We start from the raw sequence: 71,143 nt of genomic DNA on the forward strand, positions 1-71,143 counted from the left end.
ATTGTAAGCCTTGAAATCAGGAAGAGAAAAGAAATTTTCACGCAGAACATCCCAAGTGTAATGAAGAAGCAACGGATTACGGAAAATTGAAAAGTCATGAATTTTTTCGCCGCGAATGGTAATAAAGAAGGCCTCCAAAGATACCTTCCAATTTTTATAATTTTTTTCTTCGTAGCTGGTTTACGTACCTAACCGTACATTCTTCGAGCGATAACGTTGTCTTCAATGCTAGTTAGCTTATTGTTCTGCTCACTTCTTTACGGGCAGGTGTGTAGAGACACTAAACAGCTTATTCCGTAATATGGTTTTTTAGCTTCAATCTCAATGTCATCTCAGTAGTTTCAATTTTTTTTTGAAGCGACGCGAGTAGAATCTTAAATTTTAAACGCCTTGCTTTCTAGGGAACGGCGTTCGCAAGTCATGGTTTCAGTCCGACGAGCCACTGTCAGCATAAACATCGTTTTATACCGGAGAAAAAGAAAACGCTTTCAACGGGCTACAACAGTGAACGTAGCGGCGGAGCAGTGTGTGCGATCAAGGCTCGAGAAAGCGCAATGCTCGAACTACAACAAAACGGGTGCTAAGGCCTGAGCGCGGCAAAACACACACCGAGACGCGAATGGGACGAAGCGTCACAGATACAAGGGGTCTCGAAGCGGCACAAGAAACCAGGCTGCTCGCGTAGCAGCCACTCACGCCAAACAGCCATTCCATCTTCGGAGACGCCGCTTCCATCCCCTGTCTTCTGTCTTCCTGGTAGGTACGGAGCCGCCGTCCGTGTACAAAGCGACAGGTTTTGCTGGCCGCCGAAAGCTTGACCCCTCCCCAGCAGCGCTCTCTGCGGAATCACCCCCGACGCTCTGCTTTCGCCGCTCTTATCAAGTCATCACATGCCCCATCTCGCGAGCAGCAGTTCTGTCATGCGCAATTGCGCAGCGTCCGCACGCATCAAGATCACTGGAGGACAGCGCGCGCCGTTTAAATGGATAAAAAGGGGCTAACGTAGCAGCGCTCGCCGTGATAGTGGCATGAAGATATTGGATTAATTAGACCCTCTCGCTGCCAAAGGACCAAATCAAGCCCTCTAGGAGTCTCCTGGCAAGTAAGCAGGCATAACGTCGGGAATTCAATCCTTTCGGTTCTTACAGTGCTAATTATTTGGGTCATAGCTCTAAGCATGTATAAATTTACGGCTTTTAACACACTCTGATGACAAATTAAAGTTGGCTCATATCGATAGATCACCAAGTTTTACTGAAAAAAGGCTTCGTTAAATGAAGATAGAGCTTGTATAAGCTATGAAAGTTCGAAAGATGAAATACAAGCGTCGACATTACTGGCCCTTTACGAAGCGAAAGGGCAGCGATATTAACACAATTCACAGTGCTCCCAGATCTCTGAGTCTGAACTGCACCATCGTAATCTTCCAAACGGAAATCACAGCGTCTGTTTCGGTGTTGGCGTCGCGTGTTTGAATTGACTGGCGAGAAAAAAATGCTGCGTATTTAAAGCCATGTTTCTCTTCAACAAGTCCGTCTTTGTTGCCGAAAAAAATTGACAGACGATTACGGCAGCCGGTAATGCGAAATTTGAGCGCAGCTCTTCACACAACACATGTCACCGCTGGCAGATGGCGCTGCTGGCAGCTCACGCTGCTAGCCACCCTCCGGGTTGTTCTTGGAAGCCACCTTCCAGGTGGGGTTTCGCTCTGCTACTTGGAAAACCAGTTACGCGGATAACGCCGACGACTTCGCCACACCGACGACCACGACGACTACGATGAAGAACAGAAGAACGGGCGCCTAAGAGCTGCGCTCTAAAATATCAATACTACTAGGAGGAGGCATAGAATCCAATTTTATGTAGAAAAAAGATCGGATGAGCTGTGTTCTTTTAAGTAAGTCACTAGGTGTCACCAATTAGACTAAGATATTTTATACATATATAAGGAATGCAGCCTTATGGTCAGTGTGTGGATTTCAAAGGAAAGGAAACGTATCAGTGGGGTAGAGAGTAATGTGGGAAGAAGAAATTAGGGAATTAACAGTGATACGGTGATCAGAGCGGGAGAAATATTCTTCTGGTTTATTATTTCAACTGGTGGAAATACTCAACTGGTTGAGATTAATAGAAGAGGCCTATCTTATCGGTGGGCTTAACAGGGCTGATGATGAAGGTGACGATAATCTTCCTGGGTATTGGCGCAAGGCTGCCGCCACACGGCTAATATGGAATAAGAGGCCCTCCACTTAGGCTGTTATCAAATCGTAAGCAGTTTGTCACAACAAATAGAATTCCCTCAAATGCACGATTAAGAAAAATTGGTGATTGCTGTGCGACCCACCTGCGCAGGTGAATTGCACGGCAAGGCCCACATTATGTATCTTGAATAAATCAATTATTAGGCGAATAATTCCTTAAATCGGCTAATAAATTTTTCGTTCTGGGTTTTAGGGGCAAGACGGTATCGCGATATTGAAGGTCGTCAAAATCGAAGTCGAGCCTTCTTTTAAAATTTTCTTCGTCGGCAATGTAGTTCGAATAATGGAATGCAAAAATACGCAATTGAATGCTCGTTGAATCAGCTTTTCCGCATATAGAGCATGGTTATAAAGTGGCCTCCCTGAGCCTTGTATTATGCCCGATATCCAGCAAACTTTTTCTACATCAACGTATACAAAAACAGCGTCTACATTTGATACACAAAAACTACGAGCGACGCCATCTTATAAATATTCAATTCGGCAAAGCCAACTCAACAAGCTTTCCAATGAGTATTTTTCACGTTCGATATTTCTAGCCACATTGCCGTTTAAAAACCGGGCTTATCTTCGATGTTGAACGCCTGTAATTTCGCAATGTGGCCTTGCCCCCTAAGATGAAAATTAAAGAAACTGAATAGTTACTTTTGTGAAATAATTGTACGTTTATTTATTCATATTATGTACAGTTTGTGTCACTCTTGTGCAGGGCGCTCGAACAGTATGCATGTCGCAGTCAAATGTAAAATTGGAAAGCTGTTCACGGTTTTAAGGCAAATTGCTTGGGCTCACCTGGCTTGCAGGTTGATGTGGCCCTACTTCCGAGCAAGCGTAGCCTTTAAAAGCTAGACGCTACGACGAGGTGTTGACTTTTATGAAAGGAAGGGCACTGAAAGAAGGTCTCATATGTATTCGCACCACGACAGCGACATTTTAGAAATACATTAAGCGGCACTCATGCACGTGGCGTTGGAAATACGGCACGGTGTCCGCAACCGTGAAGCTGCAGGCAAGAAGCTTCCGTAAGCAGCATCTGACATATTTTATGAGACGTATTTTTGCACCCCAGAGACTTGTTTACCATTCCGGCATAGAACCAAACTCTGCATTCTGAGCACCTGCCTAGTAAATGTGCTACTTCCAATTTGAATATAGTCGCGCAGAGCTGCCTGTGCGCCGGGTTGCACTGGTGCTAGGCAAGTATAAGGAAGCCTTCCCGGACATAGGACTTCATAGCTTCCTTCCTACGATAGCAACGGTGCAAAGGTTCTCGACCGGACAACAGTAGCACCGCCCCGGCGTCCGGTGCTTGGAATAAAAGGACTCCGCCGCATCGAAGTGTTTGCATTTCCCTCGTGTCACAGCAATGAAGCACTTCGCGATCATCCTCGCAGTGTTTCTGTTGTCCACAGGTATGTCAACAGTGCTTTACGTAAAAAAAATTTGCAGTTTTTTTTTGTATAATACGCTTGTGTGTGTTGCGAATGTATGTGTTAATAACAGCACTGCTGCTGTTTTTCGTTGCAGCCATGAAGCTAGAGATTATTCCATCTTTCAAGTGGTTAAATAAAAACCAATGTATAGAAGCAGCGGTTTTAATGCAGTACTGGTACCTTTCAAGCCAGGAATTTTTCGATCGCATTTCCTTCCATGCTCTTCAAAATTACCGGCCATAAATTGAGGCCTTGCGTGAAGGTAACGGAATTTGCATCATTAAAACACCTTTGACATCAGGGAATTGGTGTAACATCCCATCAATCTCTACCTTTAAATTTCACTTTGAAAGTGAAGAGAAATTATTTTAGGGTATTGTTTGAAGGATGTATGCCTGGCCAACAAAGCCAAATTGCAGGCTGCTGGGGTGGCAGTTTATTCAGATTTGCGTTGCTTGGCTTGAAACAGTGATACTCAAAGTGCTGACTACTCGCAGTGCTCCTGGTGGAGGCGCAAGGATTGACGGAAAGAAGATTACCCGGAATAAGAAAGCCGCCTCCAGGACCCCGGCCTCCGCAAACCGGTGGTGGGAATCGACGCCGTTGTGGCGTAAGTGTGTAGGGATGTGAGCTTGGCGTTAGGACATGAGGAAAATACCGTTTGCTAAGTATATCCAAACATGTTCTTGCACAAATACAATGGACATATGCTGCAGTCCCTAGAAATGGGTATTTTACTTATGTCCTAAGAATTTCGAAGTCATTAAGCGCCTCAGACTTGCATCCTCCTAAATTGCTCGTCTAACTAGAACACTGCTTAGAAGAGGGTGTGGAGTTTACGACCTCGGATAGGTATAACTAACCCTTATCATACGTTATAACAGGTGCCCGTCAGGGCACATGCTTATATACGGCGGTATTCTTATTTTTTCTTAATGACAACGCAATACGAACACAAATTTTAAGCTGTGTGAAAGCGGCTTTGCCTTTTATGCAGATCCCGTGTCAAAAGCTCGGGTGGCGTAAAAACTGGAAAAGTTTTATGAAAAGCATTGCATTATGCCGCAAAAAAGTGCCGCGTTGACGTCGACCTGAGGAAAATCTAATTTATGTTGTTATGCCGCAAGCTTGTCGCTGTTAAAAAAAGCATACAATGTCAATATAACTTTTTATCTAATTTTCTTTTAGAAATTATTTTGACACAGACGTGTCGTAGTCGCAGTTATTAGCTCGTGAATGGAGCTGCGATCGATAGAGCTATGCTTTTGACAAGGTAAACGTTTTGAATTCGAAGATATTTCACAACAATGAGAGAGACGGAATTAGCTGCTTGCCCTTTTGCACTTCTTTAAGTGAACTGTTTCGAGCCCGTGTGCATTTCCACCAGCTAGAGGCAACACGGTTCTTTACTGTCAACGGGCGCTGATCGCTAAATTGAAAGAAATACCTGCTACTTGTCGCATTCAGTGAGAAGAAGAGGAGGCTCAACGACTCATTTTTTCCAGCGGTGAACATCATGATTGATATTTTCGTCAACCAGTTTTCCCGGATATATATACTTAAGAACAGACTCACCACCGCTGTCGGGCACACTGCGTTTAAAACTGACAAATTCCTTTTGAGATGAGGCTCGGGAATTTCCAATGTCAATCTCAAAAACCCTATAACCAGTTGGTGTGTATTCAAACCTTCCAGGTAATTATGGCAACACATACCGCAGAAACAAAGTACTAAAGCCGTGTGATGGCAGCCTTGAGCATCAAGAAATAAGCATCATGAAGAATTACGGTGTTACCCAGCCCCCCCCCCCCCCCCCCCTTTCCTTAAACAATTATCGGCCAAATGCTTTACAATGACATGAAAAGAAGCAAAAGATTTCCACTAGGAATGCAGGAATAAAACACCGATTAGCGCGCATAATAAGGCTTTAGGCGCACATGTACAAGTTAAGGGCATTCACAGCGCCCCTGCATGCTGTCACTCCATCGAAAACGACCTCATATTCCAGTTTAGGTCAAGTGTCGTGTACGGTAAAGAATAATGCCGCATCGCTTTTTCACAAAGTCCTGCACGGCGGATTGGTGTCTACGCCCGGACTCTGTCACCTGGCTTCTAATCTGCGTCGCATCGTCGTAGGTATTAGTGTCGAGCGTCGGTGCGCTTCTTGTCTGCTGTACAACGAGGGTAGGCGGCGACATGAGGCTGTCTTCTTCGCTGAAGTTTTGGAGGATCGCGCTGAGCGCGGTCCTCGCCTCCCTTTTATGGACAAGGCGAAAAGGCGTCATATCTCGTGGTCTTCTGCACTGCGGTGTTGTAGGGTGAAGAGGACGTAGGGGAGGACTACAGCCTAAGTATTGCGTTCCGGATCGACATATATTTATTTATTTATTAGTACCTGAAAGGCCCGCTAGGGGCATTACATTATTTAGCAAACATGTGTGTTGATTGTACTGTTGAAGTGCTCCGTGTGGCTCTTTGTCTGCAGGAAATGCCGAGAAATTTTGACAAGCACATTCTCAACGAGAAGTTGTTTACGGGCGCCATTTTTTTATGTATCGTTAGATTGTACTGTAACAATAAATATATTAGCAGCTCTGCCCTAGGCACCCTTACATTTTGAACGTTTTTGCTGTTGCGAGAAACGTTCCCCATAGTATTTTTTTATGGCAGTCTTCAATTTTTGAAGCGAGCGATGGATAAACTTTAAAAGAAATATTTTGCTACCCATCGGAAAATTCATCATTACGTTCTATATTTGCAGATCATTAGCTTACAATACTCCAAAGTCAAATCACAATTAAAATTGATGTCCAGGAATCCTCGACATGGGTATGCAGTTGTCTGCCGGTGGCGTGCTTGACAGCAGCACCGAATAATTGTCGTCAGCTCTGCAGGAAACGCTGTTTCTCTGTCCGCGATAAGCACTTCGGGTGCATAACGATAATGTCGAATTCCTGGACGAAGAGGCTCGATTAATCGTGGCCGCTGGGAGGACTCTTCAAATTGGCAAGCCAACATTGTCCGTGGTGACCACTGACGACATTCAATGGTTTTCAGTAAAGGTGGAGGCGGAATTTTGATGATGCCGAGACGAAGGCGAGGACTCCTGCTCTGTAATCGAATATTCGACCTCATGGTGTCAAGACGAGTGGCTAGCGTACGCGATTACTTTTTCCAGTCCGTCGTTTTCCTTAATAAGGACAGCAGCCAGGCCCACGCTGCTTGCTTCGGTATTAATTTCAAACTCAGCGTTTTCGTCGAAGCGCCCGAGGAAAGGAGGAGACTGTTCCGCTTGCGGTGTCCGCTTCCGCTTGCGGCCATCCCCATTTGAGTGGCACATCTGCCTTTGTCAGCTCGGTCAGAGGACCGGTGATGGGCGAAAAAAATCTTCACAGACAGGCTGTAATAAGAATGCCGTTCAAGAAATATGCTAATGGCTTTCTTTTCTTCAAGCTTTTTTGGGTCAGGGCGTACACATTCCTTCTGAGTATGTGGGCAAGGAACATCAGCTCCTGGAGGGCGAAGCGTACTTCTCAGGCTTCAGGTTAAGTCCGAAAAAAGCTTGTATCCTAAAAGGACTCCAACGTCCTCTAGACACACGAGACTGGTGTATCACCAATGACCTGCTAGCATTGTGGTGGGCTCACTGAGAAGATGTGCAGCGGCCAGTCGTATTGTCTAGCTCTACTGTCCAGGATTCTCCCAATGGTGGATGTCTCAGGAGTGCATTCGGGAATAGATTTCGGTATGTGGCGTACGACGCTAGCAGAAGCTGCTTCTTGACAGCTCTCATAAAATGCTTACTTTCTTTTTCCGGGCATGTGGGAGTTTGTTCGGCAGAAGAGTCGTGTCATGCCTTAAACTTAGGTAGTTACCGCGTGCTTCGGGTGCTGGCTGGGAAATTACACAATCACTTCTGCTCATGACACTTGCAAATTTCGTCAAAAGCTCCTTTTTATGCGTAGCCCGTCTTGGAAGGACTTTCATAGATTTCGTACGAGTTCCAGGTAGATCGCTGTGGTGCAAACAAAACATGCCTCAATTGTGCCAGATAATCTTACCTATTTAAAGCAGCTGCTCGATCGCGCTGGTCAGTCAATTCTTCAGGATCTTCACTAGAGACGGGATTGAAATTTGAGGGCTCACGGGATGTGCGAACAATAACAGAGGATGGTGCAGTTGTGATCAAGCAGAACTTTTTGCTGGGCTAGTTGGTTCATTGTGACATGAGTGACCGGCTGTCGTTTCGCGTTCGGGCTTCTTTCGCGCTGTTTTCACTCATGTCGCAGTTGTGATAGTTGACGTCGTAGTTTAATCTCTTGTGGCAGCCCTGAAAGCCTGCGGCTGGCTCGCTGCACTGGAGACAGTTCCTCCTGGTCCAAACGAATGATGCTGGTGTCACAGCATAAAGAAGGAACCCGCTGTAAACATGGCCACCCAGCACCGTCACCATATATCACGCAGTGGGGACGACCGACCGGCAGTCAGGAACGAACCAAAAGGCTTCCGAAAGAAACTATTAGGCTGAGTGTGCACACAAGAAACAGAACAACTCGTTCGCGAGGCTAGTGACAAGGATGATCGACTGCGCTCAAATTATAGCTAATGAAGAGCTTTCGATATAAACCACAGAAATCGTCTACGAGAACCTTGAACAAACTAGAATGAGTTGTGCGCTTCTACAAAGATTATCGATAAATGTGGTCGCACCTTTCATCAGCATGAACAGATAAAGATTACAACTCTCTGCGAGAATGTTGTAGAAACTGTCTCTAATATAAGCATCACCTAGAAAATTCAGGCTCTATTTAGTGAATATAGGATACAAACTGTCTGTATTAAAATCATTGCCTAGAAAAATGGTTTTGTTTGGATTAGTTTATGGGGTTTAAAGTCCCAATGCGACTAAGGCTATGAGAGACGCCGTAGTGGAGGGCTCTGGAAATTTAGACCACCTGGGGTTCTTTAACGTGCACTGACATCGCACAGGGGCCACATGTAATGAGGGGGTGAGGTTGCAAACGCAGTTTTCTTTACTATTATATCGGTGACAGGACATTTCTAATTGAAGTGATACGAAGGAGTCTTTCACCGCTGATGATGTTATTATATCAGCACACTTGCTTTCGTGCCCGTTCAAAGTCGTCATCATCATCCAAATTTTATTTTCAGAACCGGCTTTGTCGCCCTGGCCAGCGCTGTGTTAAGAGGCCAGCGAGATGCACCAGGCCACGCTGCCCTACTCTTCAATGTGAGTATGCGACGGTAAATAGGGACAATAGAAACACGGCACTCAAGTCAGTGCAAGTGCATCAAAAGAGAACGCCTTAGCAACTTTCTTTTTCCTGCAAACATTGACCTCGTATAAATATAAATGAAGGAATTTCAGCCCACGATTAAAGGCCATGGAATTCAAATAGGATTTTTAGAGTTAAAATTTATTATACAGAAAATAACACTACCGTTCAACACACTAAACCTTTTCGATAGACGATGAGATGTTTGAAAACTTTTATAGAGTAATATCCTGCTAAACTACTAACTGCGGACACGGGTCACCTGTCAGGAAAATTTAAGAAAATCGGAATTGATTGGAATGTCATATAGCGCTTCTTCAGAGGTAGAACATCCACGTTGCGCACAAGAGGAAAGTATTTGAAATCCCTGAGCCACTCAATTTTCCAAAAAATAAAAAAGCCAAATGTTGACGGAAATCCGTAACAAGGCCTAGGATGCGTCCTAATTCCGGCGGCTAAAGCCGACAACGCACGCACACCTGCTGTAGTACTTGGCCCCGCCTCCTATATGAATGCTGCGGTAACCCCAGGAACCAGTCCCCAGCCCTTGCTGAGAAGCTAACGAGGGCGGCGCAGCGGAGGCTGCTAAGAACCTCCGAATTTGGAGAGGCCGCCATTGGAATCTGTACCTGGCAAAGTTAAACGCTACAACCTTGCCAATGAGGCTAACCTAGCGGGCTGTTCGGCGAACTAGCTGTTATTAAATCGAATTTCGCAAGAAGCGAGATTTTAGCGGGAAAGCACCTGTCCGCACCTGCGGACAGGTGCGAGCTGGGTCTGAGATTGCTGTTAATTCTAGGGATAGCGCATAATGGATGTGGGTAGATGGTGGGATCCTCTTATGTGCTCTTGGTGGGTGGAGAGCCGGAAGGGTGAAGACAGATTTTCTTTTCGCTGCTGCCCGAGCTTCTGTCGAGCGAGGCTTTTGCAGTTTGGAACTGGGTGAAGAGCAAAGTGTATGTGTTGTGAGTGCTGGGTTTGTCTTGTGGGCTTCTGGTGGGTAGCGGTTTCTCGATGTGGAGGTGGGTAGAGGGTGGGTTGTACATGTTGGAGCCTTCTATCTTTTGCTCTCACTCGTCGACCACGACCCCAAAATGGTGTGGAGGGGGGAGAGGAGCGAGGAGCAGAGCTGTGGTGGGCGCCTTTCATGGGTTTTGTGGGTGGACACTTCTGGAGAGCGCAGATTGGTGAATGCTTTTGAAGGATGCCAGTGGTGAGCGTGCGGGTTGGTGGCGACCTTTGCAATAATTATTCACTGCCAATTGGGGCTTCCATTGTTAGACAGCTACGTATGACAGACATTGCGCATTTGCAGGGTCGTAGGCGTTTTTCTTGGGCGACAGGGCTGCAGTTCCCAAGGCGTCAGTAACGTAACTGTTTACGCGATGTAAACAGCGCAATTATTTCTTTTGTTGTGATTTTTACATACTTTTCTTTGTTTATTGTTCTTAATTATTACCATTCATTTAATGCAAAAAGAATACAAAGAGATTGAAACACTCGCCCACATTCTTAGGTTATGTGTGCACAATGTTTTCTAACAATATTTTTACCTGCATGGTCTAGAAAACTGATAGTTTTTCTGTTCAGTATTAAAAAGATATCCTAGTTGAAATCAAGAGGAAGAAGTGGGCTTGGGCAGGGCATGTAATGCGAAGGCAAGATAACCGCTGGTCCTTATGGGTAACGGAGTGGATTCCAACAGAAGGCAAGCGTAGCAGGGGGTGGCAGAAAATTAAGTGGGCGGATGAGATTAAGAAAATTGCGGGAATATTGTGGCCGCGGCTGGCGAAGGGGAGGGTTAATTGGAGAGACATGGGAGAGGCCTTTGCCCTGCAGTGGGCGTAGTCAGGCTGATGATGATGATGATTCCTGACATTGACTTGCTTTGTGACTGTACATAACTTAATGCCCAGATTTTCATCCCTATTTGCAGGTGTGTAATTGAACACCCGAGGTTGGCCATCCTTGCCTGCAGTGGGCTACAGCCATTCCTACTTCTACTTGCTGCCTAACAGAATCCCAGCAGGGTCACAACTGCGTGACTTTTGTAGATTACGCAGAATAAATAAGCATCTTTTTTGTTGTTTCACTGTGGTCATGTGAGGCAGAAAAAGGGCATGGGGGGGGGGGGGGGGGGGTAATCATTGCCATTGCAATTTCCCGTACATTGGCCGAGATATAAACCTCTGTAGAGAATGGTCTGCAAGAATGACAACGCGACTTGCGTATCCGACCCGCGTAAAGAGGGGGTGGTTGGCTGCATGTTGCGACATCCTGTTTATGCCTCATATTCGTTACTTTTTCCAAAAATAATGAACAAAACGCAGGCCCACGATGGCACAACCGCTAGGCCCAACATCATTAATAAGAAAAATTGAGGACCTTCAATTTTATTGCCTCTGGGTAGCGTAAGTCCACACAAAGGTGTAATGAACGCTGCTGAGACGGTTGCGAAAGCATCAGTTAGCACGGAGCGAACTCATGACAGCGCACCAAAGGCATAAGAAAGCGAAAGCGCATTAGAGGGCAGTATTGCGACAGAGTATGTAACTGTTTTTTTCTCTCCTATGGGGCGAAAACGGGGTTGCTTACGAAAAGGGTTGAACTTAAATTGAGCACACCGCAATGAGCTTTGGAAAAGAAAGCGATATGTGTCATGTTGAGAGACGGCAAGAGAGCGGAGTTGTTCAGAGAATAAAAACGCATTAATAACGTGCTAGTGGAGATGTAGAAATGGGCATGGGCACGATATGTAATGAGAGAACACAAATAGTGATGGCTCTTAAGAGTAATAGTTTGGATTCCACCAGAAATCCAGAGTCGCAGGGTGGAGGCTCTCATAGCTTGAGTCGTTTCGGGACCTTAAATCTATAAAACCTAATCAAACCGAACTTTTGTTTGTTCTTGTTCATCCGACTCGGTGTTGTCTGTCGGTTTCACTGCGTGATGTTCCGCGTTCCGTACAAGCGATTTTTCAGTGTTGTTGTTAAAAAAAAACGTGGTATCGGTAGCATCCTTTCAAACGTGCTGACGACCATGGCGCATAAAAATATTGAAAACACAGACCAAGGTTATTTCGCTAAAGCTTTGTTTTACCTCGACTTCAGCTAGTATCCGCGTGTAGCCGGTCTGACGAGCGCATAGAGAAACAAGCACCCAACCAGCTGAAAGCTGGTTGGGTGTAGAAGCTGTAGCAATCCGTAAGTTTTAAAAACCACTTACTCGATTTGTGGGATGAAAATTTGAATTCTTAATGAGTGCTGGCCCTCTCTTCAAGTAAAAGATAGCAAGAGACTAGGAAGGGACAATTTACCTTAACGCAGGCAAAATGGCGCTAGTTTAAGAGCCGGAGAGTGAAGGCGACACAGACGTGTAAAGGGGAAACGGCAGGCGATCTTGTTTACATCTAGCACGTGCCAGCTACGAGACGTGATTCTCATCGAAATAAATGCGGGGAGTGGCAATATACGTGAATTAGGTGCTTCTATTTCATAAAAGTTGTCTGCGTAGAAATGTCACCTCCTGACCTACACGTAATCTGCATTCTGCATCTTGTTTTCGGACTGTCGCGGAAGGAAAGCGCTGAAACGCCTTCCCGGAGGCGGCAATACTCTGCTTCTATTTTTTTTAATCGTCTGTGGGGGCGGCGACCGGACATGAGATGCGTCGTCTGCACGTCCGGCACACGAAATAAAAACGTGCCGAACATTTCCGTTAGTCAGTTTAGTCTCCCGATGTCACGAACCACACTACAATGAAGAACTCAGCAATCTTACTGGCTGTGCTTCTGCTGTCAGCAGGTGAGTCGAAAAATACTATTCACTCTTGAAAGTAAAATAGTTACAGGCAACATTTTTCATAGAGTAGACGTGTGTCCGATGTTTAACTACTCTTCCAAAAAAATACTTAGCCCGCCTATTTACAAACCCCGCATTGATTACGGGAAGCAGCACATTTCCTCATTAAGCAGGAGTATTAGTCGGATAGGATGCCTTAGAAGAAGCAGAAACTGTGGATATGCAGTGAAGAACGTGCGAAACTTTTGGTAGGAAGTAGTAAGTGTTACCGATGGCTGCCCATACTAAATTTAACTTTTCCGTAGGCATGGTGAAGAGGTGTCCGTAGGTAAGCCTGATCTCGCTTGTGAAATTTTGGCTGCTACTATAAGCACTTCGAGAGAAGCAGACCTTCAAGTGTGAAGTAACTTGAAGATCACCGCTGCATCAGTTGAGAAACTACAGAATAATAATTGAGAGAAAATTGAAACAAACGCTCTGTACCTCCGAAATGGTTCTTAAGAAAAAAAGTCCGTTAACTAAGCCAGTCTCAAGCTAGTAATAAATGCCTTCGCTCGCTGGAATTTTAACAGTTGCGCGTAGCGAGGTGAAGGGTCTAAAAGGTGGTTAAAATCAGCTAGCTGTGTCATACTTCGTGGTGGTTGCAGCAGGATTGATATAACGAGGACAAAGAAGAGAACCAACAATCAGACAAGTACGAACTGTCCGTTCCTTTTTTGTGCTCGTCCTACTAATCTTGCCGCAGCCACTGTGAAGGAATGACGAGCTTTGCTTTTGCCCCCGAAAAATATTTCTTAGTATTTCCGTGAAATTAACCATTAACGAAGCAGTAATTTAAAGGTAGCAGCCATAAGAGGACACAGCACAGATGTATGACACAAGTGAAGGCCGAAGAGAAAGCTTCCATCCTTTGCTCTCAGTAGTGTCCGTAGCCTATTGAATGGCGAACCGGCTATTAGCTCAACGATGCGCCTTTTCGGTGTTGTACTCACTGCCAAAGCAGCGGTGAACGCGACACTCGAAACCTTGTCACCTGGTAGCGAGGCAACAGAAACCGGATTACCCTCCACCCGTGTTCTTTGAGGGCAGTATATAAAGCTACTAGAAAAGTTTTGTTAGTTCAGTTGTGATTTATCACCGAAGTCGCACTTTTGTAGACATACAAAAGTGCCGCTACCATGCGGTACTTCAAAGCGATAGGACTCACATATGATATTAAAGAAGAAACTGTGCTTTTTTTTAAAATCTGCTTGAATACAAATTCTGACACCGAGGTAACCCTATACCAGTGCTTCATAGTGGTGAGTTTGCAGAGTAATTACTTTCATTGATCACGTATTCATGTCGGAATAATGATTTATTTAGATGAAAAAGTATGAGTTATACTCATGTTCATTTATATATTTAACACTAGGATTTTCCGTAATGATGCGGCCGATTCAGAAGGCAACTTCGATGTGCGTATTATTCTCTCCAGAAAGTGAATTTCAGCTCTACAAACAAGAAACAAAAACGGGGGACTTCTAACCTTAGCATAAATATAGACTTTCTGCATTATAGTACACCACTGCGTGAACTAAAGCGCAAAAATATGTGAAATAAGATATGAAGTGAATGGCTGGCAGGTAATAAAGGAATGCAAATTATTCGTCATAACGCAAAAACCTAAACGAGCAGCTCCTACGCAAAGCTTCGACTCTCTGGAAGAGGATGCTACCACAGATCTTTCTTATGCATTTAAGCGGCGTAACGATGTGGGCATAAATATATTGCAGTGATGGTGGCAGAGGCGCAGCGCTTTCCTGGACTCGGAGGTGGACGTCGGTGCGGTGTAAGTAGAATTTAAAAATTTATATGAGACACTGACCTACTTTGAAGCGTTGTACGGCGACTATGCCAAACGGAGCGAGTGTAGGGTTTGAGGAAGGGAAGTCAGAGGGCAAACTTTTTATGTTGTTTGCGCATTTCAGAAAGGGCATAGGCGCTCCATTTCCTGCATCATTTATTGAGCGATAATGGACGGTAGTCCACAGAAGCCAGTCTGCCGCATTTTGCCATGCCACTTGCTATTACACCAGTGTTGTTCTAGAGATAGTAAATAAGTCGACAAAAATATTCTGGTCGCGGTTGACTTCAGCACGCAGTAGATGTTTCTCTGTGTGAAAACCATTTGCGCTTTATGACAGCCAAGGACGCAAAACAGTGGAGGCAATGTGATATTTTCATTAAAGAAGTAATGTAGAGAATATGCAGAGTCACCAGTCTTGTACCTTTCAAGTAGAATTTAAAGAGAGCATATTGATCGAGTCGAAGGGACATACAAAGGTGACGACCCGCTAGGGACATGGGGAAGATCTCACTGGGTAGCTAGCAGCGCGTAACATAAGATTTAGAGATAGCTGTCGAGGAACTTGTTTTCGCAATACATTGATGTAGAAATATATGAGAGCGACATACTTATGTTTGCAAACGTACTTCACTATTTTACTGCGACATCGTTAGTATTGTCATTTCGCAAAATTGGGACTTCGGCGTGCGAGAGCAAAGCCGTGAAGCCTCCATCGGTGTGATAGAGCAAAGCGATGAAGCGTTCACGGTTCAGAAGCCCATGAGACAAGCCTACCACCCACCCTTACACCCATCTCCACCCACCAGATCATTTCGGTGTCGGCATGCTGGAGCAAGGGAGTAAAGCCTCCATTCAAGAGCAACGCCATCCTCTACTCCCCCCCCCCCCCCCCCCCCCCCAAATTCCACCCATAATAAGCCAATGAGAGGAGCCTTCCAAACACCCACACATTTACGTCCACTCATCACCCAAATGCACCCAATTGAAATCCACCAGCCATCAGCGCCCTTCATAAGCGGCCCCCTCCGCCCACCTTCTCATCCAGATGCCTCCACTAACCAGAAGTCCATCAGAGGCGCCAATAAGCTACTTTTGGAATTTAAATAACCCGATCTCCTTGATCTTCGCTTTCTTGCTGTGCAGAACTCTTTCGCAATTTCATGTCGTTCTGTGCCAGACACAAAGGGCCGACGGTGGCAGCAAATATTCATATAATATTTTCACTTATGTTAGTTTTATTTGAGATAACCGAATTTTTAATTACCGGAACTAACAGTTCCAGCATTTTTACCGTTATATCAAAAGTTTTGTTAGCATCATTAAATAGTGCAATTAGAAAAACTCTCATAACACTTCCCACTGGCTGGCAAGTTCAAGGTTCTGCACGCACACTACTATTCATCGTTCTATCGCCAAAAAAGGTGAAAATATGTGTTGGGGTAAACGCACCAACTCTTCTCTTTTGCAGCGGCAAATCTGTCGCCGAGGACAACGGTGCATCGAGGTGCCTGTGAGGTGCTTCAGAGCTCCTTGCCCACGGATATTTAGATGTAAGTCCGACGTCACTTCTTCAGGAAATTTTGAACAATTCGTTGAGTGCAAGCTCATCAGTAGGCTTGTCACAGTTAGTACCGTAGTTCCGAGGACTGTTTCCGACGGTTCAACTGCCACATCAGCGGGCACTAAAATTGTTACAAGTGGCAAACTTCCTCTGGGCAGGAAATTAAGGAGGGCGTGAGGTAAAATTGGCTTGAGAAAAACATTTTCAATTCTGCACATGAATAAACTGAGATTCGTGAAGAAAATATCCTTGAAACGCTGTGGTTGTAAAGGCAGTTGAGGGTATTTTAAAACCATGTCTCCGAAACGAGTCGCTCTTTAAATGGGGAGTGAAAGGAGGTAGGGTGTGTTCGAGTACTTTTCGTGCGTGGCATTAGAATCTGAGGGGGGTGAAAATGAGCAGCCGGTCATAAAATTTCTGATTGGTTAGAGGGAAATGACGTCAGCAGACCGGTACACACGCCAGCTCTGGCAGCGGCATCAACAGGTGCTCACGCAGCTAACGGAGCATTGCAGACATACAACAGGAAAAGGAAAAGTCCGAAAACGTGTTTTGGTTTTCAAAACTGGCCTGGGCAGCCTGCAAAGTAAGTTTCTGCTTACGAATAGTTCAATTTCGGGCGCACTAGGGCGATTTCTTACTGCTAGAGTGTCGACATTTGTTCTGTGTGTCGTGCACGCTTGTTTTTGGACTTTTACGCAAACTTGCAGCTACTGTATATTACATCGTAGTACATTGCGAAGATAGCGAAGTGTCGTTTCTTTCTTATCCACGAAAAATGTTCACACGTTCCGAAAATCAATATGCCAAAACAGATATATTTTATATTGTGGCGCTGAACAGCCTAGACAAGTGATAAAAACAGGGTATATTTTCGGCCCTGCTTTAAGCTAGAAGACTGAAAAATGAATATGCGAGGAGCGGCTCCATTAAGGCGTCCAATAAAGCTTGGCGGAAGGCTATGGACCTCAAATTTTCAGTGCGCTTGAGCAGAAGCAGAACTAAGGGCGAAAGAAATTAAGTTTTGCATTAGCCTACAATCCCCAAATAAACAGGGCGTCGTATGTTTTGGCAATAAAACCTGACCCACAAGGACAAATTCAAAATACTCTCATGTAATAACTACAGGAAAATTTCATGCCCTGCAGAGCATTCACAAAAGAGTATTTATTAACTGCCGCCTCCACAATGATTGATGCTCTGTTTTACGGGAGCCTGTTCAAGTCCCTTAGCAAAAAAGTACGATAATGTTCGGTTCCATGCTTTTTTCTTTTTTCGCATTATTTTCCTTAATGGCCCCTAAGGGAAATGTATAGATGAATGGGAAATTTACATAAGTTAGCTATAAACGTGAATTTTAACAACAAAACTTCAACGCTTTTGCAGCACAGATGCAATGAATACATCACATCGAGAATTCTTTACACTAGCTAAAGCAAAGAACAAGCAGAAGCCTAAAGCCGAATAACGACACATCCTTGATATCATTAATGAAAAGTACTAGAGAAAACCTAACGATTATTTGCTACTGCTCCTTTCTGACAGCATTTGTTCTCTTTTTCCAGGCGTGTGAACATGCAGAGCAAGCACGAAAGTGACACCTTTCCTGCATTCCGGTGGACTGCTTTGAAAGACGTGCTTACAGCGAACGCTTTACACCCCATCTGTATGGGTGTTTTGGTGTTTAGATATGTATTCTTGCAAGTGCAAAAAATAAAGTATGTAAGTTGTGCTTCCTGACATTAACAGAGTCAAGAGTCTGTTGTGGAACAATAGAAAAACCGTTCGCGTTGCGTCATGCCTAAAAAGCCTGCAGGCGCGAATTGGGCCTTAATCACATATGTGCGAAAGGGCCACAAGTAACAGGGACACACATGCCGATGATGGTATCAGGAAAGACGTTCACGCCGCAGCATGCGTACCGATGTGAACTAGAATCACCCGTGTCCTCTCAGCCAACACTCCCAAAAACTGCTAAGAAATAGTTGTGTCAAAAATAGAAAGTATATTCAGAAACAAACTGCAAGACGCGGTGGACGTGAGTATTTTTCTCAGCCAAGTGAGTAAGCTATAGGCAACTGAGTGACATCTATTATTTTATCTTTAAATACTGTGGTTTCGTGGTAACCACCAAGGGCAAGTTAGTGGAGGCGGAGAATACGACCTCACGTTAGTTTTTGAAAGAAAGAAAAAAAACCTTGTCAGCCCTTGGGTCCGATGAATTCTAGTTCTCTTTACAGCGCAAAACAGAAATGGGCGGATCGTTCCCGCAGGAACACCATGAAAAGGCAGTTTGCACTGCTAACGCCTTGAAAAGTCTACAGCACCCATTTTCACCGCCCTTGTAAACGTATCTCGGCGTACACTTTCTTATGCATCTTTGCCGTACCAAACTAAGGGCACGTAGTAGGCGATGAATATGGCAGCAAACCACGAATATCCATTTGAGGTAACAGACAGGTCCCTACGGCCCAGCCTAGACGTGACATCCACTGGATCCGCACCACCGATGAGTCTGAATATGGTAGATCTTATCAGATAATGGATTGTACTGTTGCTTTGTAAAACTAGTGCGTATCCACAGAGTGCAGAGACTGCAGGCTCCAGAGGTATCTGCGCCATGATATCGTCTCGAGTGCACGCGTTCGAATTCGATCCAATCAGCAATGCGGTCTTTTGCGTACGGCTTTTAAGACATATACAACTAATATTTGGAGTTAAAATACTATTAATACAAGAATAGTCAATTTTCGCTATTTACGCTACCACTTCTGTTACTCGGCGAAAATGTAGTGGTGCAACAAGCGATTCCAAAATTTATAGTGAGCTTGACATTGGCTAAATAGAAGTTTATTATCCTACGGACACTATTCTGTAATGACCGGAGGGCTTAAGAGATATCTCTAAATTCACACAATTGTGATTACTCCGGCTCCCTCGCCTAATAATGTACAGAAACTAGCCTTACCAGAAACATTCGCAGTTTCGTAGCTTGTAGGTGTAACAGACTCATCAAATTAGACCCAATAACGGCATTCAAAAATGGAAAATAAAGAATATTCATAATATTCGCCTTTCTCGGCGTTGGCAGTGGACTGAAAGGGGCAAGGCGCAAGATCATCACTATCATCCTCATCATTACATGGAGCGAAATGTGATGGCGCCTGCATGTGTAACTTTTCACTTCTGTTGCGAGTTGTTCCAAGCTCGCTAATGCTCTGCTATCTCAGCGCCAGAGGTATGGAGCTCGATGACTCCCACAACCTGCCCGCCGTGGCAGGTTGTGCCTCTAATTGAAATCATGTGGCCCCAACAATTGTTCTCGCGACCTCTTCCGACCAATCATAGAATTTCGTGGCACAGAAGCCGGTAGTTTTTAGTAAAACAACTTATAAGCTATTGGATTAAAAAAAAAAGCACCCGAGGATAAAAGCTCTCTCATGTTACGCAGAAAAACAATGAAAAAATATACGCGCGCGCAGTGTGTATAGAATACTCGTGTTGGTGAGTAATCGGTAGGGTGCAGATTTCTCAAGTCCGTACCGTGTGTACCTCCTAAGGCACTGATCACATGTTTCTGTCAGGAAGACAGCAACTGATTTAGACGCCCGAGACAATGTTCTATGCTTTTCGTAAGCATTTTAGCCGTTTCATTGCCTGAACTCGAAGCTTAACTTTGTACGCAGAGTAGTACTGAGCATTCCTAAAATTTCAGCGCTTTCTATTCCATACCCCCCCTGCGGACGTCTGCAAAACGCAAAAAGTTAGTGCGGCAACTGTCTTGTACCGATTGTTGCATGTGTTTTAAAGAATGGAAGCTCTCTTATTGCCTAGACCCAATATTAAACGCTAGTCCAAACAATCATCCGAGATAGAAAATTTTGCTAGAAGTCTGATTCTCACTTTTATCCACATTCATGATGACCTTAGCCTGGCAACGACCACTGCAGGGAAAAAGTGTCTCCCATTTTTCTCCAACTAACAATGTTCTGTGCCAGCTGCGGCCACCGTCCGAATCCCGATTAAGGCAGAAGTTTGTTTTTTTCCCTAGAATTTTTTTAGGATTTCGAAAACCATCGCTAAAGTTCCTAGCCGTTGTTCGCAAGATTTTTCCGAAAGTAGGTGTTAAAAACATTCACATGCGTAATATGTGGGCGTCCGGGTTTACACTGAGTAAAACAGTGCCACGCCGTACTGGAGGTGAAGGTAAAAGGACATAGTGATATTCAACCATGAATTAAGAGGCTTTGTTTAACATGACTTCTAATGCTTAAGCTGTTTAAGTTTTAGACCTCGTGCAATTCTGCTCCTGGGTCTTTTGTGTCCCAAAATACTCACACGATTGATGGGTGCCAAACAAACTGCATTGTTGGCCAGCCTATGGCATTAAGCTCTGGTTGAGAGAAAATAACGATTGTGCGTTGGCAGCAGCCCACGATGATGACGGAGGTGTATTACTTCAGATGTTGCTGCACTGCTTGATATTCCGAGAACTAAGAACATTTAGTCACCACATTTTTGACATTTTCAACTGAGGGTGCTGGCGGCACGAAACTATGAAATGAAGAACCTCGTGCAAAAACCTCGCCGTCTCTGCGCATGGAAGGCACGACGGGATACATGAGCCACCGGAATGGGTCGCTACTGCTGACTTCACTGTTATAAAAACAGACAAGAGTGTCTTTATCTGAAAAAAAAAGCAGCTGGAAAAGGAGATAGAATATGCTACAAGTCGACCGCGACATCCTGAAGATACTTAAAGCGGCGCCCATGCACGTGGCGTTGGAAATACGGTACAATATCCGGGGCAAAGAAGCTGCTGTAAACAGTCTTCCTTCATCAGCGTCCGACATGGTTCCTGAAGCAAACTTTCACACCCCCAGGGAGTGGTTCACCGTCCTGTTATACAGCCGACATCTACATGTACACAACTTGCCTAGTAACGGACTACTTCCAGTTTCCATGTAGTCGTACGGAGCTGCCTTCCTACCGTGTTGCATTGGTGTAAGGCAAACGTATGTAGGCTTTCCCGGACATGAAACTTTATACCTTCCTTCATATCTCTGCAGCGGTGCACAGGTTCTCGAGCGGACATCGGAAGCGCCGCCCCAACATCCGGTGCGTGAAATAAAAGGACTGTGGCACATCGCAAGTTTGCATTCCCATCCAGTGACAGCTATGAAGCACTTCGCGATCATCCTTGCAGTGTTTCTGCTGTCCACAGGTAAGTCGAGAGTGTTTTGCCTATGTAAGCTATCAGATGTTTAGTTCTGTTACGCTGGCCTTTTTTTGCGATACCATTTACCACAGCAGCAGAACTGCTGTCATCCATTCTGTTCGCGAGGCTTTTTGGTGTCGCCATTTTTCTAGAATTTGCATAGCAAAAAATGTGTAGAAACCGCTGTAATTATAATGCGGCATTCGTTCGAAAGAAGCTTGCAATTTTTAAAAATATTTTCTTGTAAGGAGTTCTCGATTACCGGCGGCGAAATTTCCCGTTGCCTAAAGGTAAAGAAATCTGCGTCATTAAAACAATATCGGCTAGAAGAAGTTTGTATAATACCACTGAATTTAATACCATGATATTTTATTTAATTATTAAACCTTACCGGCCCCAGTGCGTGTTTCGCTTCGAATATGAAGAAAAATTATTCTCTGGCTCTTGTTATCAGCAGATATGCCTGTCGAACAAAGACAGTTTACTGATTCTCAGTGCAGGGTTAGATTTATTTGCGTTGCTTGAAGATATGATTATAAAAGAGTTGCCTATCCACAGTGGTCCTGCTGGAGGCTGAAGAGTTGACAGAAAGAAGATTGCCTGCACTAGGGAAGCTCCTGCGAGGAATCCGGCCTCTGCAAGTCGGCGGTGGTTCTCGACGCCGTTGCGGCGTAAGTATGGGAAAAGAAATACACGACATTAGTGCATGCAAAAAATACATTGCTACGTATATGCCAAAAATGCTGAAGAAAAAATACCACCAGAAAATGCTGCAGCGTATGCGCTTCAGGCTTTACGCTGTGTCTTGTACACTTGTGCAACCATTTAGTTCCTTAGAGTAGCACCCAATTAACCGGCTCGCCTGCCGTAGAAGGACAGAGGTTACGAGCGATAAGACGCAAAACAGAGTTATCTGGTGCTACTTCAGGTGCCGCTCAGGTGACATACTTGTAGAAATCGATATTATTAAGCTATGTCAGTGACTTAGCACCACGATTACAAAATTCCGCTTGTTCAAAGGCCACTTTGGCTTTCGTACCAACCGATGTGGTGTTAAAAACTTATATATGATAGATACAGCTCCGTATAAAGTCGTAGAAAATGCCCCGGTGCATTCGAGCTCAGGCAATGTTGAAAGGCGTGTCCTAATAGCTAAGCATGGGATGCCATCTTCTTAGAAATATTGGGAAGTCTCCTTGACTTAGTCATTATGCGGATCTACTCGCAATAAACAGCTGAATGTTTAGTTGTGATGTCCTATTGGGTATCTTCTATTAGTTGTATTGTGTATGGCGGTACATATAACAAGAACTGCAAATAATACCTATACTTGAGCTGAATTTTTGTGCGCTCTTCAAACACCAGTAGTGTGGCGGCATTGAGAAATAAATCGCTTTAGTCTCGAGATCGTAAAAAAAGAAAAATTTTCTCAAAAGATATATCAAGTGTGGCTCGTGAGGATATCTTATGAAATGCTTACAAAATGGTGAAGAGGCAAAAATCTGTCATCTGCTTTTTAAGAGTACTCGGAGGATCATTCTCAGGGATAAGAAATAATAAAGCAGTACATAAATAAAGTTAAAGCTACTGGAAATCAAGTCAGTATGGTTCCGAAAGGAAATATCGAAAAAATTTTCTTATAACGTTCACATCGAAACTATGAAACCAGGCCGCCTTTGCGAACAGTATATAAATTCTTTGTCGAAAGATTGTAACGCAAGGGGCTTGCTTCCGAGCCACACCGTGGGGCTCCTAACATGTTCAGAGTGTTCTAAATCGCCTCAAGGGAATACCATTTCTGTTCCCGCACCCTCCAATGGGTACCACATCTACAGATGCTACAGGAGACCCACCAGACGGCTTAAAAGGAAATCCCTCGTCTGTAAACTTCTGACTAAGGATCCACCTATAGTCGAGACAGGCACTGGTAGCAGTGAAGCTGCAGGTTTTCTCCAGCTTGAGTTTTAACATAGCACAACTGTCTTGAGAAATGGCATTACTTCACAACGTTGGGGCCCCAGTCAGTGCGAGGTTGTGCTTGACAATACCACTTTTTTCACAAGTATATATATATACCGGGTGTCCCAGCTAAATGTAACCAAACTTTTAAAAAAGGCGAAGTGTCCTAGTCCAGTGAAACCAACTCAGGGTTGTTCATAGTCGCGTGGCCTAGTCTTGAGTATTTTTTCGCTCTTCACAGTTAATTAATTAGTTAAGTTTAATTAGCTATCTTTTTAATTATTAACTTCATGGAGAAAGTGTCAATGCGAAAGTTTTAGATCACCTCGAAAAACCGTTAGTAGTGCTGTTTCCGTCAAGTTACGATTTACGTAGCTTCATTTATTGACCTTAAAAGAAAGTTGTCACGTGACCAGCTGCTCGCTCACTTCTCTGCCCCAGTGTGCACCCAAAGTCTCATCGAGGAGAGGACTTCAGAAAAAATGGATTTTATTCTTTAAGGCGCGTCTTGGGACGTTGAAGTGGCAGAGTTGTCATGTGGAAGCTTTTTCTTATTGTGCGGGTTATGGTTAAAGGCCGGTAAAAAAACTACTTTACGTAAATATTAATTGGCTGCAAATGTCTCAGTAAGCTGTTTCCCAAAGCGATGTACAACTTTTCTATTGACACTTTGTTCCTCAAGTTAATAATTAAAAAGTTTGTTAATTAAACTTAACTAATTAATCAACCTTGAAGAACGAAAAAAATACTGCAGACTAGGTCACGCGACTCTAAACAACCCTCATTTGGTTTCAGACGGCTAGGACACCCCGTGTTTTTTAAAAGCTTGGTTACATTTAGCTGGGACACCTGGTATATATATATATATATATATAGCGAAGTATACGCTTCGTTAAAGGAAACATATTTATTCGACTCGACGTTCAGATCGGTCTTCCGATCGAAACGTCGAGTCGAATAAATATGTTTCCTTTAACGAAGCGTATACTTCTCTATATATTCTTGTAAGCAGTCAAGCACTTCATGCTCTCGCAATATATATATATATATATATATATATATATATATATATATATGTGTGTGTGTGTGTGTGTGTGTGTGCTTTTTTCGTGCACGTACGCATTCGTCAGCACCACCCTTTTTCTTTCAGAACCAGTTCTGTCGCCGTGGTCAGCGCTGTGTTAGGACCTCAAGCAGATGTAGAAGACCTCCTTGTGCTGCGCGTTATCGATGTGAGTATACGAGGGCAAAACGTAGTTGACGGTACAAAGTAGTGCAAGTCAGCCAAACGCGAACGCATTTTCAACGTTCACCTTGCTTCTGACATCGTAGAGCTAAGTGAATAAGGCGGAAAATACCAGCGGATGACCAAAGAGAAAGAATTGCAAAGTGCAACTACAGGGATGAAAACGAACTTGAACATAAAAACAAACTTTAATATAGTATAGTAGTTCCACGAGTTTTCGATAGATGGCGAGAAATTGCGATATTTAGAAAGTTCTGTATTGACAAAGTAGTGGCTTCACACCCGGGCCACATAAAAGAAAAAAAAATTAAAAAGGATTTCACTGGAAATGGATGCATAGATGATTTAGAGGCAACACATCTGCCTGGCATCAAGACGACTTCAGTTCGAATCTCTGTGTCACGCAATTCTCTGCATAGATGAAAGAAAATCACAGCGTTGATGAAACCCAATAACCAGGCTTGGGGTGAGGCCCGATGCTGATGACCAGAGCCGAAAACGCAACCTCTCACCACTTATAAGATCTTAAAGTTAACTTATCGAGGGCTTCTTGAATATCCTTTTCCACAGTGTATTTCAACTGGCTGAGAAATGTACAACCAAGAAATTCTCGTGTTAAATAGTGGATTTAATTCGAGGGCTGTACGTTTTGGAGCAAGTGACTATGAGTTACTTTATGGAATGTTTTTTGCGATCAATAAATGCTGCATGAGTGTCTTCGATTTCGTGCAGTTGAGAACGAACGTCAGTACGAATTGCAAAAATTGAGTTCCTGAAAAAAAAATTCCTTCAGAAACAGTGCGGCTTTACAGACGCGCGACCATTATAATCATCATATTATTTTAAGTATATAAATTGTTCTAAAACCTTTCTAATATTTGTTCGAGAGATAGGGCGGTAAATGGGAGTCTCCACTTTTTAAACACAAAAACTGCTCTCGTGATTTTTCAATAAAACTGGAGATGGAGGACACCTGTCAGTAATTGACTGACGACACTGGTTGCTCACGATAAGAGTTACCAAGTTTTTAGCACTCTTCATGAACTGCACATTGTACCACTTAAAGGCGCTTTCAGGCAAAATTTCAGTTGGCTGCATGACAGGTATAGGACTGCGAAAATGTGGAAAGTGGGACGGAAAGAATTTTTGTCAAAAGAACAATGCCAAAAAATAAATTGAGCCGGTTTGCCAGAACATCGGGAATAAGACTACCCTGGTTGTCCGTAAAGGAGCGAAATGTGCTTAATCTCTGGAATTTCTTAGATTTTTTCTTTTATGTGGTTGACTGGGTAATTGCTTGTCAATGTAATGAGATTTAAATAGCCAGATATGTTTTTATATCGTTAGCACAGGCGTAATATCTGAACCTCAGGGCAGCTAGTAACCGGCGTCCAGGGCTAGAAGAATGAAGTAACTAAAAGAATAAGAATGAAGTGCAGGAAGACTGGCGGGCATTCTCAAGTCATTACTAGCGGCTTACTGGTGCCGATGAAGTAGCAAGTATACAAACAACAGTTGTCTCTTCCAGTACTCACTTATAGGACGGAAACTTGAAGACTAACGAAAAGGCTTCAAATAAACGGAAATAATATCGCATTCGGAATGCCATGGCGTAATTTAGTTTGTAATCGTTCTGCGAACAGTGATAGCTGCTACCCTAATCGCCACACATGCCAAGAAAAAAAGAGATGATTGCTAAGATCCAGAAAGCCGCTGCTGATTTTCCAATTGGTGGGGCCGAATCAAGGTGTTTCTTTTACAGGCTAGAGCGTCCGTAAACACAGAAATGTGCCGACTTGCGGAATATTGTCGTTTGAAAAGCATTGCTCCATTTTTACCTTTCATTTTTTTCGGGGGGAGGGTGGGGGGTGATGGGAGGAAAGGATGATGTCTACCGCGGAAAATCCGTTCGAGAAATCACAACCTCTTATTCGAGAGATACCACTTCTCACTTTCGTTGGTAGAGCATGGAAATTTATATTTATCGCCTACTTTGAAACTAGGATCTCTAGTGTTAGATCCAAACCCCATATTGGGATAGATATAGCTCATGCGGCTGAATTCATTCATCAAATTATATTTGTGAACGCTGGAATGTGTATATGTGAATATTTGCGAAGGAATGACGTGATCCGTTCGATTGAAAGTCATTGATACGATATTGAACTGCTGCTGTTGTAGGAGCATCTTCATCGCCTTTCAAGGTCACCTTTAACTGATTGAAAACCTCTTGGTTAGAGACACAATATTTGAATGTCGAACGAGGCTTTTACGTGAGCTTAAAATGCTTGTGAGGAGCGGAAAGTTTTGTAATAATTATTCTTTGTGAAAAATTGATTCGATGTGTCTTCGGGCTACATACGGAGGTCATTGCATCTAAGGATTATTTTATGCGTTTTCGATGGGTTTTATTCGTACAGTGCGCAAAAGGGCACAAGCGTAAAAATTTTTTCCAGTGTATATAGCGTTAACATTCCTTTGGCGTCATTTTATTTTTTACCTCTGTTTTAACTGTCGTTATGTCCTTTCAAATTTTCTATTTGATTAAGATAGAAAGCCTTTTGTATGTTCGCTGCCATTCCTAGGGCGTCTGCAGTTTTTCTAACAATTTTTTCTCCCTTCAACAGCCATCGTAAATAGTGGGTTTTCCCTTCGGTGTTGAAAGCTATTGTAGTTTTAATCCAAGTTTTTTCTTACACTTGATTTGTGCCTGTACCTATCATAACGTATATATGTTCTTTTTTATTTCCAGGTGCATAAACCAAAGCCCGAATGCAGCGATCGCTTGTGATGATACATTTTAGCCGTTGTGGCGGTTGCTTGCTACCCAATAAAATGGCCGAAGGACAATATATGCACCACTTTCTCCAACATACGCAATCAGTTTTAAGTATGTTTAACGTATTATACGAGGCCACCAGAAATAAAACCTTCATGCTTTACTTTTTCTCTCATTGTATTCCTGCCATATATAAGGGAAAGGAAAGCACTATTGTCATCGCAGCTTCCAGGACACTGGTAAGAGGACACGCATCAGTGGATAATGTGCTGCAAAAATGAATACGCCACTTTCCGGTTGCCCATATTCTCCACGCAAACAGTGGCAGCAGTTCGTTGTTTATCTCAACGTTGCAGTAGTGCCTTGTTTGGGTGCTTTTTTTCAAATTCATGAAGAAAGCACTGGCGCACGGTTGCATAAAATTGCCTGATCGTCATAGTTCATTACAAACACGAAATATGAACCTGCGATTAGGTTACTTGTGGGAGATGTAGGTTCACAAAAGATGCCATGCACAATGCTAACACCCTTTGAGGCACTCGCGCAAACGTTACTCACTTTCGTTTGGATCTTTTCTTTAAGAAACTAAGGACGTATAGTAGGCGATAAATATGGCAGTAAAGGACGAACGTCCATTTGACGTACCAGAAAGATTCATGCGACCCGGCCTGGAAGGGAGATCCATTCCATGTGCATTGCATATATCACCAGTGCGTCTAAATATGTTAGATATCTTTAGAAAACTAATTGTACTAGTGCTTCGCAAAACTCGTTAATATCCGCCGAGTGCGGATACTGCAGGCTCAAGGATTAACAGCACCGTTATATCGTCTCGAGCGCATTCGTTCGAATTTCATGCAATGAGCAATGTGCAATTCTAGCGTGCGCCGTTTTAGACATACGAGTAATATTTGGAGTCTAAATATAAATTTATACAAAAAATAGTCACTTTTCCGCTATTTACGTTGCTAATTTTACTAATGGGCGCAAATCTACTAGTGGTACCAACAGTTCCAAAATTTATAGTGGGCTTGGCAGTGCATAGATAGAAGTTTGTTATCATACGGGCAATATTCCGTGATGACCACAAGGCGTAAAAATATGTCTAAATCACTGAATTGTAATTTCTCCGGCGCGCTCATCTAATAATGTCCAGAAAGTAGCCGCACCTAACAGGGAGTTGAGTTTCATAGCTTCTAGGAATAAAAAAGTCATGAAATTCGAACCACTAACGGCATTCTAAAATGTTGAATAAAGTATATTCACATTTCTCGCCTCTCTCGGCGTCGCAAGTAGACTGCAAGGGGCAAGCCGCAGGATGATCACTACCATCCGCATCATTAGATTGAGCGAAATGCGATGGCCTGCATTTCTAACTTTTCGCCTCTGCTGCTTTCATGCTATTCACGGAGCCCGCACTCCAGGAAGCCAAGTGTTCCAAGCACGCTCCTCGTGTGACATTTAAGTGCTAAAGGTATGGACCTCGATGGCACACACAAGTTGCCCACTGAGGCGGGTTGTGCCTCTAATCGAGATGATGTGGCCCCAACAAGTGTTTTCGCGAACTCTTCCGACCAATCGTAGAATTTTGTGGCATTGAAGGCTGAATTTTTTTGTGAGACGAGAACATAAATGCTGTTGCACAAAAACAAAGCACCCGAAGAGAAAACTCTTTCATGTTCCGCAGAAAAACTGTAAAGATATATATACGCGCGGTCTATGCATATATTGCACGTGTTGGCGACTAATCGGTAGGCGGCACGTCTGTCAAGTCCGCACAGCGTACACCTCCTAAGGCCCTGATCACGTGTTTCTGTGAGGAAGCCAGCAGTTGAATAAGACGCCAGAGAAAAAGTTGCGTGCTTTCTGTACGCATTTTAGCCATTCCATTGCCTTCATCCGGAAGCTTAACTCTGTACGCAAAGTAGTACTGAGCCTTACAAAATTCAGCGCTTTCTATTTGATACCTCCCTGCGGACATCTGCAAAATTCGATAGCCCAGTGCGACAGCTGTCTTGTTTCGATTGTTGGCCGTTTTTAAAAGAATGGAAAAGCTCGCATTCTCCGGCCCGATATAAAACGAAAGTCCAAACACGAATTTAAAATTTGTTTGAAAATGTTTCTAGAAGTCGTTCACATCTTCACTTCACCAACTTTCGTCATCACCTTCATCAGCCTGACTACGCCCACTGCAGGGCAAAGGTCTCTCCCATATCTCTCCAATTAACTTATCCTCTGCCAGCAGCGGCCACCCTATCCGCGCAAACTTCCTAATCTCATCCTCGCACCTATCGTTTTGTTGTCTCTTGGAATCCATTCTATTATTCTTAAGAACCCCTTGGTTATCTTGCCTTCGCATTAAATGCCCTGTTCAAGCACATTTCTTCTTCTTGATTTCGACTAGGATGCAATTAATCTGCATTTGATTCATGACTCTGCCCTCTTTCTGTCTCTCAACGTTGCATCTATAATTTTCCTTTCCAAAGCCCGCTGCGTAGTCCCCAATTCAAGTTCAACCCTCTTAGGCGTCCTCCGCATTCTGCCCCATAGGTGAGTACCGGTAACATACTGCTGTTATAGACTTTTCTCTTGACGGATATTGGCAAACTGCCATTTATGTTATGACAGAACCTCGCAAATGCGCTCCTCCTTATTGTCATTCTCGTAATTTCGATCTGGTGATTCGGACCTGCGGTCACTAATTGCACTGAGTAGACGTATTCCCTTACCACTTCCAGCGCCTCGCTACCAATGGCAAAGTGCTCCTCCCTTCCGAGACTTTTGAATATTACTTTGGGCTTTTGTACTTTAACACTGTTGAACATTACTTAGGGCTTCTGTGGATTAATTTATACACCCACTATCCTGTTCTGCCTGTCTAACTCATTGATCATGCTTTGCAGTTCATCTCCACAGTGAGTTAGCAAGGAAATGTCATCAGTGAACCGCAGACTACTAAGGTATCCATATTTGCTTGTCCACAACTGTTTTCTAGTCAAGTCCTCTGAATGCCTCCTGTAAACAGCCAGTGAACTGCACTGGCGAGATGAGTTCTCCTGCCTGATACCCTTCTTTGTTGGAATTTTACTGCTCACTTTATGGAGGAGTATGGTAGCTGCGCAGCTGGGTATCTTCCAGAACTTTTGCATAAGGCTCTTCTGCACCCTCATTCCGCAATGCCTGCACGACAGCTGAGGCTACGACTGAGCACATGCTTTCTCGAAACCTTTGAAGGCTATTTGTAGGGGTTGGTTATATTCTGCCCATTTCGCTGTCATCTGAGTGATAGTGTGAGCTTGGTCTGTTATCGAGTGTTCTTTACGAAAGCCGGCAAAGTCATTTGGTTGAGTGAAGTCTAAGGTTGTCCTGACTCTATTAGCGATTACCTCAGTCAATACCTTATGAGCAACGGAAAGTCAGCTGATCGGTGTCCAGTTTTCCCGCCCTGGGCGTCTCATTTCTTATTGATTAAGATTATGTTAGAGTTCTATCAAGTTTCTGGCATGTTCGACGTCGTAAAGCATTGCGCATGCAGGATGGTTAGTTTTGCGAGCACAATCTCTCCTCCGTCCTTCAACAGACCTGCCTTTACCTTATCGTCACTATCTGCTTTCCACCTTTTAATTGCTCCCGATGCTTTTCTTCCTTCGTGTTTAGTTACCGGCGGGATGTACCATGGCTGTGTGACACTGCCTATTTCATTTATGTCCTGATTACATTGGCTGCTGTATAAATTTGTGTAGATCTCTTCGGCTAATTTAACTATCTTATCCATATTGATAATGATATGGTCCTAATTGTTTTTTAGCGCATGCAAATTATTTTGCCTATATCTGGTTTCCTGTTCACCGGTCTTGCTCGATCCTATGCGTATTAGACTTGCTTATGTAAGTTACTTTGCGGTTAGTGATTAGCTTTGCTAACTCTACCGACACTATTCTGTCTGCTAGGTTTGAGGCTTTATTGCCAGTCCTATATATCAAGTGCACCATTGCACTCCACAGAAACCGAGAGGAGTGATTTTTACGTTATCGCGTTCGTTCCGGTAAAACAGAACCGGGACGTTTTTCGATGCGCGAGGTTGTTCAGTGTGCAAATCAATGGCATTCGATGATGCACGAGCTCTTCACTAGCTAGGCTGATGCAATCTTTAGCGCTCTTAAAAAAATACACTGGATTGCAGCGGTTTATTCTAAGCAAGTTAATCCTAAAGCGTCCGCCATCAAATGACGTTGAACTTTACACGCTTTAAGTAAACCTCTCTAGCCGTCGTGGCCTTGTGGTTCGGGCGTCCGCTTCGGCTGCGGGCGGTGGTTGTTTCGAAACCCACTTCCGGCACCCACTGGTAAAATTGGGTACAAGCGTCTGTAGAGCCACCGCCCGGCTTCCTAAGGAGTGTGAGCTCGAAGGAGGCTACGTAGAACGCTCTGCGCCCTTTCGGGGGCAAATCCAGATTCGAACACCTCCACCTGTCGTGATGGTTCCTATTTCCGTGTTTGCACGGGGTTGGCAGTGCGAGTACAAGTTCCTTTGCTCTAACCTGTGTGTCTCAACGCATGTGCAGGATCAACTGCCTCTACCGTAAGCGACTCTTTGAAAGACGACAAACTTCAGAAATCTATCAACCTTGATTTGCGTTCAGGGTAATTTCAATATCGGGGTCGTTATAGCGGATATTCAGCTAAAGATAACAGTATCTGTATGTCCGGGGGCCGAAGGTTTCAAACATAGAGAAATGAAGGCGCTCTGTTCTTGCTTGGGGTGCTCCGAATCCTGCTTAAGGCAAGTTTTTTTTTTCAGCTGCATTTTCTTCGGACCGAGCCATCCGAAAATAATCGAAAATGTTTCTGGCCTTTGTTGCCTTAATTTTCCCAAAATTAGGCGCCAAAATCTATCCACGCTTTTACTGAATAAAAGGATATCACGGCGTAACGGAGGTAGGGGTAAGAGGCGACACTTATATGTAACCGTGGAATCAAAAACGTTGATTAACATGGGCTCTAGCCCTTAAGGTAATTAAAGTCTCAGTGTGGTGAACCAATTTGGCCCTTCCGTCTTTTATGTCGAAAATACTCAGACCATTTATGGGCGCTAAACAAACTGCATTCTTGGCCAGCCTATGTCTGTGAACTCTATGAGCGCGGCGAGCCAGCAGCTCATCGCTCTGCGCCAAAAGAAAGCCAACTTAGAGATTGCTTAAGGTACCTAGAGGCAGGAGTTTTAGCACTTCAAGGGAGTTTACCTTGAATGAGGTATTACCTTCAAGATTCCTGAATGTAGAGAGACATTAAGTGCTCGATGAGAAAAAATTGCGATTGTGTGTTTGCACGAGCTCAAGATGATGACGGTGTATTTCCTCAGACGTTGCTCTGCCGCTTGATACTCCCAGAGTTAGGAACATTCACGCGCCACTTTCTTGAAATGGGCAACTAAGGGTGATGAAGGCATGAAACGATGAAATGCAAAACCTTGTGGCACGACGAGATGCATGGGCCACCGGAGCGGGCCGTCACTGCCGACTTCCGTGTCATAGCATCTGATAAGATTGTCTTTATCCGAACAAAACAGCTGGAGACGAAGATACGAGGGGGTACCCAAAAGAAACCGGACTAAATTTTTTGGTCGGCAAAGCTTCTATGGTACCGCGTTTTGCCACTAGGGGCGCATAGAACGAACATTCCAGAGTCAGTAAGCCGAGTGCCGTCGTTGAAGGAGGTCAGACTAGTTTAGGCAGAGTTTTAGACTGACGACTGTTTTGTGTGAACGTCGTTTTTGCAATGGCTGATTTTCGTGAACAGCGCGCGCCGGTGAAATTCTGATTTTTGCTCGGGAAAAGTTGAATGGAAACTCTTGAAATATTAAGAAAGACGTACAAGGACGACGCTATGGGGACAACTGAAGTGTTCCTGAATCGAATCCTGAATCAAATCAACAATCATGCTAATGAAAAACTTCAAATTCACCTCGCTTCAAGAAAGCTCGTCAGGTGAAACCAAACCTCAAAACAATGCCGATTTGTTTTTTCGATGTGAGAGGAGTCGTCCATTGAGAATTTGTTCCGCAGGGTCAGACAGTTAGCCAGGCTTTCTACTTGGATGTTTTGAAAAGATTGGGCAAGAGTGTGCGGTGGAAGCGGCCAGATTTGTGGCAGTCGGGTGAGTGGCTTTTCCATCATGGCAATGCCCCTGCTCACACAGCCCTGTCTCTACGACAATTTTGGACCAAAAATGGCATGACCCCTATTCCTCAACCCTCATACTCTCCCGACCTTGCCCCGTGCTACTTTCTTTGTTTCCTAGAATGAAAAAATAGGTGAATGGAAAGCGTTTCGCTGATGTTGCTGAGGTGAAGAAAAAAACGACGAAGGCACTGTCAAGCATCACAAAAGATGAATTTAAACAATGTTTTGAAAAATGGAATGCAAGATTCGACAAGCGTATCATTGCAAGTGGGGAATACTTTGAAGGAGACTGAAGGTCTGTGCTTAAAATGTAAAGAAATAAGTTCAAACAAAAATAAGTCCGGTTTCTTTTGGGTACCCCCTCGTATATTATGTTATAAATGGACAGTGACATCCTGAAGACACATTAAGCAGCGGCCATGTACGTGGCGTCGGAAATATGATACGGTATCCGGGATGAAGAAAGTGCAGTCGAGACTTCTTTAATCAGCCTCCGACATATTTCATGTGGCGCAATTCCGCACCGCCAGGGAGTGGTTCACCATCCTGCTGTACAGCCGAGCCCTACATGTGAACAACTTGTCTAGTAAAGGTTACTTTCAGTCTCCACGTAGTCGCGCAGAGCTACCTTCCTACCGCGTTGCATTGTTGTAAGGCAAGGAGAAGTAGGCTTTCCCGGACATGGTAGAACTTTATGGCTTGTTTTATATCTTTTCAAGGGTGGAGGGGTTCTCGACCGGACATTGGAGCGCCGCCCCAACGTCCGGGACGTGAAATAAAAAGACTGTGCCGCATCGTAAGTTTGCATTCCCCTCTTGTGACAGCAATGAAGCACTTCGCGGTCATCCTTGCAGTCTTTCTGCTGTGCACAGGCAAGTAAAGAGTGCTTCATCTAAGTAAACTAGGAAATGTTTAGTTCCGTTACATTGGCATTTTTGCGAAAGCATTTACTACAACAGACTAACTGCTGCCGTCCCTGTTAGTGATGAGGCTTCTTGCTATCGCCACTTTTCAAGAATTCGTATACAAACGAAAGTTTCAGATATCGTTAATTATAATGCAGCATTCGTTCGACAGAAAGTTGCAATTTTTAAGACGTGTTTTCTTGTAAGGTATTCTCAACTACTGGAAGCGAAATTTCCCATTGCCTAAAGGTAATGAAATTTGCGTCAGTAAAACAATACCGGTTACAAGAAGTTTCTGTGACACCGCTGAGGTCTCTACTATGATATTTTACTTCTTTATTTATCGTGTCTTACATGCGTCAGTGGGCATTTCGATTTAAGTGTGAAGGAAAATTATTCTTCCGCGCCTGTTTTAAGCAAACATGTCTGTCGAACAAAGGCAATTTACTGGCTCTCAGGGCGAGAGGTTACATTTATCTGCGCCGCTTGGAACAATGATAATGAAAGTGATGACTACCTGCAGTGGTCCTAATGGAGGCGCGAAAACTGTCGGAAAGAGCATTGCCCAAACTGGGAGATCTGCTGCGAAGAATCCAGCCTGTGCAAACCGGCGGTGGTGCTCGACGACCTCGTTGCGGCGTAAGTGGGGGAGAAAAAATACGCGGTGTGAGGAGGTGCGAGAAATACCATGGATATGTATATGCCAAAAATACAGCCTCATAAATACATGGAGAAACTGCTACAGCGCATGCGTTTTCGGCCTTGAGCGGTGCCCTAGAGAGTTGTGAGATCATTTAGTTCCTTAGACTACCAGCCAATCAATTGGCTCGTATGGCTCGTTCACCTCCTCGAAGGCACTCTGGAGACAAGGACTGCTAACACACATCACTCACAGTTGTCTAATGTTATTTCAGGCGCTTCTCAAACCACATACTTGCGGAAATCAGTGCTTTTAAGCTGTGCCTGTGAATTAGCAGCACGATTACAAAATTTAAGTTGTTCGGTGGCGACTTTGCCTTTCGTACACTTCGAATGTTAGAAACACATGTGGCATTAAAAAAATATGATAATTGCAGCTCCGTATTAGGACGACGAAATGCCGCACTGCACTTGAGCTCGGGTAACGTTGAAAAGCATATTCCTAATAACTAAGCATAAGATGCCATTATAGCGTTTTCATAGAACGTTATTAGAAATATTTTGGCGCCCACTTTGTCATTATGAAGAGCTACTCACGATAATCAAGTTTAGTTCCGCTCTCCTTTTGGGGTACCTCTAGGGTGGTTTTGTATAGTGTATGTTGGTACATATAACAAGAATTGCAAAAAATGCCTTTGCTTTGTACTCAGTTCTTGGGCGCTGTTCAAGCACCAACAATGTGGTGGCATGAAGACATAAGTCGCTGTCGTACTGACATCTTAAAAATAAATTTTCTCAAAAGATAAATTCAAGAGCCGCCCATGACGATATCTTTAAATTGCTTACAAATTGGTGGAGCAGCGAAAACCTGACATCTGCCTTTCGACAGTACTCGGAGCATAATTTCAGTCCTAAGAAATGATAAAGCCGTAAACGAATAAAAATACAACTACTGGAAATCCAGTCACTATAGTTCCAAAAGCAACTATCGAAATATTTTAAGCTTTTGTGACAACGTTCACATCCTAGCTAAAAAACAAGACCGCCTTTCCAAACTGTATCACAGCCCTTGCCAAAAGCTTGGAATTCAAGTAGTTTGCTTTCTAGTCACATCATTTGGCTCGTAATCCATCCCCAGTGTTCCAAATAGCCGGAAAGTAATAGTACGGCTGTTACCGCACTCTCTAATGGCTACCACATCTATAAACGCTACAGAAGGCCCACTAAGCAAACCCCCGGCCTCTAAACTTTTAAGAAAGGCTGTATGCATATAGTATAGCCAGGCACTGGCAGCAGTAAAACTGCAGATTGTCTCTACGTTCAGTTTTAACATACTTCCAACCGTCTTTCAAAATCGCATAACAATAAAACTCTGGAGCCCCAGTTAGTGCGTAGTTGAGCTCAAAAATTCACTTTTTTTGCACACGCTTTCTTTCGTGTATGTGGGAATTCGTCAGCACCACACCTTTTTGTTTTCCAGGACCAGTTCTGTCGCCCTGGTCAGCGCTGTGTTAGGCTTCCATTCACCTGCTTCAGACGTCCCTGCACTTCGCGTTCTCGATGTGAGTATCAGGGCAAAACGAAGTTAACGTAGTAGAACTTTCTGACGGGTTAGTTGGTACATCGTCTTGAAAGAATGTCGTACGCCAAAAAAAAAAAGACGAAACAGGAAGGAAAACACAGAACAGGAAAGAGGCGCTATTCTGTGTTTTGTTTTCCTGTTTCGTCCTTTTTTTTGGCGTACGACATTCTTTCAAGACGAAGTTAACGGTACGAGGACAGTTATTTAGTGCAACTAAATCAAGCACCAACTCATTAGTAACCTAAGCCTTTCTTCTCACATCGTCCTGCTAAATAATTAAGGCCAGAAATATCAGTAGATGACCGAGGACTACGAATGCAAAGCGCAACTACAGGAATAAAATTAAAATGAAGAAAATAAAGTTAAGGGTGAGTATTCTAACAGAATTCTGTACTCTAAGAAAAGTACTCCGAGACAATTCTAGCAATTAAAAGTAGTGTTTTGCTAAAGTATCGGCTACATAGGAGCTACGCCAAAGAAAAAAAAAGATGAAAACCGGTATTGGCTTAAATATGGATGCAGAGGCAAAGCATTGGCCCCAAGTACACGAGGACTTCGGTTCGAATCCCTGTGCAGCGCAATTCTCAATCAGCTAAAAATATTACAGTGCCCATGAAACTCAGTAATCAGGCCTGGGTTCCGGCCTGATGCCAGATACCAGAGCCAAAAACACGCCCTCTCAACATTGCAAACACCATACAGATAAGGTTAACTTATCGAGGCATCTTTGAATACTCTTGCTCTCTGGCGATTTCGCAGTCTTGCATAAGACTGAGCGGTGTGCAGAAAAATTTATTGTTGAGGACAAGGAGTGGGAGGGGTGGGGGGTGGGGGGGGGGGGAGGGTGAGGCAGGTATTTAAGGGAAACAAAGAACGCTTAGAGTCCCAGTAAGCTTTCGTGCCAAGCAGGGAGACACGATCTCGCCAATGCTATTCACCGCCTGCTTACAGGAGGTATTTCCGAGGCTTAGTTTAGAAAGAGTTGCGGAAAAGAGGTAATGGAGTATACCTAAGTAGTTTGCGATTCGCTGAGGACATTGCCTTGCTAAGTCACTCAGGACATAAACTGCAAAACCAATGAATTAGACAGGCAGAGCAGACCGGTGGGGCTAAAAATTAACATGCAGAAAACCAAAGTAATGTTGAACAGTCCAGCAAGGGAACAGCAGTTCGCAATTGGTAGTGAGGTGCTGGAAGTAGTAAGAGAATATGTCTACTTATGGCAGGTAGTAATCGCAATCCGGATCATGAGAGGGCAATAACTAGAAGAATAAAAATGTGGTGGAGCGCATATGGTAGGTTCTCTCAGATCATAAATGGCAGTTTACCAATATCCCTCAAGAGGAAAGTATACAACAGCTGTACCTTACCTTTACTCACTATGGGGCAGAAACGTGGAGGCTAACAAAGAGGGTTAAACTTACGTTAAGGATAACGCAGCGAGCTGTAGAAATAAAAACGATAGGTGTAACGTTGAGAAATCGGAAGCGTGCTGAGTGGGTGATGGGTCAAAGCAGGTTAATGACATCCTAGTCGAAATAGAGTAAGAAATGGGCTTGGGCAGGGCATGTAATGCGAAGGCAAGATAACCGCTGGTTCTTAAGGGTAATGGAGTGGATTCCAAGAGAAGGCAAGCGTAGCGGGGGGCGACAGAGAGTTATGGGGGCGGATGAGACTAAGAAGTTTGCTGGGATACGGTGGGCGCAACTGGCAAATGAGAGGGTTAATAGGAGAGGCATGGGAGAGACCTTTTCCCAGCAGTGGATGATGATGGTAATGAATCCAACAGGCAGATAGATGTGCGGTGAAAAAAAATTGGTACCTCACAGATAAGTGATGAATTTATTTTGACGGCTCTATCTTCAGGAGCAAGCGAGAAATAGATACCTTGTGGAATGCGTCTTAAGATCAGTGAATAAGGCATGAATATCTTCTGAGGCGTGCAGGTTACGACTGCCATCATGAATTCAAATGGTCGTTTTTCAGAACATAACATGTCACACATTCCTGGACGAACATTTCGAATATTGGAATAATGTAAGGCACTGTTATTGAAGTACTAAAGGCAATGGTTCATTCTTGTAATGTGTAGCAAAACTTTTTTAATTTTCCACCGCTTGCATCTAGCAGTTAGGACAACCTTAGAAAACCAATGGGAACGTTACTGACATTAATAAAAAAGTTAATATAAAAAATGCAATCCTGTTGACGGAAGATCGGAGGATGTATTAATTGTTATAGGGAAATCTGACGATATATAAAAAACTGCGTTGATAAATTCTTTTCCGTTGAAAAATGTTTTTGTACAGAATTGGTGGGTGTCATTCTCCCGGAATCAACGCTGGTTTACGAAGGTCACATCTTTATAATAATAATAATCATCATCATCAGCCTGCCTACACCCACTGCCGGACAAAGGCCTCTCCAGTATTTCTCCAATTAACCATGTCCTGCGCCAGCTGCTGGGACCCTATCCCTGCAAACTTCTTAATCTCCTCAGGCCACCTAATTTTCTGCCGCCCACTGCTCTGCTTTTCTTCTCTTGTAATCCAGTCTGTCACTTTCAGGGCCCATCGGTTATTTTGCCTTCGCATTACATGCACTGCCCAAAGCCCATTTCTTCCTCTTTATTTCGGCTAAGGTTTTCATTAGCCCCTGTTTGATCCTGGACCCACTCCGGCCTCTTCCTGTCTTTAACTTTACACCTATCATTTTTCCTTCCGTAGCTCGCTGCGCTGTATACAACTTAAGTTGAATCCTTTACGTTAGCCTGAACGTTTTTTACCGCATAGACGAGTACGGGTAAGATCCAACTGATAGTTACTTTTGTCTTGAGGGAGGTACCACTTCCGGTACCTCGCTACTAACTGTAAAATGCTGTTCCATTCAGAGGCTCTTGAACATTACTTTGGTTTTCCGCAGATTAATATTTAGAACCACAGTACTGCTCTGCCTGTCTCATTGGTCATGTTTTGCAGTTCATCAATGTGGTATATATTATTTTCAGTAGATAATTTGCCCCAAAATCTTACTAATATTTGTTAGAGAGATAGGATGGTAGGTAAATAGTAAATAACGATCCCCACTTTTAAACCTAAAAACGATTCTGCTGATTTTTTCATTGAGCTGAAAAACGTCTGTCGGTTTGTTATTGATTAACCAGGTTTGTCAGTATAAGAGTATCGTGTTATAGCTATTAAGCAAACAAGGGAAGGGGATGAGGGGCTCGTTATAAATATGACAGAAGCCAACAGCCACAGAAACCAAGGGGCACAGGGGATTTTTTTTTTAAGTTATTTATTTTGTGGTGTTGATCAATTTAGAATATTACTGAATATGTTATCGTTTTTAAAGATAACTGATTAGAAAAGCAGAAGAAAAAACAACCACCTGCCGCCGGTGGGATCCGAACCCACGACCTCACCGAACCCACGAAAAAAAAAAAAAATCCCCTGTGCCCCTTGGTTTCTGTGGCTGTTGGCTTCTGTCATATTTATAACGAGCCCCTCATCCCCTTCCCTTGTTTGCTTAATTGCTTAGCGAGGGCCTCGATTCTGGCAGCCTTGACGCCTTAGGAAGCATAAGAGGGTTCTCACGCAGCTTCCACCCTCTCCGTTCGATGACGTTCTACGTCACACCTGCGGTAACTCAGGACGTTCTACGTCCGCCGCTTGTGAACGTGGGTGGCGCTGATGAACACTCTCAAGGTTAGGTTACTTGTAAACATAAATACCCCCGAAAGCAGAAGAATTGACAGCCGCCGCCGTAGCTCAGAGGTAGAGCACCGGACGCGTAATTCGGAGGTCGTGGGTTCGGATCCCACCGGCGGCAGGTGGTTGTTTTTTCTTCTGCTTTTCTAATCAGTTATCTTTAAAAACGATAACATATTCAGTAATATTCTAAATTGATCAACACCACAAAATAAATAACTTAAAAAAAAAATCCCCTGTGCCCCTTGGTTTCTGTGGCTGTTGGCTTCTGTCATATTTATAACGAGCCCCTCATCCCCTTCCCTTGTTTGCTTAATTGCTTAGCGAGGGCCTCGATTCTGGCAGCCTTGACGCCTTAGGAAGCATAAGAGGGTTCTCACGCAGCTTCCACCCTCTCCGTTCGATGACGTTCTACGTCACACCTGCGGTAACTCAGGACGTTCTACGTCCGCCGCTTGTGAACGTGGGTGGCGCTGATGAACACTCTCAAGGTTAGGTTACTTGTAAACATAAATACCCCCGAAAGCAGAAGAATTGACAGCCGCCGCCGTAGCTCAGAGGTAGAGCACCGGACGCGTAATTCGGAGGTCGTGGGTTCGGATCCCACCGGCGGCAGGTGGTTGTTTTTTCTTCTGCTTTTCTAATCAGTTATCTTTAAAAACGATAACATATTCAGTAATATTCTAAATTGATCAACACCACAAAATAAATAACTTAAAAAAAAAATCCCCTGTGCCCCTTGGTTTCTGTGGCTGTTGGCTTGTGTTATAGCTATGTTTAGGAGCTGCACAGAGAATCACTAAGAGGACGGTTTGAGGCAAGATTTCATTTGCCTGCCTTGCAGATATAGGGCTAAGAAGACGAGAGAAGTGTGTGGATTGAATTTTGATCAGTTAGAAAATTCGTAAAAAAATACATTGAACCGGTTTACAAAAGAGGCAGGAATATGACCACATATACATCATCCGTAAAGCAAGGGAATGTGCTAATAATATACGAGGGGCTATACGATAAATAGAATTTCTTAGGAGATTTAAAAGCTTGGGTGGATGCTTGTCAATGTATGGGAGTTTTTTATATCATTAACACACGCCTGATTTCGGTGCATTACGGCAGGCAGTAACCGCTGGCCCGAACTACGAGAATGAAATAACTAGGAGTACAAGAATGAGGTGCAGTGAATTGGGCGAGCATTCTGAGGTCATTATTAGCAGCTTACCATTCCCCCTCAAGGACCATGTCTACAACAGTTGTCTCTTGAAAGTAATTCAGTTGTAGGCTAACGAAAAGACTTACAGTGATATGGAAAGTTATCGCAATTTGAACGTCAAGGCATATGAATTTGCTGACGAAATTAATTTAGAGCAGTTTTGCGATCACTGACAGTTACTAACCTTATCGCTACACACTCCATTAAAAGAATAACTGCTTTAATTGAGAAACCCCCTGTATTAACGACGCCGTTTTCTCGTTTGGCAAGGCCGAAATGAGACGCTTCCTGCATCCGCTAACGCATCCGGAAACTCACAAAAGTGGGCCAAGTTGCGGAATATTGTCTTTCGAAAAGCATTGCTCTATTTGTACCTTTCATTGTTTTTTTTGTGTGGGAAGGGGAGAGATCGAAGAAAAGAGGGATATCTAAGTTAGAAAGCTCGTTCAATAAATCCCAACCATGTCTACACGAGCTACCAGTTGTCACTTACGTTCGTAGGACATTCCAATTTAAAATTACTCTTACTTTCTAACAAGCGCCTTGAGTTGACGCATTCCTTCATCGTATTCGGATAGATACAGGTGATACGCCTAAGTTCCTGCATCCAACCGTATTTGTGAACGCTGTAATGTGTACATTGGAATGTTTTTGAAGGGATGACGTGAAACTCTTGATTGAAAATCTTAGATACGATATCGAGCGCCATGTATTGCAAGAGCATCTTCATCGCATTTCAGGGTCAGCGTTAATGGCTTGGAAACGCCTCGGTCATTGATACAATATTCGAATGTAGAACAAGAGCTTTACGTGAGCTTAAAAAGTTTGTGTGGAAAACAATGTTTTTCAATAAATATTGTTTTTTAGAATGTTGAATTCATGTGTCTTCAAGCTACGCACGGAGCAAGCCGCGTATATTCATTTTCTTATGTGTTTTCAGAAAGCTATATTAGTAGCAGTGTGCAAAAGAACGGATGCGTTAAAAATGTATGGCATTATCATTGTTCTGGTGCGATTTTATTTACATCTGTTTTAATTGTAGTTATGTTTTTAAATAATTTTATTGGATTAAGAACAGCAAGCCTTTAGGACATTCGCAGCCATTCCTAAGCCGTCTGCATTTTTTTTAATACTTTTCTCACTTGGCCAGCCTAGGTAAATGAAGGTTATTCCCTTCCATATTGAAGAGAATTGAAGTTTTAATTTGTGTTTCTAACTTGAGTTGATTTGTGTCTATACGCATTATAACATGCATATGTTCTTTACTATTTGCAGGCATATAAACCAGCGCCCTAAACCAACATCGGTTCTGATAACGGATTCCAGCCTTTGTAGCTCTTGCTCGCTACCTAATAAAATCCCCGAAGGACGATAATATGCGTGGCTTTCTTGGACATACGAAATGTTTTGTATTAGTAACATATTATTCCAGATCACCAGAAATAAAACAATTTTTTATTTTTTCTTATTCTATTTCCGTCATATATGCTGAAGGGAGAGGGCAGGGTGGAGCATTATTGCAATCGTAGCTGCCAGAACAGTGGTGAGTAGACAAACAACAGTGGATAATTTTCTGCAAAAATGTATACGTGACTACTCGGTTACCCATATCATCCACGCAAACAGTGTAAGTAGTTGTTTGTTTATTTCAACGTTCAATTTGTCATTTATTTGGGTAATTTTTCTTCATTTCATTAAGAAAGTACTTACCTGTAATGGATTAAAACTGTATTCTCACCAAAGCCATCCTTTTAAAGTCATCAAATTAAATTCTTCATATTCAAGGTCAGATTTCTACTGCAATGCGATGTTCTGTGACCCGAAAACAACACATGAGTGACTTCCTTCCCGTCATATTAGCGGTTCCTCTTTATCGTTCCTTGTACTGTAGAGGGAAAAGCAAAGAAGTCTGAAATAAGAGTTAAAAGTATGCCAGACCGATCGTAAGCAAAAACATGTTGTTTCCTTTTGCATACCGGTACATGGCCTATTAAATAATGGTTGAGAGAAAAAGGCTTGTTTGGTCCATGGTCGTTTCACTGCCTAATATGCTTTAAACTGGAAACCATAGATCACATTTTTCTTGACTGCTGGGACGCAGTATTTCACTGGAACATTTTGCAGCGGGCTATAAAAAGGACATGTCAGGCACGCTGCGGTTTAAGGTTTCTAAATGGCGATAATTCTATAAAAGGGGGTGTGCCGTGCGACTTATTCATGTTGGACTGCCGCCACAGTGCATGGAAAACGAGAATTGTTATAAGACAGACTGTTGTCGATGCTCGTTCAACGAGAGATCATTTCATCCAAAGTGTGACGAAAAACTTTAATTAGAATACTATACTGTGCTCGTCTTCTTGAGTGCAGCCCTCAGTCCAGGGCGCCAAGTGTAGCCGAGATCTTGCAGGCCTACCAGGGCAGCTGTCACTGGTCTTGCGGGTTCGTGCCAATCAGAGCGGTCTGAAGAAGGGCTCTCGGTGCATGGCCACGTTTGCCATCGCTATTTTCTCGGCACGCTCGACATTGAGCCGACGCTGGTCGGTCGGCTCCATGACTGACTGGGCATCTTCCCAAAAGGAAAGGGTGGGTAGGGTTATGGATCGGATGCCGCCGAGTGGTACTGTGCAGGCACAAACGGAATGATACAACGTAGGCAAATATTCTTCACAGTACGGGAATTTGTCCGGGTAGACGGGGGGGAAGAACAAGTGTTTCTGATATAGGCTAGGATACGTGTGAGTTTGAAGTTTACGCCATGTCGCAGCTTTGGCCTTGGTCAGTGTTCGGTGCAGTTGTGGCAGTGTTCTTATTTGTGTGTGGTAATATTCTGTGATGTGAGTGTAAGTGTGCAGAACCATGAAGGCGCTTTATGTGTCTGCTTCCTACTCCGCTCCCGGACATATCCTTACGCTTGCCGTTGAAGCTTTTTGTGTGGAGAACATGATTCGAGCATACAGGTCGATTTACAACAAACGCGTGCGGAAGAGACTGTACTTTCGAGATTCTGTCACACCTATATCTTATATTAGATATAAGCTTATATCTAATAGTTTTGGGGGCGGAGACTGTCGCCACCTCATGGCGTGATTTAGGTGTTCAGTGATCCTGTAAGCCAGTTATGAGCCTTTCCTTTCCAGAATCCAACGGAGGGTTTAGAGTGCATGTAACAACACTGGGAACTCGACCAATTTGCCTTGTGCAAGCGGACTCTGGAGTACATGAAGTATGCTGGGAACGCGATCTAACTAAATACCGCAAGCGGAAGAAGACTGAGTATGCACTTGAGTGTACAGACCCCAGAAGGCCTGCAAGACGCCCAACTGGGCTGTCGCCTGTGAAAAGTCAAAACGCGCCTGCCACTCCAGGCTTTTCGCCAGCTAATGCCAATCAGCTTTCGAAGAATGATGTGGCAGCCGCTCAGATTAAACCTACTAATTATTTGTTTTTGTAATAAAGGGGATTTGGTGTAGCTACCTCATTCCTTTGTAAGTATTTCTTGCTTGCTGTTTGATTGGAGGCCCGCTTACCGCTCCTAAGAACCAGTTCAGCAAGTGCGAAGCATAGTAGTTCGCTATGCACCAGCGCCTCATTGGGCATAGCACTAGGACGCTATTCCCTATAGGCGATAGTTTTATAATTGGGCATTGATCTATAAATTCCAATTTGTGGTACCCAGCTTTCTCTTCCCTTCAAAGCGTGCACTGGTTTAGCTCCCTTTAGATAGTTGTCAGCTTATCACGCTTTCTAGTCGTAATTGAAAAAGAGCTTCGACTCTTAAGTTTGATTGTACTCTATTGTATTTTGTTCTAAGTTTGTTCATATTGTATTGAAATCACAAAACGTGCACGGTTCTATTCTGCTTCCATCATAACAAAGTTGTAGGTACTTTTTTTTGCTCATAATCATTTGATCGGATAGTTTTTCGTCCGTTCTACTGCCTGCTATCTTCCCACGCTTGCACGATATCTCGCAATGTTGTGCTTAAAGAAACGCGACGGGCTAGTTCTACCAGCCTTCGCAACGTGCTGCTGCACATAAAGTACGCGCACAAGATAAAACGTTGTTTCACAAACCCTTTGACTTACTTCGGACTCTGGTTGTATTCGGGAGTAGCCGTTCGACCGAACTTAGAAATAGCCTACCTCCCTATTATCACTGATGCACATTATGCTGGAAGCACATGTTTTCAACATCATTTACGCGACATGGAGGACGCGAATTTGAAATTCAATGAGAAATGAGCCTCGCTTCCATTAAAAGACTAGAAGAGACGAGGAGGCGGCTATCTTCCTAATGCAGATAAAATAGGGCTCGCTTACGAGCTGGGTAGTTAAGGCGACACGCGCCTAGATAGAGGAAACAGCCGACCATCTCCTTGTTTACATCTGACACGTGCGAGCCACGAGACGTGATTCCCCTTGAGATAAATGCGTGTAGTGGCAATATGAGCGTATTACACGCTGGTATTTCGCACTAGTGACGTCACCTTCTGACTTGGGGTGTGGTTGCCAGTCTGTTTCTTGTTTTCGGACTGTCGCGGAAGGTAAGCGCGAAAGGGCTTCACGGAGGAGGCAATCTTCTCTTTCTTTGTCGCGCGTCTAAACGCGGCTGGGGGGGCTCGATCGGTCGGCGGGTGTGCCGTCTGAACATCCGGTCGATTAAATAAAAGCAGTGAATCTTTCCTTGACTCCGTGTAGTCCCTCTGTGTCACGAAGCACACTGCAATGAAGAACTCAGCAGGCCTATTGGCTATGCTTCTGCTTTCAGCAGGTGAGTCTCAAGCTATTATTCGTTCGTGGAATCAAAATTGCTCCCGACATTTTATTCTTTTTTTTTTTGGGGGGGGGGGGAGGGGGGAATGGACCCTTGTCTGAATAGCTGTTTAAAAAATGGGTACTGTTTAAAGAAGCAGTTAATAGGGAGAGTAGTATGCCTTGGTGAAGAAGTACGCGGCGAATCGTGCGCCTTGCAAAATCAGAATCTCAAAGAAAGGGGTAATTGACGCGCGGAACTTTTACTCCGAAATTGGAGGTTCCACTCACTCGCTGCTGCACATAAATTTAGTGTTTGCATAGGCTCGGTGAATATGTTTGCATAGGTGAGGCTGACTCTCGCGCTGAAGATTAGCTGCTGCTACAGGCATTTTGAGAAGCGCAAAGCTTCATATGACAAGTAATTAAAAGTGGCTACCGCACTAGATATCGCAGAGTTTCGTAGATTTGGGTTTTGTAAAAATAAATCTGCCGAGTTAGCACTACTCGAACAAAAGGAATATATCCTAACACAGTTTGAAAATAAGGCCTTTGTTATTGGTGTCTTCGTGGACTTCTCGAAGGCATTCGATTTAGTAAACCACAGTGTACTCCTGAAAAACTTGGAGCGTTGTGGTATTCGTGGACTGGCTCAAATGATCCTGAAATCATATCTTTCGCATAGAAAACAGGCTGTAAGCATAGACAATGTGACATCTGAACTAAAACTTGTTACTTCTGGCGTTCCCCAGGGTAGTATATTGGGACCATTACTTTTTAATATGTACCTGAATGATATCTCCAACATTAACTCCGCCGCTAAATTTATTATCTACGCTGACGACACTAGCATCTTCTTTACTGGAAATGATCTTGATCTCCTTGTTCGGGAATGCAATGACACCTTGAGTGAATTACAAAAGTGGTCCGAATCCAGATACATGCGTATAAATGAGAAGAAAACAAAAGCTGTCATATTTCGTCCTAAAAACAAAGTACTTCCTTCCCCCATCGAGATTAAACTAAACTCACGACGTATAGACATAGTTGAACAATTTAAATGCCTTGGAGTAGTTTTCTCTTCCAGCATGTCTTGGGAACACCACACGGACCATATTGTCACGAAACTGGCTCAAATAACCGGAGTCATAAGTCGGCTCAGATACGTCATTCCAAGAACAGTAAAGTTACTCCTCTATAATTCACTTTTCTACTCCTATTTAAACTACTGCCATCTAGTGTGGGGCACAGCTACGGTTAGCTGTCTTCAGCCTATCTACATTTTTCAGAAAAAGTTCCTTCGTCATGTTTACAATGTCCCCTGGGACTCGCCAAGCAAAGATCTCTTTCTACAAAGTGGTGTGCTAAAAATACATAACTTGTATAAATATCGCTTGAGTGTCCGGTTTAAACTCGAAACGCGTAGAAATGTAAACCACATACGTAAACTTGCCGAACTAAATACCCGAGATGCAAGCTACACAACAAGGTATGCGGAGACATGGATAGTCCCGACCCCACGGTTAAACTCGGGTAGAGAACGCCTGCAGTTCACTCTTCCGTCCCTGCTAAACGCGTATATATGTAATAATTTTGACCTTTTCGGTTCGACAAACAGGTCTTTGCGTGCTTTGTATGCTAGCATGTAGAATTTTTGTTTTGTGTGTTTTTTTTCTTTCTCTTTTTTTTTCTTTGCTGTCAATACCTGTGTCCACCCAATGTGAATATTGTGTCAGTATTGTATAATGTTCTTTCGTTTTCTCTTGTACCTGCTCATTATTGTATACTTGTTATCACGCTTTGCAACTGCCTTTGTATTAAAAGCCTTGCTGTCAAGCTGCTGCCAAGCGAAAGGGGGCTGCGGCTTAGTCAAGCTGTCTCTCACAGCTTTTTCTGCGCCTCCGCTGTCTGTATCTTTACAAGGCAGAAATAAAGAATTTGAATTTGAAAATTTGAAAATAAAATCCAAATAAGAGCTTTCTAGGACATTAAACGTATAATAGGAAGGAACTTCGGGACGCGATATTTTATACGAGAGTGTATGCCTTCACTTAACGGTATTTAATTCTTTTGCGTGTACTGAAGTAAACGGCTTTCTTTCCTCTTTAAATGGTGTCGGATTATTCGTATTCAGAATAATTAGCAATTTATGAAGTGTTATTTCAAAGGTAGTAGCTAGAGGCGATTCCAGCGCTTAGTACATGGTACAAGTGGAGGCCACGTGCCACTTTTGGACATCAGAGCAGTACGTATCCTCTTCGAAGATATACCGATTAGCTTCACGACCATTGCTCTTCTATTCCATGCCAACGAAGGTCTCAACATGGCGCTAAGCATGTTAACGGCTGCTGGAGAGAGTACAGTAATCAGTTTGCTCTTTCGGCGTTTTCCCTGATTTTCGTGTTGACAGCGTGCTGCAGGGATGAAAGAATACAAAAAAAGCTGTTAACGTTTTTCACCGCTTCCGTCAATTAAGAACATGGATACAATTTTCTTTTCATAGATACGTTCCAGCCAACCATTTTTTTCCTTCAGCATTTGTTGCTATTCTTTACTTCATATTCATCCGGCGCGACGGCTCAGTGATTATAGCACTCAGATACTGAGCCGGAGAGCCAGGTCTGATCTCTCGATAGACGCAAAACTCAAAGGTGCATTGAAGAGGAATCTGAACTGGTCTTTTTGCCACGGAAACTCAATCTACACGTTCCGAGCATTCTTAGAAACTTCGATTTATTGTCCTGTGTGGCCGATTTCCATAATTAAATCGAATTAACGTCCGGCTCCGTAGTAGTAATCCGTAGTAGCAAATAGTCCGCGCGTATTTAAATTTCTGTGGGCTTATTTTGCAGCTATATTATCTGCGAATGAAACTATTCATTCACGGAAACCTAAAAAACAAAATAAAGCGAAAGCTAAGCCTCCACGCTGCAGGCTGAAAGGCACTCTGAAAGGCTGAAAGGCGTTGGTCGACTCCGCCCACCATACGGGGTGAATTCAAAAAATAAGTGCGTGAGCCGGACGTTAATTCGATTTAATTAGGGAAATCGGCCATACAGGGCAATAAGACGAAGTTTCTAAGAATGCTCGGAACGCGAAGATCGAGTTCCCGTGGCAAAAAGATGAGTTCAGATTTCTTTTCACTGCACCTTTAAAAGGAAACGCAAAACGGAAACACCAAAGCCTCCTGTGCGCCGATCAATGCCAGTGCTTGTTTACGAACCCAAAGCGCTATAAGTTCATCCGAAGTTCTTCAATCATGATGTTCCTTTTAGTCCATGTGTCTATCCGGGGCGTTAAACATCTTCATTTAAAATTTACAACTTTTTTGCAAGACAATAAGGGGAGATTTAGCTATAAACTGGCACAAAATCTAAAAGATATATGTTAATAAATGTTTCTTATATTACATAAGTGAAGCAGAGTTAACTGTTTTAAGTTAACTCTTTTTTTTCTTCTTTTTTTTCTTCTTCGCAATCTTTTCGACTGGAACAAATTACGGTGTTTTATGCTTGACTTAGGGCCAAGTGCGCGAACTTATAGAGATATGCAATTGTCGGTACTGTGCAGAACCAGACAGCGATAGGCGTCACATATCAGGGTTAAGGCGCGGTTCTCTATTCGCAGCGAATGGCCTTGTTTGAAATATTCCACAGCCTGCAACGAGTAACAAAGAAAAAATGATAAGGCTGCAGGTAGAAATATTGCACAGTGCTTGAAGAAAAGTAGTGATGGTAAGTTAACTGCGACCAGTGTTTCTAGCTAGATGTTTGCGCAACTAAATATCTGCCTTTTAAAAGTAGAAAAGATGACCGTCTATATTGAATATCCTATTTTTAAGACTTCTTAAGAGGTGAATATACAAAACCGGCATTATGACTAAACCCGTAAGGTGCCCTTAAACGGTTCTTTAAAAAAAAAAGCGCTCTTTTGTACATTGACTATTTTTTATTGTTTGGATTCTTTCTTTCCGAGATTTCAGCGAGGCAAAAACGTCAAACACTGCAAATGTAAAGAATTAAGTGAAAACCTGATCAATTGTAAAAAAAAAAGAAATGACTTAAACCCGTTCCTGTGCGCGTATTTGACAACTTATAACAGTCATTCCTTCGTTGCTTCTTTCTTCATGTGGACTTAAACATGTCGCAGCGATGGTGGCAGAGGCGCAGCGCTTTACTGGACCAATTTCTGGACTCGGTGGTGGCCGCCGGTGCGGTGTAAGTACATGATTAACCTAAGCATATTTGAGCGCACTGTCCAGCCAAGATGAACCAATCGTAAGTTTCACAGTTTGAAAAAATGTCTTCAGTATTAATCAGTAGAAGTACTTTGGTTTCGACTATATTTACCGAGAAAATGCAACACATACAAATAAAACGTAGCACAATAAATCAGTTTGTGAGAAAATACATGCTGCAATACACATCCATATAAAGTAAGAAGCACATTATGAGCTGACAGTTAGTATTTATCATTTTTAATCACAATATATAAGTTCTTACAGCTTTTGAGATTAGTCATGACTGAAAAGCGCATTTTTCGCTCTATTGTAATGAGGTTTTCTCGGGTGAAATAACTAATTTGATATTTTCAACTTGAATGCAGAAATTATAGCACGGGTTCGTTCTTGTGTGCACTGAGGCTTCCCTTCCACATTGGAGCTGTGGTGTGTCTCTGCTCTCACTGCCTTTCCACGTTTCTGGCAAAAAGTGTACATCTGTGGACAACATGCACAGAGAATCGTCCTTCATGCGAAAGTAATAGTGGATACCGATTTCGCATTTTCAGCTCGCAAAGAACAATCTTACGAGTTATCAGCAGCTCTTGGCATTAAAGCATGGAATGACTTATGGCGTAGAATATCTGAGGTGTAATTTCTACGTGTTTTTTGAAGCCACAATATTAGGCTGTAATCTAAGGTGTAGGCTGCTAATGTTTGTAGGTTGATTTTATACTGGTGTATTAGTAGATACAACAATAACAATTTTTTTTCAATCTCCCTTCAGAAGTGTAACATTCATTAATGAATGTAAAATTCGTTCGAATGGCATTCATGAATGCAGGGAATATAGTTGAGGCGTTTTTCGACCTGGTAACAATCAGATCATCGACATCATTAAATAGTTTATCTAGAAAGCCTGATTTGGAACACCTTGCCGGTTTGCAAGAGAGTTGTGTGCCGAAGCAGCTTGTTTTACTGTTCAAGTGCCAAAAAGAAACAGAGTATGTGTTAGAGCTTGCAGCAATTTTTTCTCATCTGTTTTGTAGCGGGAAGTGTGCCACCCAGGACAATGGTGTGACCAGTTGCCAGTGAAGTGCAGCAGCGGTCCTTGCCCACGGTTTTTTGAATGTAAGTCTGAAGTTAAAAAACACACATCAATAATTTATTTTTCCGCAATCCGTTGTGATCAAGTCCTTATCTGATTTGCTACTGTGTTCTCAGGAATATCGCTGATTGCTAGTTTGCGACGTGAGCGCATATTAAAAGGATAATAACTCAAAGTTTGTATGGTAGATACAGGGCTCTGCATTAAAAATTAATTTATTCATTCCTCTTGTCTCACAGGCTTCAAGGGTCGGATTGTTTTGTAAGGGGGGATTAAATAAATAGGCGCAATTCAGGAGCGTGAGTAACATGAGTTAAAATCCTTATTGATAGTTATTGCTTATCACTGAAAATTGAGACCATTATACAATAGTTAATTATGCATTAGTAATTAGAAAAAAAATGGCCGTTATTTCTGCTTTACAGTCAGCTGGGCCACGGATATCAGCGATTTGTTCTGGAAGACCATTATAGTGATTGATAGCCCGCGTCAAAGCGAAGGAATTAAATGCAAATTTTCAAGCAGAAACGCGAAGGAAGCTTAGAGTGTTCTTTAGACAGAACGAGGTGTGATAAATTTAGGCAAGAGGCACAGTTGAATTATTGGCAACGTAGGCTAACAAACAGGTAAATTATGGTGGTTATTCTCCGTGATGGCAATGTAAAAGGATAGAGGGACGATTTCATGTTTGTTACGCTGAAATGACGGTTCTGATTGCCAGAGAGGAACATTCCGCACGAATTTGAACCAATTCAAGTGTGTAAATAAGCCTGATGAGGTCAACAAATGATTGATTCCTATTCGAGCTGCGGACGTAAGGCAAGATTGCAGGTAGTAAAGGTGGTTCCACGGACATTGAGCTTTAGATGCCACAAGCCATGACGCTTTTGATGTTACTTTTTCTATATAGGTGGAATAGCTGAGGTCACTGAAAAAATGAACATCGAAGCATTTGTATAAACACATGTTCGACACAAAGCTGTTGTTAAGAAACTAACCGAGAGATAGCTTTATTCAGCCGAATAAAATAAATTTGCGCGATAAGCAACAAGCGATTATGCAGTTGAGGTGATTTTCCAGTGTGAAGTGATCTGCATGTGAGCAGACTTCGCAGCAAATGATGTAGTATTCGCGAGTGATCGAATGATTAATTTTACGCTAGGTGGCATATCATTAATGTAGGTGAGAAACTACGAACCCAGAACGCCACCTTAAGGTTCGTCAGGTAGTACACCGCGAAACTTAGATGAGCGACCTAACACTGTGAACTACCTGTGAAATTACAATAAATTCCTGTTTCATGAGGAATTTGGTTAATTTATTACCCCTTACACGAGAGTTTTAGCTATGAGATGTGAATTTGCGATGCAGGGAAAAGTTTTTGAAAAGTTTCAGATAATGTAATCTGTCTGAAATTTCTCGCCCGTATTGTGCAGCCGTTCTTTAGCAAATGAGAGTAAATCATTCTGAAGTGAGAGGCCTTTCTTGAACCCATGCCGTTATCAAAAAAGAAAATATTATTATCTAGCTGCCGCGCAGTGGCGAAACCGGTGATGTGTTTCGCGACATCGCATGGGACGGATGTGAACGGCATAGGGCGCCAAGTGTGCATGTTTTTGTCGCAAGATTTGGAAATATGATAATTATAGCAATTTTTCTATTCCTTGAAACTTCTCCAGTTGTCAGAGACAGAGGTAAAATTTGAGAGAGAATATTACTTCAGTTGGTGAAAGTGTTTCCGCGAAATTTTGTATTTTGACCAACAATACTGCAGGCACATGATGTCTTGAAATAGTTATTGAATGATTCTATAAAAATGACACTAACTTTAATGGGGCTCAGGTATTGGTAATCTACACCGGCTAATGGTGCGATTGTGCAATAGTATTCGTGCGTGAGCACTGAAGCAAAAATGTTACTGAAAGCAAGCCAGCATTCTTCTTGAATCACTGGAGTACAGGTGTCTTTAAACAAGGAAATAAAAAGCGGAGTGTCAAGGGGGCCTATCGATTTCCAAGTCCTAACACGAGAGCGTTAATATCCCCATGCGAGAAAATACTGTCAGGCGTCGGCTTCGGTGTTGGCTTCGGAGTTGGCATGCGATTGAAGCATCGCAGCCGGAGCGACCGGAGCAACCGGAGCAACCGGCCATTTTGGCAACCTAGGTGAGTCACCTAGGTCACGCGACCTTGCGGCGTCATCAAAACCTGCGACTGGATTGTGAGCAAACTGAGTACCATGGCGGGTGGCAATTAAGTTAATTATTGGCCACGAGAGGTTGCTTGGGAATAGTAAACTGGGTCGCCCAAGCACCGCCGGTGGCAGCAGCTGACATCGCAGGGCGGTGGCGCGTCGCTTAACCCCTGCACCGCTGCGCCAGGTGAGGTGTCGGGACTCCCATAAATCAGTGGATGTAAAGTCTCGAATTACTAGTTCCGCATTTATGGGGCAGTAGCTCATTAACGCCACTGTTTCATACCTATAAGGCGGAGCTTAAGTGTCCCCTCCATTTTTTAGGGTTGTGCGTCATAAGCCATTGAATAATACTTGCCAGTAATAATACTTGAAGTTGTTTTTACTGATGGCAATCGAATATTCTTTATGCGCGTTTCCGTGCTTTCGCCATGAAGCGCGGGTGCCTAGCAGGTTGAAAACTTTGAAAAGTTCTTCTTTTTTAGTGCGCGCAACATGGTGTTAAACCTTCGTATAGATGCGTTCGTGCAAAATTAAATCGAAAGTAAATGAAAGCGTAAGAAATCTATCAATTTATGTCTGAGGTAAAGCCGGTTGTCATTGGTTGAACGCCGAGAAAAAGTCGGAAGGTATGTGACAAGGAAAACTTGCAAACTGGGATTAGTGGACTCCAGTCATGGGGTTGCAATCAAATATGCACTTATGTGTAGGCGCACATGTGCATTAATGAAAGGTGACCATATAATTAAGAAGGTTATGATCACTAAATTCATCACAAAAAGCTGTAGGGTTATCATAGTGTGAAACTGACGTGAATACAATGTGTGCTCTAGAAGTACTTTGGTTTGGGCTAGTTGATTCGTAGCAATGCTTGAAACATAAAGCGCAAATGGGACGCGGACAAAAAAGGAACGTGAAGCAACAGGACCGGCGCCTGTCCTGTTGCTTCACGTTCCTTCTTGTCCTCGGCCCATTTGCGCCTTTTCTGTTTCAAACAATGTGTGCGGTATTGCTTCCTCAGGTAGGCTCTTCAGCTAGCTTGACTAATGAGAAATTGAGGCTTAATGGAACGAAACTCATACTTTAACGTGTTGGATACCTTAACTTAGCCCAATAATTCTCAGTATATTTTAGTCGCTAAGAAGGTAAATACGTGTTGTTTGGAAATTTAGCTGGTGTTGCCGCACACTTATCATGCCAATTGAAGACGAATGATTCGGATCTATTTGGTGGCCTGTAATAGACGCCAAGACGATGTTTACATGGTGGCGATGTAATGAAAACTCGATAACTTTCTAACAGGAGGAATATTAACGGGAAAATCATTTTTCCGCAATCGAAACACCACCTCCTCTTCTGTCGCTCCTATCATTTCGGTCGATGGTGAAGTTAATCAGATTAGGCAGGACATCTTCGTCCCAGATTTCTTTATTTAGCGATGTTTTGGATAGTAATGTCCCATTCACGGTTGTTCAGATATGAGCAAACATCAGTGCGTTTTGGGAAGCTGCTGCTTATGTTATCGAAACGTAAACAAAGTTGCGATCGCACAGGATAATTACAATGTGCCATCAATTTGTTTCTGATGGCACGGGTCGCCAAGCTATATCTTACCTATTCTGATGATAATTTTACGGCGCCATCAGTGGCATCGTTCATAACCGCTGTTATATATTCTCAGCTCATCGACAAGAAGCTTGACGAAATGCGAAATCTTTGCGCGCAGCAAACTCTGTTCCTTTCAGCTTGTAATATAACTAGACCATCTCTGGCTTGCCAATTTCCGAGTAGCATTTCTCAACATGGTGCACCCGTTCTATTCTGAATGAATAAATTGTAATGTCAAATTTTACCTTGCATAGGTGACTGACTTTAGCCTCTGCACATGACTACATCGAAGAACAATCATCGCGAATGCCGAAAAGCAGCAAGTTACAGAGTCCCAGCCGGTTTTTTCTAATTATGTAACGCGATTGAATTGTCCTGAATTGGTGAGAGGTACCGTTTGAAAGCCCATCAGCACAACCAGCTGAGGAAGTAGCGTTATTTTTCTAAAGTCTCAAATGTCAGCTTCAAAAACTGGCTGCCTAGAAGACAACTGCGTTAACTGAATTTCCACGCACGCCTACCGGAGCTTCCACCAATTCCATCTTAGCCGGATTCTAGCCTGTGCACAGTCTTCATCACAGCAGCCAGTACGTCTTCAGACTTGAATCTGGGGATAGTTTCCAAGCCGCCAGGAAGAATTGATACTGGGCTGCTTGCAACATATCTTGCAGTTTGTGCACAGTTTCTAGGACAAATAACCACTCTTTATGGTACGACACCATGAACAGGCAGCGATTGTTGCTCCTGAAGAGTCGCTGCCGAATTTTATGGCCGATAGAATTAAAGCAAGTCACTCTTGAATATTTCCATGAGCACCATGCAAACCGGGTGCACGTCTAAACCGACGGCTCAGTGAACCCTATCAGTTCTTAGGGCTCCGTGGTCATCCTCGCAAGGACTACAGAAATTAGAGTTAGGATAGCTCACCAGACTTCTTCGACGGGTGCAGAACTAACTGCTCTTCGTGTCGCCATTGAACACATCAATCAGCAGCGCCCTCAGCAGTAGGCTATTTTCACCGATTCCACAGCTGCCCTCCAAGGCTTACAAGCTGCTCTTCGTTGTGGAGCCCATGAACAACTGGTTGCGGAAATTCGACAACTACATCACACTGCCGTCAATAAAGGACACGACATTATCTACGAACGACTACCGAGGCACAGTGGCATAGCAGGCAATCACCGCGCGGATGAGGCCGCGCGAACTGCTCACCACGACGGCGATTTTGTGTCGATCGCCATTTCGAGATCAGACGCAGCGGGAAGGCTTCGCGCACTTGCGCGGGACATCACGCTTGCCGCGTGGAATTCCGGACAATTTTCCAATTCTCGTTTAAAATCCTTGTACCCATATCTGAAGCTCCGGTTTCCATCCGGCCTACCACGACGTGAAGAAACTTTGCTTTGTCGCCTGTGGCTTGGTGTAGCTTTCACCAACCATTACTCTTTCCTAATCGCTGACTGATAGTCCTGCATGTGCCATTTGCGGGTATGACGAGACTACATCCAACATTTTTTGTTACTGCCCTCCCTACAGTGCCGAAAGGCAGTCTCTCAGCCGTGCGCTCGAGCGTCTAGATCGACTCCCATTGACGGAAATGAAGATTCTCATCCACTGGCCGCGGCGATCGTCGGCGGTGAAGGCCTCCAAGGCACTGCTCTGCTTATTGCTAACTTCTGGCCTGCATGATAGGCTGTGACTTTAACAAACGCTGACTTTTCATAATGACTTCAATTTCTTGCTACTCTCTTTTCTCTTTCATTTTTTTATCCCCTCATCGCTCTCCACCATGTATGGTAGCAAACCGCTTATCCTTCCGGTTAACCTACCTGCCTTTCCTCTTCATCCTCCTCCTCCCCCTTCTTCTTGAAACAAGTTCAATGGTCAAGGTCACTGACCTGTAACAGCACGAAGACGATGCGGCGTCGTGCCCCGAGAGGCGATCGCGGGCAGTAGCCTATATTCGGAGTGGTCGGCGCTGATAGTGGTACACTGGTGGTGGATGACTACGGCTGCCAGCCGAAGAACTGGTTTTCATTCGTATGGTACTGCAGGTAGGGATCCTGCGTCCAGTCCAAGGGGTTGATCCGCGCTTTGAAGAGGGCAGGTGAAGGCCATGTCCAATGCCGACGAGGGTGGTGATGAGCAACGGAGCTGGACAGCCTAGAACAGCACGCAAGGTGAGTGCTCTATACCACTGCGGCCGCATTGCTCTCTTGAATCAAAGGTATTCTTGACTGAAAACTAAACATCGTCTCTCAAGTGTTAGGTGAAAAAAAAGTGAACATTTGGACAAGTGTTAAGGTGGCCTCATATAGTAATTACTCCAATCTTAGAATGCTTACACAACAAGAAGGAAGCCATTAGTTGTCAGCGTCTTCATATATATTGGCCCTTTATTGCACGTGCGACTGTAAAACGCAGAGTAGTGCAATACGATTATATGCCTGATTGTTTGTTTGTTATTGACATTATTCAGCCTAAAAATCTATAACAGGCATTTCACAGGAGCAGCGACAGGAGAGAAGTAGTCCTTAAACGTAATATTTATTGATAATGATATGATAACAGTATTTGAAGCAGGGCTAGAAAGAACACATCATAACCATAATTAAAAAAAGCTAAAGCAAAGAACAAGGAGTAGCCATGATTCCAAATAACTGCAGAAAATTCATCGAGCACACTGTCCTAGCGTAGAACATAACGGCGACTATATATTTATGTTATTCCTCGTTTCTCACCCTGTCCCTTTCTGTTCTTTTTTTCAGGCATGGAAAGTACACAGCAAGTACGAAAAAAATACCTTTCTTTCTGCCTCTTCGATGGATGTTTTTTTTTTCTTTCGGTGAAAATAAAGGACGCACTTGCAGTGAACGGCTCAGCAACGCATGAAAATTAGCATTTTCTTGGCTCCACATGTATTCCATCAACAAAGAAAAAATAAGGTGGAACCGCTTGATTGATGTAGCGGAACTTTGAGGCTTTTTAGTACTGCTTCGAGCATATTTCCCGTTCATTGAACTCTTGCTCTACCCTGATGCAGGATATTGGTTTTGTTCACTCGCTTACTGAAAATTTCTTTACTCTCTTTTATTGTAAAAGTGAATAAGCGTGAGGGTGTAAGCGTAAGCGTGAGTAACAGTGGGAAAACCACGGAAGCGGTGTCTGAACGTTTCTAAGCGTAACCTGACGGCGCTTGTCTTTTGTAGAGATATGCGCGGTGGACCTCCCTTAACATGTCGCATGTCCTTCTGGCACGGCTGTTTCGGCATAAACGCCTCAAGATATTGCTGTTCACTTCCCCTGTGGAAAACTGTCTTGCGCGAGTAAGTTAGGGGATGCGAACCGTTTTATCAGCCAATCTCTATCGCAAATGGCTACCACGCCACAACCTGGTGCCAATGTTCTGCATGTGGTTTTGCGCTGGTAATACGGTTCCCCGAATTTCGAGCACGGCAGGCGTGACGACAAATTTCGAGCTGCGTAGCATCTTGAAAGCTGAGATTGACTAAAGGCTACATATAGGCTTTCAAAGCAACCTTTTCTCTCGCTGCTAAAAATTAGCTAATAAGGAATATGAGCCCTTTATTGTCACAACTAATGCCGGAGGTGCTAACTAAGGTGAAGGTTAAAGGTAACTGTAGTTACTCCGAAAAGCAAAACTAATTTGTTGAAGCTATTGCCGCTTAAAGCTGGGGACGCTACGCTTGGAAGGATGGTAATGATTAATTACTCCATTATTACAATTCTATTATACCTTGGGGGATTCACCTAAACATTCGATATGCAAAAGGATACTTTATTTAGGTAGTCGGCATGTTTAAGCAGGTAATGGCACACCGCAACTGATCAGACCCAGCATTCCTGCAGACGTAGCCCGAACTGGACGTTAAGCCCTCAATTCCAAATTCCCAGCCTATTCACTAGATAAACACTTTTACAATATTTTGAAAAGTTTCTGTATGTCCATTTGGCGTTCTTCGCAAAAGTGGCCGTTCCCAAACTGAATTCCACTCGGCGGTAACACGAATGGGCTTACCTCGTATGATGAGAGATGGTTCATTAATATCGCAAGTTGAAAATAAAAGATGAATTGCTGCCAGCGTTTCCTGGACACTCGCCGGCGTGAAGAGGCGAAGCGCCGTACGCATGAGCTCTGTCACACCGGAGAGGGCTTCATCGCCGATCCTCACGTTCTTGCTAGAGTAATTATACGGATTGCAGTGAACATTTAGACGCTCATATTTTAGAGCTCGGCCGCTGTGGAAAATTTCTACGCATTGTAATAGTTCCGGATTTCTACCACTTTAAGCTGTAATTTTTTAGAAACGAGCAGCGGGGATTAAAAAGTTATTGAGTTGATCTTAGCTACGTCAACCTTTGCGTTTGCCTGCAAGGCATTACGTGGGCGACAGCTACATTCGTGGGCTATTTTTCACGTAATTTTCAAAAGGTTATCAAAGCCTAATGTTTAAACACCCAACGCTCCAAAAAAAATTAAGATGCAAATTCTTTGTCCGTTTTGTTTTATGATGTGGAAGGCGGGTGCGACCGGGTGCCTGTCGATTCAAGGTTGCGTTCTCCACAACCTTCTTCACGAAAGCTCGCAAAAGAATTTTAAGGAGAGAGTTGTATGGGGGGTTTTCGACGACGTTGCTCTTTGCGGAAGCGTAGCACATCGTAAACAGAAGTTCCCGCCATTACCTGCTGCCCAAAAGGCAATGTTCCCCAGGAAGGGCATCCGCCATGAAGCACCTGTTCTCTCAAGATTGGGTGCTAAAAATATTCTGCTGTTTGTGGTTGCGAATTCGAATTCCTGCTAGCCGGGAGCGAGCTGATGCGATAGCGAAGGGACAATGCAATACGGTCTCTATAGTTATTGCTTCGTGTCTAGAAAACATGAAAGGTGCAAACTGTGGGCGCTTTCCTTCTGACGAGCATCGAAAAATGAATGGCGGCAACAAGCGGCCCCTCATGTAAAGCAATCATCCGAGGGCCCTTTAGGTATCTGTAATAAATAAAAAAAGGTACCGAAATGAATTCTATGTCACTGACAGGGCATAGAATGGGCAAAAAAGAACTAAAAAGAAAATTGTCTAGCCCGCATCGTCAGTAATTGATAATGATAATTCGCATTTCAAAAATGGTTTGGGTATACCTTCACGCAATCGAAACTAAGTGAGACTATTAAACTTCATTCAGAAGAAAAAACTACCTGCTTGTTTCAGCAGTAATAGAATATATTTCTCATGAGCAACCAAAGGAGAATGTTCCAGTTTCGCTTAATAAAACATACGTGACCTGCAGAGTCCGCATCGAACGCTGCCTGATCAAGACAGACTAAGAAGACCAAAAAATATGATAAATACAACTCGGCCTACAGTATCCGCTATGCAGCCTGGCCAATCCCCCGCCATGGATATCTGCCATTAAGCCTGAGAACATCATCATCATCATCGCGTAGCCCAGCCATGGCGTCAGCAGGCAAGGAGTCAAATTTCTCCTGGTTATAGCACATATGATTGTTGGCTGGTGCTTTGGGTATTTTTAGGTGTCGCCACCCGCCGGCTGGACAATAAAAGAGGACTTACGTGCGAACGGCAGGATTGTGGACTCAGCGCCTGGGTGGCTTTCGCTTTTAGAAGAATCCATCATGGCCGACTAACGCAGCAACACGAAGTTAAGCTGCCGGTGGTAATACCTTGAAACTTGATGCCGCAATGAAGCTTTCCTTCTAAACATTCAATTTGAGCTTCTTACCTCTCCTCTCTACCTGGCCAACCTCACCCATGAGGACAGATAAACTCCATTTTTCCTCCATTTTTCCCCATTCTTTGTTCTAAGTTCATTGTAACACGACGATCAGACCGCAGGGATTACATTTTCTCCGTCTGGCCATAGATGAGGCGTAACAGCTAAAACCTGGTGCAAAAAAACAAACAATCCCAACATGGTTACGTGCCTGCAACGCGAAAGATCCAGTGATAGGTGGCTTTTTGTCGCCAAGAATTAGGGGCATATTAAAATTGATATCTCAGAGTGGATGCTATACCCGTCTGCTTCAGTTGATGAGGATCAAAACAGTATGATGCATGTCGCGGCGATTGTCTATCAGCAGTAAACGCAGGGCATGCGTTGAGGACACGTTTTGTATAGCTAGGGCAGGCAGGGCTACCACCCATGACGGTAGAAAAAGGAATGCTAGTTCCTGACCACAACGCCAAGTCGAAGGCGACAGAGAAAACTTGCTTCGGGTTGCAGTAGGCATGGTTGAAGTTGCAGCTGTAGGTCACTCCACAGGGAATGCAGACGTGAATTCGAACGCCAGCCCGAATTCCATGAGTCAAATGGTATGTCAAGCGCGTGTGGACGCAGTGGTCGCAGCGCACGTATAAGAATGGACGCTGGTGAACGCCGCGTCTACTCTGGAAATTACAACCAATACGCAAACAGCTATTGTGAGCTGATCAGGACTCTTCTTCCGCTCGGTAATTTCTAGCGATGTCACAGTGCCGTGGTAACCTTGAAATAACACGTGAACTGAATGTTACAGTGCCGAGAAAATAAGTCATTGCTTGAGGTTCAGAAGAGCTGTCCACGTAGCTCACGAATTTTCTCCCGTGTTGACTTCTGAGTGGATGCACAAAATCATCGTTTCGGGCTGATCGGGCCTTCCCGTCTTCGTGGGGAATTCCTGCCATGGCGCGCTGTTCTGGTAACCTGGAAATGATAAGAGTACTAAATGAAGTTTTCTGGATGGAATAACTGGTTGCTTGAGGCTGAAAACAACTGTCAGCATGAGCATTTTCTCCAGTGTACTTCTGAAATATCCAGCGTGCACTAGAGTAGCTGATAACTGCACTGATGATGCATGCATACCTTTTTCTACGTTTTTCCAGGTGTCTCACAAGACATCTTCGGCACAAGGAGGCATGTCTGATGAACAATCTTCAAGCGGACTTTTTATGCTTTCAATAAAAACGGGTGTATGCAGAGCATGTTCAATACCTCTTACTAAACTTAATCCTGAACTTATTTATTCTCCATTTCTCTCTGTAAACCCATCCAGAAAATATTATCGTCTGTGTTTTCTATCCCTTGTACAGCAGAGGCTGCCAAAGAGCAAACGGATGGCCTTGATATCTTGGAACGAGATATGCGCTTCATTATGTAGAGAAAAAAGAGAACGTGGCTGGCCAGAGAGCTACTATGCATGCCAATGCGATTACGAGGTCCGCGGGCATTTTCATGCTACCGCCTTTGATACTTCTCCTAAACTATTGGCATTTAGCTTGCTCAAAACCCTCAAACATACATAGCCAGCAATTCTGGACAAAAGCATTTCTGGACGGGAAACCATTTATGAATGACATTTTTTCATACAATGTAGAATTTCACTACAACAACCAACATAGTTGGCGGAGGCGTTCTGCATCAAACAGAAGGACAAAGATTGCGTAAGTGACCCGTCTATCAAACTGTATCAGAATGAAGAAAGGTTTTTGGTTTCCACATGTGTGTGATGTGACAGTTTGAAACTATAAAAGGAGTATCGTGTTTTCAAATAAAGTTAGTCGCGAGTCTGCGCTTGTTGTGTTATCTTCTTGTCCTTGTCTTTTTGTGCGCAGTACCCCCCTTGTATTAACCAACATATGCGCAGATCCCCCGATGGCAGTCTTGTATTTGTTTTTCTATCCACGTTATTGTTATCGTCAAAAGCGTTCCCCATTGGCTTTCTATCGCAGTCTTAATTGTTCGATGAGATACATGGAAAGATTTTCGTTAAAGGTGTCCAACAAGTCTCCAATTTTCAAAATTTTTGCCCCAGAAAGCCGGACATGGAACGTCTTAAATACGACCTTAAGCAGCTAAAGACGATTATACACATATTATACCCCTGTCACACGGGCACTTTCGATCCTCATTGAGTCAATGCTCATCGAACTCAATGCAGATCGACGGTTGTCACACGGCCACTTTCAAGCGCAATCGAGCTCGATCCTGCTTGACTCGATGCCGGCACCTCAAGAGTGCTTGAGGTTCCAAGCACAATCGAAAGCACTCTCGCTCTCACGAAGCTATAAAAATAAACACTAGTTAACAAAACAAAACTTCAACTGTTGTTGTTGTAATTGATTAAAATGCAAGACAGAACATTTTCAGCCACTATGCCTGCTTATATGCAAACATATTTATATATAATCTCAGCACCACGCTCCAAGCTTCGCCGTCAGTGTAAACAACAAAGATGGCGTCCTCCTGCTCGTCGACGCGCGAACTGTGGAGCGAGCGCGAGACAGCCGCTCTCATCGACTGCTGGCTAGACCGCCTAGATAATTTGCGGCACCAGAAGAGAAACGTCGTAGTCTGCGCAGAAATCGCGGAGGCGTTGCGGACCCTCGGGTTCCACTGCACAACAGCAGAGGCACAGAGGTGCGTCGCACGTCTGGCTACGGATTTGGCTGCCGCTGCCCTCGACTGCACAGTGTTGCCGGACATCACCTTGTTATGGCTGTTAGAGAAACATTTGGCGCCACCTCACACACATGAGGGAAACTTCTCAAGGAGCATTGAAAATGCCCGTGTAGCACCGGATGTTTCGAGCGTGCTCGAAAATCTCGATGCAGATCGAGTTCAATGAGCATCGAAAGTGCCCGTGTGACAGGGGTATTACTCTGTTTTAACACGCAGAAAAGACGCCTATAGCAAGGACTTTACACAGAAATGTTTCTCAAACCTGCCACTAAGACAACCTCACGAACATATCTTTAGCTTCAAGCCGTTGGCAGGATGTCAACTGCCATCTATTTGAGAGTTATCGGTTTTGTGAAAGTATGTCAATTACTTACAACGTTTCTTACATCGGTTGTATTTTGTTCCAGCGCTCGACCCGTCGCCACGTCTTAATAGCTTTAGAGCTCGTCAGCTGAGCCCAAAGGAGCGGGATTGATTCCTGGCCGAAGCGGCTGTATTTTGGTGCTGAGGAAATACAAATCTCATTCAGCCGATGTGCTGCTTCGACACGTTAAACCCAACATGCGCAAATACATATTGCAGCCACTGAACTTCTCAGCGATGAGTCCTTCACAATACAGGTACATCATTGCAAAGACTGAGGTTTTTAATAGAAAACTGAAACCGAGGCTTCGTTCTGTGCAACTTGAAATGGGAATGAAACTAACTTAACTACAAATTATATGATTGGACTTGGTTACACGTGCTTCCTCACAGCAAGTACCAATGGCAGTTAAAATGTTTTGCGTCTTTCAACTTTGTTAAAGTGTTGTGTTAGACATAAAACATTTAATATTAACACGCGCATCTTGTTGTCCGTGTGTTATTTTAGGGATCTATTCGTTTCGTCATTCGGTGCGGCGAATGGAAGCGCGCTCAGTGCATACTGCTTCCTGAGTACACAAAAATCATTTTGAAGAATAATGTGAACTCTTAAGATGTTTTACGTTTGTCTTCACTTCGTATCACTGCTACCAGTTTTTCCGTGCAAGATTTTTTTAGCGCCGTGCTGGACGCAAATGGAAACGTTGTTTCCCCCAACGGTAAGTCTCGTTTCACTTTCTTTTTCTGTTTTAACCTTGATGCGACAGCAATGGTGATTCAAGTGATAATGCGCCCGTTTAAAACTGAGAAGGCTTTGGGACAAAAACAGTCGCTTAGTATGTCAGTCACTCCGCTGGTGATTTTCGGAATCAAAACAGTGGCAGCCAGTCTTGTACACAGCAAATTGTTGCTTCTAACTTTACATATTTGGGCAATGCTTCAGCATGTATCAGAGCTTCCGTTAACCGGGTTGGAGTTCCCGCATATTTCCGATCCTCGAGACATGGCGAGCTTCATTTTCCATAACTGTTTCGAAAAACTTTAAACCTGTATTAGCGTCTCGTGTCAACATTTCTAGCGGCAGAGTGGCTTGGCTTCAAAACTTCGTTTCGTTTAACTTCTGCTGAAAAAGGATGATAATTTATTTGGACTGCAGTATGTTTTATGCACGCTATTTCAAGCATCTGTTTTATTTCATTCTTTCCTATAGCTGTCTAGTGGGCATGTGAGGGTTCCAATTGACTTTTCCGCGGGAAGGCCTTGACAAACCAGCTGATAGCAGCGTATTATTCATTACTTGTGAGTGCAGAACTGACAGAACAGTACTCATCACCATCAAGTGATCGTAAAGCTGCAGGTGTAATTCTCTTTATTTATTTATTTATTTGAACATACTGCAGGTCCTTTTCGGGCCCATGCAGGAGTGTTTACAATGCATCATTGATCAAACAGAGTAAAAACAAAAATTCAAAAATACAGAGATGTTCTCTGACCCAAACACAAAAAGATTACGAGAGAATTAAACAGAAAAGTCAATTTTTTCGATATAATTAAGAAATGGTTCCACGGACGTACACTTCACCGCATCTTCAGGCAATTTATTCCAATATGATATAGCATCTGGAAACAGGGAGTACCTGTGGATATTTACACAGCTGACTGGTTGACGAAGTGTTTTACTATGGTTTGTTCTAGACGAGTGTTTGAATGGTGGAATGAACTTTAATGTTCAGTCGCATCGCATGAATAGCCCATATGGGATACAGAGGAAGAAATTGAAAAAAAAAAGTAATGGTGACAGCTTATTTTGTAAAAGGTCACGAAGAAAATATAACCGCATAACTTTCTAATACAAGTCACAGATCTATAGAATAAGAAGGCCGCCCAGCTCATCATCTGTCATTTTTATCATGCGACGTTTGGAATATTGAAGCACTTTCCGATTATCCTACCAGCGGCTCTAATATCGGCAGAAAAGCGAAGGCTACTTCCGTCGCTAAATTTGCCTTTTTCTAAGAACAAACGAGAATAAGCGCATGTGGATAAGGCGCATCGGGATAAGGCGCTGACAGCCGACTTCAAGCGATGCTGCTAAATAATTGGCGTACTTTACACGAAAATGTGTGACATAAATACAATTACGTGTTATGTGACAAGAAAATTGGAAGTCTGTTCTCTCCATACATGTCCCAGCTTCATTAACTAGAAATTTGCAACAGTAGCCAAGAGAGAAAGGTAGCGCCATGCATGCGTTTTGAATGCGGTCAAAATTTCTAAGCTCGATGGGCTCCGGTGTGGGATGACTTCGTTTACTGGCCGTGTTTGTGCATGCCAGGAATACTGTATATAAGACGGTGATGCCAATAACCAGAAGCCACCTTGACCGCTCATATAACTAGCCTCTTGCTTCGTTAATTCTGTCATGCAACCAATCCGCTCTAGACGAAACCACTTGAGTTTATAAGTTGTTTGGCGGGCTCCAAGCAAACTCCAACTAAACGAATGAGCTGATGGGGTTGTAGTAGAGGCTATAAAATGTGAATCCCTGACTCTCCGCAACAGTAGATCACGGTGGAGTGCAGGTGTTCTATTTTCTATTTTCTGTCGCCACGTGCAGCTATTCTATTTTTCTCTCGCCACGTGCAGCGGGGTGTTGTCCTCAGAGTAACTGACGCGTTCAATGTCACGCCCCCATAATACAAGTTGTAACTGCCCGCTCACTCTCAGCGAACACATGCACCCTTGGGACTTCAAGCCTAGACGCTGTGCTACGTTCACGCTACAGAGATTTCGTAGAACCTGAACAAAAGAGGGCCCTCCTGGGAGATGTAAAAACTTGTTTACTGAGTGCTAGGGATATCCGCACGAGTGCACTTTGGGTGACCGGATGTGGGGCCCAAACGTACGGTGCTCGAAATAAAAGCGGAGCGGCCCGTCCAACTGGCAGGCACTAACGCGCTGGGAAGACCCCAAAAATGAAGAACTTCGCCGTTGTGCTGGCAGTACTCCTTCTGGCAGGTGAGAGCTGACGCATGTAAGCGAGTGATAGGTATCTATTAGTAAAGGAAACCGGTTTTATTTTTAAAACTAAAGTGTTGCACATGTCGCTAAAATGGCGATTGGTTTGTCTTCAGTAATACGTTGCTATGCGAGGCAACTGAGGTGAGAAACCGTATGAAACTTCCATTGAAGTTTAGGTTGCCAAATTGGCTCTTCTCGCCGTAGCAGGTGAAATTGTTTGCAAGGGGGCAGCTGCATAGTTCCGCGTGATACACATTGTAGGTCTACCGTTCTGAAGCTTAGTTTCTTTTTTGCAAGTATAAGCTTGCGACTGTTAGGATTGCTCTGTATCAAAGCTGCAACATCCTTTCTTAGCGCGATATGATCGTCGAGTTCATTCATGACGGCCGAAATTGCTAATCTCCTGCCTGGGAGCATGTGCTCAACTTGTGTGGATCAATAATTCTTCAAGACCCTTATGGACGAGTGGTACGTGATCAGAGGGTTACCTTAACTTTCTTTACTGCAGGAATGCATCAGGCGGCTATATTTTTAGCTCTCATTGACCGCATATATTTTACTATCTGACGGTCCAAACCACGAGAAACGCACAGAAAATGAAATACACCCTGTTCGGTTCGTTTCGTATCCTTGCCTGATAGGTGCCAACTGCTCGCTATACTTTGCGGTGCTAGAATCTCTACACAGACTTCAAAACATCTACATAGAAGTGCACGTCCATTTTTCGCAGTCACAATGGTCGAAGCGCAAGGATACCCCGGAAGAAGCGGAATAGAGCGTACGGGCCCTGGACGTCGGTGCGGCGTAAGTACCCTCTACCTTTGATGTAACAAGCGCAGCATTTAATTTACTAACATTTAGAATACTCGGAGAATAGGTTACGCGTTTTTGAGGACGTATGGAGAAATTGATAGCACGCCACTATCGACGACTGCAGCGGGCCATTTGTTCTCATCTCCAATTTATGACAACCTGGAAAGATGTTTTCTCAATTTTGGCACTTGAAGCATGTAATCTCATAGCAGGTGTAATGTTCTGTAGTCACAGGTCTGAATTTGGACTTTTTTGCTACTACATAGCTTTAGTATCGTCTATTGTAAACAGAGACAAAGGACAAGGAAAAAGGCACATATGATAATTAACAAGACTGGCGAAATAGCAAGCCTTCCTTCCGGTGGTTAACTTATAACTTATTCGCAAATACAGACCAGGGGCCGAGGGCGCGCGAGGGGGGGGGGGGGGGGGGGGAGGGATGATGGGCGGTGTGCACATAAGAGTTATTTGCCTCCCGTATAATAGGCTGCTGCTCTTTTTTGCGAAGCTTCCAGTGTCGATATTACTTCATTTCAACCACGACGGGCCCTTTTCAGAGATAAAATGTGTTCTCTGATGCTTTCTCATCTTCCTTTTCGCGCCGTCGTTTCCGCAAAATGCCATTTGCTTGTGTCGGAGCAAAAGTATAAAAGGCAATGTCATCTCGGCAACAAGCTGCACCATTGCAGATCAAAGAAGGTGTCCAATGCGAAGTGATGTTCCGATCCCAACAGGAAACTACTTTATCTATTCGTTTCCAGAAGCAAGTCTGCCACCTTGGAAAGCGCTGCGTCGAGATGCCACTTCGGTGTACAGGAGCTTTGTGCCTAGAGAGGCTTCAATGTGAGTGCAAAATTAAATCCTATACATGTGGTATTTCGCCCTCCTTTTTAATCGGTTGTACTTGATGCCAGAAGACATCAAAATGTGGAAGGCATCAACCTGCAATATTCTTACGTAGCACTTGGCTCCAGATTCAGAATACACTCATTTAGGATGCTGATGATGATGATGCATTTTTATGCCGCAAGGGCATTTGTAGCTAAACAAAAACCCTTTTCCGAATAATTTCGTGCCAAAGAAACCGAATATCAGGACAGAGGAAATCTTGTTCCCACTACACCTCCGGTGCGTATCCAGCGGTACTGGGGATCGAACTCCGAACCTCCCGCATACGAGGCGAATGCTTATACCACAACATCATCGCTATGGTGCAAGAAATTAAGTTATCAACTGCCAAAGCTGATTCTAAGTAAACGTAATATCAGCTTGTAAGGAGAAAGCAAATGTAATTTTCAACAGGAAGGGATTAAATAGCCGACCACAAGAACAATTTAATGAAGGTTCGGCTTAAGGAGGGTGCCTTGTCAAGAGGAACCTACCCAAAGACGTTCACTAGACGTAGACTTCCTGTACGTTTAGCTAGTTGTCCTTCGTTTAAAATTACTAGTTGTATTCCTTTATTTAGCATCCCTAGCCTTTAAAACAACGGAATATTTATGGGGTGTCCTTAAAAGAGTTATGTGATTTTTTATAGATTAACACATGTCTGTTCTGTTTGTTTCATAAAGCGCGCACTCAGGGCAGCCCTTGGCAATGCTGCAAACAGTTGTAGCGTGCTAGAGCGATAAACTATCGTAGGTGTATTTTTCCAATAAAGAATAATCAAGACCGTTATTGGAGCAGCTCCAACAAGCGGCTTTTAATAAATATCAGTGGTTTGAAATCCAATCATTCCTTCATAAAGAAAGGTAATATATAAGCTTTCCCATGAAATCATGACGGCGTAAGGCGAGGCCGAGGTAAATGTCTTTGATAGAGCACGGCATTTATCTCGAGAACGCAGTACCTGTCCCTTACTCCTGTATAAATATGGCTGAGCACCATGCAAAACAGGTTCAAAGAAAACTTAGTCGTGAGTTTTATTTGATGCACTATGCTAGAATTTCACCTTGTTGGAACAGGCTTATTTAGCTTTGTTTTGCAATTACTTTCAGAGGACTGCTCAGATAGTAGGGGGCAGAAAGAAGGTTTATTCCGATGAGATACTGAAGACATTGCACAAACATAAAGCCGTGTTTGAACGCATCGCAATGGTTAGAAAGTGAGGAGGGAAGTAAAATGTAAAATAGCATAAAACCAGTCCTTTAATGCTAGTTCTCACTGTACGATTGTAAAGTAGTGCTGTTAAAATTCTAGGCTAGAGTTGTAAAGAATTCACGTACATTTACAGCAAAATTTTCACCTAACTGCGGCAGCGTTCAGGCGTGCTTCATGGGTATTTGTATGGACATTTACTAAACCAATTACTTTCGTGCGTAGCGCCTTTGCAGCATTTCAATCCAAATTTTATGGTTGATAATTGGATTTTTGTTCTTTGTTTCTGCAGGTATATGAAAGTTGGAATCAAAGAAACCTCTTGAAGATTCTGTTCTTTGCTGCCTTGTTGCTGCGCGTAAGAGCACCTGAAATGAACGCTGTGTGCATGCCTTTTTTTTGCGAAAATCTGCATAAAAAAATTCTGGAAAAAGTTTTCCCGAACACTCTTCTTTTCTACAAAGGGACAAATAAATGCGAAGTAATGAAGTTACCGAAGCATTACTGCCTTGTTTTAAAACTATTGCGCCTACATTGTACTTTAATGAAGCTTGTCCTTTAACTGCATCGTTATACTGGCAGGTCCAGTTCGACGACACGAAAATTAGCGATTGCGGTCTGTAGAACCTCTGCAGTCGACCTTGCAAGTCGGCAATCGGCACCCATCCCGGCTCTTTGTTACGGGCCGACGCCTTTAGTTTACAAAATTTCTCGCCATACAAGTGCTCTTCGGCGCATGAAAACATTGATAACGAAGTAGGTATGGTGCCAAGTAAACGGGTTTGCTTATGTGCTCTCTAGAGAAGATTCTGTCCGGAAAGTTTACTTAGGGAAGCTTGCCAATTCCATGAATATGCTGCCATGT

At 43.6% G+C, this 71,143-nt stretch overlaps 2 protein-coding genes, 3 long non-coding RNA genes and 2 other non-coding genes across 8 annotated transcripts; all 7 read left to right on the forward strand.

Moving 5' to 3' along the window:
* Positions 1 to 3,619: 3,619 nt before the first annotated feature.
* LOC149359569 (uncharacterized) lies at positions 3,620 to 11,064 on the forward strand. The gene is made up of 4 exons (XR_016288286.1): positions 3,620 to 3,673; positions 4,192 to 4,304; positions 8,867 to 8,945; positions 10,928 to 11,064. It is a non-coding gene; the product is annotated as an uncharacterized LOC149359569 (long non-coding RNA).
* Positions 11,065 to 12,638: 1,574 nt separating this feature from the next.
* LOC149359570 (uncharacterized) lies at positions 12,639 to 17,941 on the forward strand. The gene is made up of 4 exons (XM_089571740.1): positions 12,639 to 12,794; positions 14,567 to 14,622; positions 16,109 to 16,190; positions 17,767 to 17,941. Exons 1-4 carry the CDS (start codon positions 12,749 to 12,751, stop codon positions 17,772 to 17,774), a joined length of 192 nt encoding a protein of 63 aa, XP_089427866.1. The 5' UTR covers positions 12,639 to 12,748; the 3' UTR covers positions 17,775 to 17,941.
* Positions 17,942 to 21,258: 3,317 nt separating this feature from the next.
* Positions 21,259 to 27,571, forward strand: LOC149359571 (uncharacterized). The gene is made up of 4 exons (XR_016288287.1): positions 21,259 to 21,425; positions 21,978 to 22,090; positions 24,529 to 24,610; positions 27,377 to 27,571. It is a non-coding gene; the product is annotated as an uncharacterized LOC149359571 (long non-coding RNA).
* Positions 27,572 to 34,317: 6,746 nt separating this feature from the next.
* Positions 34,318 to 58,615, forward strand: LOC149359572 (uncharacterized). Its single transcript, XM_089569079.1, has 7 exons — positions 34,318 to 34,456; positions 35,013 to 35,128; positions 36,609 to 36,690; positions 50,531 to 50,598; positions 51,650 to 51,731; positions 57,564 to 57,689; positions 58,278 to 58,615. The coding sequence occupies exons 1-6, from the start codon at positions 34,411 to 34,413 to the stop codon at positions 57,593 to 57,595; spliced, it is 426 nt and encodes a 141-aa protein (XP_089425205.1). The 5' UTR covers positions 34,318 to 34,410; the 3' UTR covers positions 57,596 to 57,689; positions 58,278 to 58,615.
* Positions 40,470 to 40,541, forward strand: TRNAT-CGU (transfer RNA threonine (anticodon CGU)). The gene has a single exon. It is a non-coding gene; the product is annotated as a tRNA-Thr (tRNA).
* On the forward strand, positions 40,964 to 41,035 carry TRNAT-CGU (transfer RNA threonine (anticodon CGU)). Its single transcript has one exon. It is a non-coding gene; the product is annotated as a tRNA-Thr (tRNA).
* An 8,692-nt stretch (positions 58,616 to 67,307) lies between the features above and the next one.
* Positions 67,308 to 70,684, forward strand: LOC149359575 (uncharacterized). 2 transcript variants are annotated; one of them, XR_016288288.1, is made up of 4 exons: positions 67,308 to 67,365; positions 68,099 to 68,172; positions 68,916 to 69,024; positions 70,571 to 70,684. It is a non-coding gene; the product is annotated as an uncharacterized LOC149359575 (long non-coding RNA). The 2 variants fall into 2 exon arrangements; XR_016288289.1 differs by having other exon boundaries at positions 68,943 to 69,024.
* Positions 70,685 to 71,143: the final 459 nt, after the last annotated feature.

This window comes from Amblyomma mixtum, chromosome 2 (genome assembly GCF_055824585.1).
Source record: "Amblyomma mixtum isolate Tamu chromosome 2, ASM5582458v1, whole genome shotgun sequence".
In the NCBI taxonomy this organism is placed as follows: Eukaryota; Metazoa; Arthropoda; class Arachnida; order Ixodida; family Ixodidae; genus Amblyomma; species Amblyomma mixtum.

Bases quoted from the DNA above. Each gene is read 5' to 3' on its own strand.
- LOC149359572 (XM_089569079.1), top strand. From the start codon at position 34,411: ATGAAGCACTTCGCGGTCATCCTTGCAGTCTTTCTGCTGTGCACAG. The intron at 34,457-35,012 runs GCAAGTAAAGAG...GACTACCTGCAG, and splicing joins AGTCTTTCTGCTGTGCACAG to TGGTCCTAATGGAGGCGCGA. The intron at 51,732-57,563 runs GTAAGTCTGAAG...ATGGTACTGCAG, and splicing joins TTGCCCACGGTTTTTTGAAT to GTAGGGATCCTGCGTCCAGT.
- LOC149359570 (XM_089571740.1), top strand. From the start codon at position 12,749: ATGAAGAACTCAGCAATCTTACTGGCTGTGCTTCTGCTGTCAGCAG. The intron at 12,795-14,566 runs GTGAGTCGAAAA...AATATATTGCAG, and splicing joins TGTGCTTCTGCTGTCAGCAG to TGATGGTGGCAGAGGCGCAG. The intron at 14,623-16,108 runs GTAAGTAGAATT...TCTCTTTTGCAG, and splicing joins GAGGTGGACGTCGGTGCGGT to CGGCAAATCTGTCGCCGAGG.